Source organism: Epinephelus fuscoguttatus, linkage group LG2 (genome assembly GCF_011397635.1).
Source record: "Epinephelus fuscoguttatus linkage group LG2, E.fuscoguttatus.final_Chr_v1".
Taxonomy (NCBI): domain Eukaryota; kingdom Metazoa; phylum Chordata; class Actinopteri; order Perciformes; family Serranidae; genus Epinephelus; species Epinephelus fuscoguttatus.
The window spans coordinates 20,338,296-20,399,243 of NC_064753.1; the positions used below are offsets into that span (position 1 = coordinate 20,338,296).

General features: G+C 41.4%; 3 protein-coding genes and 1 long non-coding RNA gene across 5 annotated transcripts; 2 read left to right on the top strand and 2 right to left on the bottom strand.

Moving 5' to 3' along the window:
- Positions 1-10,866: 10,866 nt before the first annotated feature.
- slc7a9 (solute carrier family 7 member 9) lies at positions 10,867-28,163 on the bottom strand. 2 transcript variants are annotated; one of them, XM_049592642.1, is made up of 13 exons: positions 28,026-28,163; positions 26,313-26,453; positions 23,086-23,233; positions 20,239-20,481; positions 18,762-18,887; positions 18,543-18,642; positions 16,410-16,454; positions 16,068-16,191; positions 14,844-14,947; positions 14,444-14,540; positions 14,060-14,209; positions 11,854-12,028; positions 10,867-11,665 (listed from the first exon to the last, which is right to left on the bottom strand). In XM_049592642.1, the coding sequence occupies exons 2-13, from the start codon at positions 26,445-26,447 to the stop codon at positions 11,604-11,606; spliced, it is 1,509 nt and encodes a 502-aa protein (XP_049448599.1). In that variant the 5' UTR covers positions 26,448-26,453; positions 28,026-28,163; the 3' UTR covers positions 10,867-11,603. The 2 variants fall into 2 exon arrangements, with proteins under 2 accessions (XP_049448599.1, XP_049448608.1); XM_049592651.1 differs by lacking the exon at positions 26,313-26,453 and having other exon boundaries at positions 28,026-28,138.
- Positions 28,164-28,319: 156 nt separating this feature from the next.
- On the top strand, positions 28,320-33,509 carry LOC125898745 (uncharacterized). The gene is made up of 3 exons (XR_007450649.1): positions 28,320-28,382; positions 30,074-30,190; positions 31,181-33,509. It is a non-coding gene; the product is annotated as an uncharacterized LOC125898745 (long non-coding RNA).
- Positions 33,510-39,973: 6,464 nt separating this feature from the next.
- On the top strand, positions 39,974-47,843 carry nudt19 (nudix (nucleoside diphosphate linked moiety X)-type motif 19). Its single transcript, XM_049562516.1, has 3 exons — positions 39,974-40,832; positions 44,612-44,819; positions 45,307-47,843. The coding sequence occupies exons 1-3, from the start codon at positions 40,077-40,079 to the stop codon at positions 45,522-45,524; spliced, it is 1,182 nt and encodes a 393-aa protein (XP_049418473.1). The 5' UTR covers positions 39,974-40,076; the 3' UTR covers positions 45,525-47,843.
- A 4,462-nt stretch (positions 47,844-52,305) lies between these two features.
- On the bottom strand, positions 52,306-54,673 carry si:ch73-167i17.6 (regulator of G-protein signaling 9-binding protein). Its single transcript, XM_049599952.1, has one exon. The coding sequence runs from the start codon at positions 53,869-53,871 to the stop codon at positions 53,131-53,133; it is 741 nt and encodes a 246-aa protein (XP_049455909.1). The 5' UTR covers positions 53,872-54,673; the 3' UTR covers positions 52,306-53,130.
- Between the last annotated feature and the right edge of the window lie 6,275 nt (positions 54,674-60,948).

Sequence of the window (60,948 nt, forward strand, 5' to 3'; positions counted from 1 at the left end):
GTTTTGCAGGACATCATCTGTCTCTATCCAAGCTGTTACTTTTTTCATCCATGTAACCAGTGTAATATCTTTCTTTATATGTACACTAACAAATCGCAGCCTGCACTGCGCATGCCAATTATCCAGCTACACTCGCATCACTCCATGTGTCAATAAAGAGAGTTGATTCATGGCTGCTAATATGAGAGGCAGGCTCACTACGACATGCTATAGATGGATTGTATGGGAAATCTATGTGAACACATTTGTCCATAAATGAGAGTCCTTCTTATCTTTTAATGCCATTCCCAGATAGGCAGGCTGGGTGTTATTGACTGGAGGACAAGCAACATGTCACAGCTTGTAGTTTTGCTCTGAGCGGGGGTGTATCAGAAAACAGGATTATCTAGTTTAGTCAGATCAATGTGAAAACAGCATATTGATTTGAATAAACAAGCTATTTAGACTTTGGATATTCTTTGTGATATTTACCACTGGTCAGTTTATAGGGACATTTAAACATCAAAAATGTCATAACAATGGTGCTAGTTGAAAAAAATAACCTGGAGTGTATAACGGCTGATGAAGAGCGCCTTAAATTATTATTCAAGTTCAGTTTCTCATGTCATTCCTCTTGCTGCATTTTTGCGAAACACTTAGCAATGCAGCGTAATATATTGCACTTGCTGTGTGCTGGTTGGACTCAGCCGAATGATGCTAAGTGCCAATGCTTTTTTATCAATATGACGTCCTCAGCTGCACAAATGCTCATTGACAGACAGGGAAAACCATCTTTGACAAGGAGCTGAGAGATCATAGCTTGGCTGTGAAGCAGCAGTGGCTGTAGGTAATGTTTAGAAGTACACACAGGCAGGATACACATCAGAGAGGACCCTGCCAGGCAGCCAGTAAAAGCTGTTTGCACTCCTTCATTCAAGACAAAATGCGCCCCCACCTAATTATTCCCTCTCACTCTCTCTTTCTCGTCGTCTCTCTTTCACCACAGTTTCTACCTTAACCTTTTCCTGCCTCTGTACATCTTCCTCTCGCTTTTTTCTGTCTGTCCTTCACTCTTTTACACACACATACACACACACACACACACACCAACCGGCCAGCCTCCCACTGTGTGCAGAATGTGTATAGTGAAGCCACCCATGCATTAGGCGGGGGAGCCAGCATAACCAGCCTCCCTACCATCTCACTATCTGCTGATCAAAGAGCCGCTAAACAGCCAGAAACTACAGCGGTTGCAAGAGCGGAGCATGCACAGCAACACAATTAGCAAGCACCACTTTTTTTATATGCTAAATTCCGCTCCTGATCCCTGACACTTTCACACACAAACACAGGCGTGCATATATGTGCATACAAATTTGGGGAGTATAAACACAAACATGCAAATGCCTCTAATTGTATTAAATATTTTGCACACACACACTCACACACTCATATACACGGAGTGAGATGAACTGCGGTTTCACCTGTGAGCGACTGTTCACGATGTCATCAGCCACTGATCTCTAAGTTGCTCAATTAAAGTTAGTGAAGAGCCTTAACAGGGCGAGGAGAGGGGGGGGGGAGGAAGATCAAAGAGAATACAGAGAAAATCCTGGCAGGAGAAAGAGAGGGAGAGGAGGAAGAGGGTGTGTGAGAGAGTGCACAGAGAGGGAGTGAGCAAGTGAGTGAGGAAGAAGAAGGCACAGAAAGAGGAAGACAGTGAAAGAGATGGACAGCGCAGGGGAGAGGCAGAATGTGAGCTAGAAGAGAAAGAGAAGGGATGGCAGCATAGACAAAACACCCAGCCTAGCATTCAGGTTTCTGTTGTAATGAATTGTCTCTCTTCTAAGTGATGTAGGAGTCATTGCAGAAGTCATTTTTATTGTAAAACCCCCATAAGCCGGCAGAGTTGGTGAGAAAACAGAGGTCAACTCATGTCATTAACAATTTATCAGCAGCAGCATCCAGCGCCTTGGGCACAGCTCTTCCACACCTGGAAATTGTTGAAACATGAAGCAGACAAACAAATCCACATTTTTAAGATAGGTGAGCAATTGTTTTTTTGTGTGCTCGTGTGTGTGTCTGTGTGTGTGTATGTGTATGTGTGTGTGAGAGAGAGAGAGTTGATACATGTAAATGTAGGCTACTGAACCTTTCAAGTTTCGATAATTTTTGCTAACTATGGTGTAGGATTCTCTGTGACAGGCCCCTTTAACACCAAACACTTTCAGTATGGTACCTTTGAAACCAAAAGTAACCCTTTAGACATGGTACCTAGACCCTAGCGTTTCCACTGCAAACAGTACTCTTAAATGTGGACAGAGTTGTTGTCACCCACCGCTCCGTCTAGCACCGACTGTATTTCCTCATTATCGGTGACACAGATGGAAGTCTGCTCCTCGTTCATCATCCACAGAACGAGGCTGCATGCCAACATTTTAAGGACAAAACAAAACAGGCTGCAGTGAGAGTCTCTCACCATGGGATATTTAAAAATAGCAGGATGTGCATTTAGTCCTTCTAAGGCAAGCTCAGGGGTTTTAGTGTTGCCATAGCCCACAGGAACAACGGTCTAGACGCTTTTTTCTTCTCTGAGTGAGGATTAGAATATACACCGTTCACATAATCCAGTCGAAATTAAAGGGCCAGTGTGTAATATTTGGCATGGTTTATTGTCAATCTGAATCTGAATCTGAATATTCTACCCATTAATATGTTTATACAAGTGTATGATCGCTATAAAATAAAATTTGTTTGGTTTTCGTAGCCTTATAATTATGCTTTTATATATATATCTATAGCAAGGGCCTTGCTTTAGAGAGGTCGTCATCTTGCGCCGCCATGTATGTACAGCAGACCGAGTGGACAATCCAGCCGGCCAGAGAACGCGTTTCGCATGTATAAATGAACCAACGAAGACAGTGGAAGGAAGGAAGGAAGAAGGAGGAGGAAACAGCAGAGTGTTAGTAGTTCGTCGATAGAGAGTAGTGAAAAGTTTTTTTAGTTATAAAGTTTGCGAATGGACCACACTTACCACGCAACAGGAGAGAATGAACCCGAACCGTCATCTGCGAGGAAAAGAAGACGCAACTTCATTCCTTGTGATGCACTCTCTGCGGCGCTTTTCCTCCTGATGATATATCTCCCCAGCGATGGTAGCAGTAGCACTGAATCCCATTCTGTGCATTCAGCCTCTCTTCTCGCCCGCTCAGCATCAAACATATGGAGTTCCTCATCTGTGTGCTCCGGCTCAAACAGGTATGGCTCTGGGTCTGTGTCTGCTACAAGAAACTCTTCAAAATCGCGTTCAAAGTCGTCCATTGCAGCTACTATAGTCCGGAGATATCACTAGGCTAAATAAACAGCTGAGCACTGTTTACCGGCTACGCTGTCAGTCAGTGTGCGGGCTGGAGATTGGTGGAGCAGAGAGGGGAGGGGGGTCCCCACTCGGTATGGTAAACAAGTATGTGTGTAAAGTTATGAAGTGTGTCTGTTATGCTAGAAGAGTCAGAGTGGAGTGTTACCAGACTTTCTGGAGTGCTCAAATAAACTGGCCTTTTTCCCGAACGCTCCTCTGGTCCCCTGCTCATGAGGGATTCATTACAATATCGTAACATGGTTTAGATTTCTAAATAAACATTCACCTCGTCGCTAGATAGACCTACTCCTGAAAAACTTGTGTGCAAGGCTTTTTGTCTCTACGAGGCCATCGTCATTTACCCAACAGGAGGGGTGAGCGAGTGAGCCCTGCAATCTAGAATTTGGCCACTGATGTCACTGTTTTCAACCCATTTTACACACTGGCCCTTTAATGTATATAAACACTTTAAGATCCACTCATTACTAAAAGTGTATGTCATAAAAAAACTGAAGTGATGGTCAAAGTTGTCACAGTGAAATTTAAGGTGTGTTGATGGATTCACATGATCAGTTCATGCACTGAGTAACATTGCAAGTTAACGTTCCACCTTATAAGCCGCCAGCAGTCAGCCCAGTGAATTAAGTTATTTTTTTCTCCAACTCCAGCTGCTGCAAGAGGCAGCAAAACAACCTTTCATTTTATAGTTATAGTTTACTAATAATACTCTATCGTATGACCAGTGGCTACATAAACTCTCAAACCAGACACAGCTCAGCCCTGAGCAGAGTGACTGTCCGCTATTGACCAATCAATGGACTGCAGTGTTCACAGCTCCACCTTTTAGTACTAGATCTGTGTGCTAGGTACCCCAGCAGAGGGGGGACCATAGATGGGGACGGTACAGGACGGTTCCATTGGTAACATCCACAGCTTCTCACAGTGGAAATGGACAAAAAGCGTATGGAACTGAACTGTACCGTACCTTACTTCTTGGTGGAAACAGGGCTTTGACATACATGTTCATTTGACAGCCTGCGCCACAAAACCTCTATGTAATGCATTACTGCTCATCATGTATTAGTTTACATTAATAAAGATAAAATATCCTATGTTAGCTCAATATAATGTTACAGTAATGTCACTGACAATGATCTATCGTTCTTTAAGGGCCAAGTAGTAGATGTCCCAGTTACCTCCGCAGCCCTTTGCTGCATTCATATGGTGTCAGAACAATCTGAAAAATGAGTTCCCAATCATATTCCATGGCTCACTCTATCCGTTTCTTATGTTCTTTGTTATCATCAACATGTTGTTTCAATGCTCTGGGTGTTAAATACAACAGATCTTGAGAATGTCCACGTGGTTTTAACATTATCACCTACAGCTCATAAACACACCGAAGTTGGAAGAATGACTATCTAAGGGACCACGTGATTGCATCATTTGCCTTGGCTGGAGGAGGTCTTGACTCAAGTTTGATTTAGGTCCTCACACCTTCATTCAGTGCTGTTGCTGCAGTCCGTTACGGCACGTCAGGGATTCATAAGCACTCAAGAGTCATTCAAATACGTCAGTTTTTCCCACACAATGCTTAAAGCAAGACTATGTAACATTCGCAACATGAAAGAGTACACCCATCCTCTTACGAATAAATGTTGCTACAGCCTGACTCGGTCTGGTGGGACCAGTAGCTGATGGTAGCTAAGAATAAGAATAATAGCTACTTTTTGCAAATTGTAGTCGCTGTGTGATTGACAGTATTGGGTGGATTTTAAGACTCTTTACTTGTGCTACTGTTATAGTACATTGTAGCAACCAGCATTATCCCATAAATGCCACAAGTGACATTATTCAGCAGACATTACATAATCTCACTTTTAGTAAACCAGCAGTAGGCCTACCGTCTGGCTGGAAAGAAGAAAGACAAACAGGCATTCATGGTAGCAAGAGAAAGGCTGTCAACCAAAGTTATTAATGAGACATTTGTGAGAGAACAGTCATTTGAAACATAATAATTCAAATTAAGAGCATTTTTTCATAATGTTCTTAACACTAAAGGCAATGCCAGGACATTTCTGGGAGCAGTGCCAGGTGGGGGTGAGCCACAAATCTGGGGAATGTGTCTGGGAGAAATGGATGTGGATCCTCTACTGTAAAAGGATCACAGTGCACATGAAATGGCTCTGGCTCACTTCACTGCCACTGCTTATTCAAGTGTGCCCTCCAATGGAGGAAAACGGCTCATGTTGACAAAACAGACTCCTCCGCTGGATGCTTAAGTGATACTTAGTTCTTTTTTTCCTCCAACTGTGTTTGGGCTCTGTGAAAATGTTATTTCTCACTGTGACTTAATTTTCTCTGCCCTCAGGTGCCAAAATCAGTGAGCCGAGCACATTTACAGTTAAACTCTGAAATTACCGGCACTTCTAACCATTAAGTCTAATTTGATATCACAAAATACTCAGTGGAGCAAAGTGAATAAGTCAAGTCAAGGATGTCACATAAACCCTGAGCTAGTCCAGGAAATTACAAACCCAAACTTTGGCAAATTGAATACTTTTCACTCTCTGAGGTCTCGGAGCATTATTTCGGATAATCCAAAAACAGTTGGAACAAGACTTCATTTGTAGCATATGTTCATTAGTGAAATATTATAATGCACTTTTTGGAAAGGTCGCTGAATGATTGCGAGGTTTTTATCCAAATGCTAATTCAGTAACTGATTGGAAAAGCGCAGTAATGTGATGATAATAATATGCAGATGAGTTCTCATCAGAGCTGTCTATCCATTAATGAGATGATATTTGAGTGTACTGTATGAATGTGAGTGTGTGCATCATGTGTGTACATGCAGACAAGGCTGCATGCATATGGACAGGAAGTGTGTGTATGTTGGAGTGCACGTTCACTTTCATCAGAATATTTAGCATATTAATGTTCAATCAATCCACTACCCCTGCACTAATGCAAAGTTTGATTAGGACGAGCCATAGTTGGTAATAAACAGACAGGAAGCAAATGCACTTGATTATATCACAGCCAGCTTATCTTCTTTTTTGGAAAGTTTTGAAATTAAGATATACGGCTTGAAAAACTTTTATGCCAGCATGTGCATAATGCAGGTTGCCATCTGATACTATCTGTGTGGCATTTGATTCCTGCCAAAAAGATCTGGGTTCAGTTCACTCAGTGGTGGAAAATAACTAAAAGGTCTTATTCGAGAACTCTACATAAGTAAAAATTCTAAGGTACTTGTTCTCATATCCATTTTGTTACTTGAAAGTTCTAGTCGACTAGATTTCAGAGGGAAATATCGTGCTTTTTACTCCACTACATTTTTGTCAGATATAGGCACTAGGTACAGATCGAACCTTGAAGAAATTCGGTATACTCTGTCTAACTCCCTCATCGAGTTCTCTGAAATTTAGGCACCTTTTTATTGAGCGCATCAAAAGGATGAGGAGTCAAGCTGACTAACCACATTGGACTACTTCCCTGTACTCGACTGTACACTGTGCTTTGATTTATCAGGACACTCTGTCTTCGTTGGACCTTCCCCGACCACTCATGGTCTTTACCCCATGGATGCCATTTCTCTACCTCAACCTTCTTGCAGACACATTTTGAACTGGCATATAGTTATAGTAGTCTTTTTCTTTGTTCTCTGTCTTGTATTTTTCTGTCCATGTTTGTGTATTGTTAGTGTTAAAAATTCAACAATAAAATCTATTTTTAAAAAAAGATTTTACATTAAACAATTCATATGATAATTTTACAATATATAATGCATTGTTAACGATTAAACCATAGTTTCAACAACAGTTTGAGGTTCAAAGAGGTACAATTTTCCAATATTTCACCAAAAAAAGCAAAGACTAAAAGAAATAATTAAAAAAAGAATACCAATTTACTTTTGATACCTTATGTACATTTTGTTACTAACAGTTCTGCATTTACTTAAATCAGATCTGGAATGCACAGTTTAACTTGTAATGGAGTAGCCTGTTTTCACATTGTTGTTTTTGTACTTTTATTTAAAGCTGTAGCTGTGAGACGGCACCTGGGTGTGTTTATAAAAATGCAGCGCGACAATATAAACATTTCATACACTGTCTGTCTCTGTTAGTCAAGACTCCACTCTGCAGTGTAGTTTACACACTTGCCTGATACACCAGAGAATTACACAGTAACACTGTCCTTCATAATCTCCCCCTCTTACTGTTAACTATCGATTTAATAGTGATTAAAAGTCATTTTACATTCACATCCTTGTATTTATTATGTTCATGTGTAGTGTAGGGTTATATGGGGGCAGGGGCAGGCCATTTGTCTTTTTCCACAGTCTAATGTTGGCAGGTATGAAAGAGTCAGAACTGCTCTTGGTTTTTGTTGTGTTAACAGTAGTGATGTCAGGTTGATTTGGTTAGGTCAGGGCTACGGAATATTAAATCAGCCATATTTTTTCACTACATCTTGGCTTTTATTACCCTCAGGTGAACATAAACTACAGGTTATACACTTCCTTTTGAAATACAAAAAATGTAAAATTATTGGTTATCGTGTCGGTTATCGGCCATGAGAAGCAGGAAAGTATCGGTTATCGGTATCCATTGAAAAAATCCATAGTGGTGCAACCCTACATCAGCTGGCTTGAGTCAGGCTCAGATCAGCCAATTCGCACCACTGCAATTTTTCTCTGCAATGTTCTAAAATGGTTTAGTCTCACTGTGAATCATTGATCTGAAATGGTCTTAACCCAGCTGTCAGTTGTTCTGTGAACTGTCAAACTACGCAGCACCGATCAAATATGAATAAAGATGATGTTACTGCATGTTTTGACATGTCTGACCGCGCACAAACAGTAATTGAGACTCTCCTCGGCTGTGATTGGTCGTTTTTGGTGCACCGTGGTAGATACTAGCAAATGCTATTAGAAGCAGTAGGAGGAGGAGGAGAAGGAACATGCTTTTTTTTTGTTTCACAGATTATTTGTCTCATGTATTTCTTACAGAATAAAGAGGCAGTTTCAGCAAATATGACAAAAAGTAATATTCATAAAAGTTACCAACTGTGACATTAAGCACAGGATCTGAGGATTTTCAGGGGGCTGTTCCAATTTACAAAATGTCAGGAAAAATGTATGTTTTGTCCTGAGGTGACAACGTCAAACCAGAAACACACAATTTGTATGCACCTGATCAGTTTAGCAGTCTTATACTCATGACATTGAACTGAGCAGTAAACGGCTTCACCTGCCCGGCCCCCTCACCGTCCGTCCACAGCGGGATGAATGATTCCTCATTTTGTGAAGCACACAGAGGCATTCATGAGAATTCACACACAGATCCAATGAAGGCACAATTCGCACGTCTGTGTGATCCAAGGGAGTTCAGTGTGGATCTCTGAACATGAATAATTATATTTCACAACTACAAATAAGTCTCATTCTTAAACGCCATCAAATCCCTGAACTTCACTGACACTGAATGGAGAGTTGCCTTGCATCATCTCCAAAGCACCACCACCACATAAAGACACACACGCATTAAGGGTTTTTTTTTTTTTGTTCTTTTTGTAAATTCAGAGTAATTTTACTTTTTCTTCCCAGGACCCAAATGAAAAATGTTGTTTCTTTCATCCTGAGACCCAATGCCCATTAAAGTGATGAAACACAATGTAACTCAGTGCAACATTTCAAAAAGCTTGAAAATATAGGAGGAGATATGCAAGCCAATGCATTTATGTTATGTCATGTTACAGCCACCGTATGTGCACTGAATCACAATTCCATCTCTGAGCTGATTGTTGCCAAGAGATTCCTGCCTCTTGTCAGCGTGTACTCAGTCTTCATGTGGGACCAGTTGAGTTGATTCTGCAGGACAACAACATCCTTCACCACAAACATTTTAACAGAGCCAGACGCAACAGGCTACACAACAAACATGCTGCTTCTCTAAACAGTTCCAACCTAATTTGGCAGAGGTAGCGGCTTCTCTGCAAATGTCCTTTCATTCAGCTCAGCCAATGCAGATTTAGTGGCACCTATTGCAGAAAACTGTCACTTTCACAGGGACCGCATATGACAGACCCTGGTTTGAGGCTGTGTGCAGACACTATTTGTGCCACTAGAGGGCAACAACAGTTTCTGCAAAGCCCTGTATTCTTTATGAAATTACAGTAAGGATCTAGAATGCATACTTGGCTAGAGACATATTATTTTTACCCAGATTTCCTTATTCTGCTGCTGCCATCCAAGGTAAGGTTGTCACCACATATCGTGACAAAATAAGAACAACAATAAAGACTGCTGCTCCCCATCGTCATCCTTTGACTACTATCACAGTTACAACCACTGCTACTAATCACATTAAAGCAATTTTTCATATTATTGGAATTAACATATGTATACATGGATGTATATTATAGTAATATTACCACTATAGAAATGTGATACTGATAGCAGATGCTCATACCTTTGCCGACCTGGTTAACTGTGCTGCACTGACATCTGGTGGACAATCTTGGCACAGTCAAATCACAGTTCACTAACACAATCACCCAGTCTTCTCCATAAGCAAAGGTCTGATTGTTCCTCACATCAAGCATCACGTACAGCCCACAGACTCATGAAATGATATCAATATGTACCAACAAAATAATAAAATAATACAAATAGCTTTCACAGCTCTGGTGGAAGTTCAGATTTTTTTAGACAATCAGAAGTAGAGTCAACTCCAACAGTTTGTGGCATATCTCATAATATTTCATGGTCACACATCACTATGAGCACTTGACTGTATTGTTTACGAGTACACTACAATAGACATAGTGCACACATTTTCATAAAAGATACTGAGCTAAAGCAGCCCTCAGGTCAGGAAGACACAGAAGGGATATTTGCCTCGAATCACAAATTGGTTATTTCCCACGTCCACTTTATGTTCAGCAAGACTGATACATTTAATAACCGCCGGCAAATACCATGCAGCACTGTTCCAGCATATTTCAGTGTGAAAGATAGGACTGAGAACATTTTGAAGAATGTGCAACCATTAAAGAAACTCTGATCTTCCAGTTTAAAACCTCAGGAGAAACATAAACAAACGTGTTTCCTCATTCGTGATGAGCCTTTATATTGTCTCTGCAATGCATTTAAAATGATTTTCCTTCTGCTTTGCTTAAGTACAGTATCTTGCCTATCTAAATCCTCTGGCAGCTTTACATCAAGTGAACTTTGGTCCAGTAAAAACTTTATTGCACAGTAACTGCATGAAGAAATGTTTGACATGGTTGCTGAATGCTTCCTGTAAGTGCTGATAATATTCATTTAAAAAGCTATGGTTTTTGTCAGTGATTTATTTCTTCATGTGGAGAGATATTGTGAGGATGTGGTCTCTCAAACACATCTACACCTTCACTTTAAATATGTAACTCTATATAGGTTAATTCCACTTACAGCAGAGGTATTCCTACAGTACACTGTCTGGAAATTTTGTGTACAGAGTAGCTACGCTGGTCCGGTAAAATAATGGCCACACATTATATGTGTCTTTTGAAGTTTTATTTTCTCTCTCTCTCGTCGTCAGCAAACACCATAAAAACAGACATTGTGAAAACTACAAGAAATAAAAGACATAAAAAGTTTCAAATACACATCGCTCAGTCTCAAAGTAAATCGTCTGCTGATACCTTTGTACAACAGAAATGTGATTAAATCACATAAAATCTGAAAAGGTATCATGTTGTCCATGTAAAGGCACATAGAAAACATTATACACAAGTATGAAACACCGTGTGCACCTCTTGGACTCCGTGCATAAAAAGGTTATTTTGGGACCTCTGCATCCATGTTGGTGTGCACTCATAATGCCATGGTCATGCCCTAAACTAAACTCTGGGCATGTGACCTGTTACACCTTACACTTTACATTAAACCTTACATAAAAACCCATACATTTCCAACCAAACCTCATTTTAAAGGAGGTATATTTCAGACATGTTTTTAACCAGTGTTACCCTTTTATCCTCTTTTTTTATTCATTAATTTATTAATGAATAAAAAATTAATTTTCAATCATTTTTAATTACTGTATGAACAAAAAAAATCATGAATTTATGACACAAACATAAAAAATAAACATCATGTCTGTGAGACAGTTACACACAGGTTCATGAATACAGTGCATAAACATTTAACCAGAGGTGAGCTCTGATTTTTGGCTCTGATCCACTCTGCTGACCTGGTTGTCAGTTCTGTCCCTTCTCACTCAGCTTTCTCAGGGGGAACTACTTCCATCAGCAGCTGGAGGTGCATGGTGATGGGCCCTGCAGGGGAATGGAGAGCATATGATGTCAGCACAACATGACACTGTATTTCATTCATTTGTTTTCCACCTTTTGAGCACATTATTTCACATTTTATTCTATACTGACGGTCAAGAACTAACAGAAATATTTCAATACATTTTGAGAGAAACTCCAGAATTTCAGTAAAAAATTAAGAGTAAACTCACTCATGAGTTTGCGTCCCCAGTTGACCTTCCGGTGGACAAAAGGGTAGTAGAGGAGAAGTCCACTTAAGATGAAGATAGTGCAGTAGAGGTACTCCAGTTCTGGCTTATCAATGATGGGAGCCAGGACTAAGTAGCAGGACACCAGGACCATTAGCATTGGTATTAAAAGCGGCACCTTTATATAGTGACAAGATTACACAGGATCCACAGTTTAGTATTTTTACTTCCGAAATACTTAGTGTACTTCGGCTCTGTGATCACAACCAAAACTGAAATTCCCTTAACAAGCGTGCAATTGTTGTTGTTGCAATAATCGTGTATTTTATTTAAAAGGCACCTTTCAAAACATCCAAGGTCACCTTACAGAACATGGATGGAGGTGTACAGTAATGGAACTTGATGGCACTCGGTGTGTGTGGTGCTCAGAGCACAAAAACATTTTTAAAAAACTCAACAGCGATGTCTCCTTCCAGAAATCACGACCTGGTTACTATTCACTGACCTTTTTGTGAGCAGTTTCATGTGGGAACTGTTTTCTTTCTACCCAACTACGTCCGGCAACCGTATAACCACACAGAGGAAACATGCTAACGTGTAGCTAACGTTACAGCTCAAGGTCTGTGGATTATCTTGAATAGGGGAGACCGAGGTTGGTTGTCACAGTGTTTATTACAGCCACACTGGAAGGCGCTGTGACATTATGTTGATTTCTTGGCCGGACATCCTGCTCATTTTGCACTGTCATTTTTAGGAACAAACACAAAACATTGAGGTGAGGAAATATTTTGTCATTTTTATGGGTCAGAGTCATTTTTCATGTTGGTGTTGTTTTTGTATTAAAAGCTTGAAGGTAATTAGTCGTTAAAAAATCAAACACTTATGAAAAAGCCAAAGGTAATAACTTAGATTTGAGTCAACTTTTAGCTAGCAAGCTAAAGCCATGTGGTAGCTAGCTTAAAATGCTTGTAAAAGGTCAGTTGGGGACGGTTGTCTCACTGCTCTGGGCGTTTATTACACATGTGACAGTTCAGAAATACAGTCAGCATGGCATTTCTCAGGTGTTTTTGATTACACATACACACACACACACACACACACACACACACACACACACAATGCTACTTTAGTTCCTCATTACCGTATCTCAACAGTTACATACTTCAGCCTAGGCTGTTTGACATTTTAACAAAAGTCCCCAGTCCTATTGTAATGGTGGGAAATCTTTTTCCAACGTCACTGTTTCATTTAATGTTATATTCATAATAAATTGTTTTGAAACAACAGCTTTAATAAAGGCTAGATTTTTTCAGTTCTGTAAAGTCCTTCATTTTATTTCTCATTACAGAGGATAATTCAAACAAACAATCACCTGGTTCAAAGTCATGGTTCAAACACAAGGGGCACTGGTGAGTACCATTATAAAGGTGGTATTCAATTCAAAACTTATTTGGTGTTTCTATATTAAAAAACTAAAAAGTTACACGTTTTTGAAATTTTTTTTTTTCCTGAAACACCATTGATAACTGCAGCGACCCCATGATGGGGTTGGTTGTCACAATGTGCCAGAGTGTCTTTGATGGTTAATTACTTCTTGTTGCAATAATTTGTAAAAATGAAAGGTATACTCATTTCAAGCCAAGACCTTAAGCTTTCATTCAATGTAGGAATGACTACTGAAAGATGTTTTGATGATGAGCAATTCACACAAGCGTGTGATGATCAGCCCTGGTCTCCCCTACCTGAGTCATGATGTCTGGACAGAGACAATACTGTTAAGGTTTTTATATGTAATTTTCCCACTTGGAGCATCACAAATTGAGTGCCATCTAGTTCCATTATAACTGAGAAAAGGCAGATACCTCTACAGCCCCTATCTCAAGCACACAGCAACTTACACCAAAACAATCTAGAACTGTCCCTTTAAGAAATGTTGTTGATCGAGACGCAGTCATCCAGTTGGAATGTAGATGATTCACCAGTTCAGTTATATTAACTATCTTGCAACCTAATCGGTTAATGAAAGTTTGATTTCCTCCAAAACACAACACTAGACAACTAGACTCTGTCAACTTTGCTGTCGTTCAAATGTGCGATACAGATTGCAGTTTCGAATTAACTAAGCATCAGAACACATAAACCTGTTGAGTCAAACACTATAGCTGGCTCTAAAAAGACAACTGAGAACTCCTCGATCAGCAGTCCTCACCTTTACTGGTCTGTGGAGCTCCTTCCTTGTGAAACGCATGACTATGAGAGACAGCGCTGTCAGACAATAAAAGGTCCACTGAGCAAAGCTGAAGTAGTTAATAAGGCTGTTGATGTCTGATGGGATAATGTAGAAAATAGCCAAAAGACCCTGAAACAGAGAGAAACCAAACACAGAGAGCAACCAAACAGAGGAATATCTGTTAAATATTTTCAAACTTGTATTGTTGTAATTACACAAAGGATATTTAGGGATCTTTGGCCTGTCACAAACTGTACTCAAAACATTTTAAATGTGATGTTGCAGAGGTTTAAACATTAAAAAAGACAGATGAACATGTAAGACCAAATTGAAAAGGGATCTCTGTCAATATGCAGGACTTACATTGAACATAAGAGCGGGGGCTGGAGTGTAGCGCTTCAGGCTAATATAGGATAAGATTTTCACCATGTGACCCTCTCTACCGGCCACGTAAGCCAGTCTGTGAGAAGAGAAAGGCAGAAACATAATGTTTTGTTGAGTATTCCCGTTGTACTGTACTCGCGAGAATCTTTTTTTTTTCTCTTTCTATCTCTTTCCTCTTGTCTGTCAAAGTCTTTCTCTAACCTCTAACGCACATCAGTTTTCTCACTTTCACTTTCAAACCCTGTTTACTTGAGCTGTCTTTCTCGTACATACAAATATGCACACCACACAGTTTTACACACACAGACAGGAAAATGTATTCTTAAGCTCCTGTAATTCATAAATAATGTGACAGTTGTCTTCTTTTTTTTTTTTTTACCTGCCAGCGGTGAAGCAGCTTCCGTTGGCAGAGCCGAATGTGGAGAAGACAACAAAGAGAGGAACGATCCAAGACATAGAGAAAAGGACTCTTTCTCCAAAAGTCTAAAGAGGCAAAAACAAATCCTTCAGAAAAGTCAGAGGAGCAGAGTAAATGAATACTGAGCTGTTTCTGCGGTTTAAACTAAAATTCTCCGGAATAAACAAAAATGTCAACCTTTTCTCATTCTACCTTGTCAAATACTGCTGCTTTGTCAGTGTCCTGAACGTCAAAATAGAATGTGCTAGGTAGCCTTCTGCGTCAGTTTTGGACATTCAATGACAGCGTCTCAATTGATGCTTGCTACATGCATTGTGTCTGTTAAAAAAAGATTTATGGTATATACATGTATTGTAAATATAATGTGAGTAAAATGACTGGTAGGGAGCTCCAAATGCTGTAAATAAGTTTTTTATTTAACACAACACAGTCAAGTCATGACAAACTAAGAGTAGTAAAGACAACTTTCAGTCGATCTTCATCCACTCAAAATTTTTTGGAGTAAGTGTGCAGTAAGTGTGTTATATTTTTTTTTCTTTCATGTACGCTGGTTTTTGATAGTCTTGCACCTCGCTGATGTGCGTATAATTACTCATTAGCTATGTCTCAAAGCAGGGGCTGTAGTCTTTGAAGGACGCGGCCTTCACGGTCTATGTCGGCCACATCCTTTGAAGACCGCATCAGCCAAACCGAGCAGTCTCCGAAATGGGACAGTCTGGTCTGTGGAGGATTTCCTGGTTGCATCACCGGTTGTTCTCACCCCGACCCATTGGTGTTCGTGTTACCTAGCAACCAGCTGTGCTTGACTAAATAAGGAGTAAGCTAGTAAGTTAGTTAGCCCTAAATCATGGACCCAGAGATTGTTATTACATCTATATGTATATTAACCGTTAACAACTGTTCGTTAACTTCATTTAATATATAATCGGCACTGACACCCAATGTATCTTGGGATAGGCTGGGCCACGAAGGATTCATCTGTTGCATCCTCCAAATTCTGGGAAAGAAAGCTGCATTTCTCGGACACATTTGAAGGAGCCTTCGAATTGGGACAGCCTTGGTCGCGCTGATGTGACGTAACTGGTCTTCAAATGCAGCCTTCAAAGGCTGCAGCCCCTGAATTGAGACAGAGCTACTCTCTCTCAAGTTCTCTGTATAACCATGGCAACCTTCTATGCTTCTTACCATGGCAACAGCTGGAGATACCAACAGTTCAGAGGTGGTCATAACAGTGAAGTAAGAGATGTTGACCATCACATAGCACACAGATACCAAAGGGATCCCAATGAGGATGGCCAGTGGCAAGTTCCTGAGATGAATTGACAGAAAATGTATTTACTCAAAAGGTTGTGCAGCCTACCTTGTCAGATATGCTGCTCTGACTATGGATAATGACCATTACACAATTACAATTTTTTAAATTTTTTTAATATAAGTTCAGATTTCCATGTTTAGGTACTTCCTAAAAAACTAATGAGTAGTACAAGAACATCAAAAAACTTAGAGATGAGGTTTAGTTTGTCTTACCTGTATGGATCTTTCAGCTCCTCTGTAATGAAATTCAGTTGATTCCTAAGAAAACAAGGGATGTGTGTCATCTTTAAAGGTAGCGTAGTGCCATAAAATAAGAAATACGGACAACTCTAGTTCTTTTTATTGCAAGCATTTGTCCTCTAAATACTATAGCTTGATCACTCTCCTCTGTAGAGCAACACACTGACATTTCCATGGACCTGCTCGGCCACCCAGAGAGAACTATTTTGTTCCTGCAGTAGGGATCACTGTAACCCCTTCAATTTCAGGTTCCCCTTTAGAAAAAGTGACTAGAATGGAAAATGTACCCAAATCGACTTTACACATCACAAAGACAGGAATCCAGTCAGGCTAAAATGCTCTACCACACACTCCAGCGCCAAGAGGAGATGGAGAGAGGCTAGCTAAAATCTCCTATATGGCCACAGCACAGGAAACCCCACAGTGCAGAAACAGCATAGGAAAGGGACCCACACACAAGTCAAACTTCACCTGCTGCTTCTCTGTAATACACAAGCAACTCTCTAAAAACCATTTCAAGCCTCTGTTACTGTGAAAAAATAGACTTAGTACAAACAGAAAATAGTCAAAGCTGTTGTTGGCGCATTAAAGGTCAAAACACACTGGCGGCGTCATTGACGTGAGTCAAGTGCCGCCCCCAACACACACAAAACACGTCGAGCCGCCGCTGGTGTGGGTTTGTAAATAGAAAATAATGGGGGCGGCTGTTTTGACGCACGTCGTACGGCGCCGGTGTGCTCGTACTCGTACTCGTACTTTGGCCTTAAGCCACAAACATTGTTAGACATTGATATTTGGTTGGTTTAATGTCGGTTAACCAAAAATAAATGTCAGAGCAACACCTAATGCCAACGTCAATTAGAGTTAGATTACCAACAACAAATGACATTGGTATTTTGTTAGCTTTAAGTTGTGTTCATAAGTGACCAAAATCCAAAGTCTTCCAAACGTCACTGACATCATCTTGATGTAGAATAATGATGGTCAGTTGTGAGGTCTTTGAAAATGGCCATGCCACTTCCAAAATTAAGCCCAACTTTGAAGCATTATTTAGCCCCCTTATTACTATTCTGAACCTGGATTGTACCCATGGAAAGGCACCCATCCATCCATTTTCAGCTGCTTATCCGAAGCTTTGTCACGGGGGCAGCAGGCTGAGCAAAGTATTCCAGATGTCCCTTTCCCTAGCAACGTTTTCCAGCTTCTCCTGGGGGACCCTGAGGTGTTCCTAGGCCAGATGAGATATGCAATCCCTCCAGCATGTTCTGGGTCTGCCCTAGGGCCTCCTACCAGTAGGACTTGCCTGGAACACTTCAAACAGGAGGTGCCCAGCTGGAATCCTGATCAGAGGCCCGAACCACTTCAACTGACCCCTTTCAACACAAAGGAGCAGCGGCTCTACTCTGAGCTCCTTACCCTATCTCTAAGGCTGAGCCCAGCAACCCTTCTGAGGAAACTCATTTTGGCCTCTTGTATCTGCGATCTCATTCTTTCAGCCATACCCATAGCTTATGACCATAGCTGAGGGTTGGGACATAGATGGACCACCAAATCAAAAGCTTTGCCTTGAGGCCCAGCTCTCTCTTCACAGCACCCGCATCACTGCAGACGCCACGTCAAACCGCCGATCCATCTCACACTCCAGTCTACCCTCACTCATGAACAAGACCCTGAGATACTTGAACTCCTTCACTTGGGGCACTAACTCCCTCCAAACCCAAGGGGGCAATCCACCAACGCACCCTTTAAGTACAGTTATAGGTAGGAAGACCTTGACTGATGGCTGACTTGAGGAATGGAGGAATAGTAAGATGCTGCTTGTGATATTTCAGGTCCAAGTCTAGACACATAAAAAAAACTTCTGGATGCATCTAATATTCACAGACTTAAGGGAATAGCTGGGGAGGTTATAACCATTTGCTGGGCCCCCCTGCCCTATCATGTTTAAAGTAGCTGAAAATCTGAGTGGAGTCACAGTCTCCTTATATGAGTCAGTGTAGCAGAAAAAGCTGAGAAAGTACAGTTCAGTGCACTGCTTTAGAGAGGAGCATGGTCAACCCTACACATCCTAATGAAGCACAAAGTGAAGTGAAGTATAACTGTTACCATCCATCATAAGCCCAAAGCCCATTATAAAATGCAAGTCCAATTGCTCCGAAAGACGATGATGTGCCATCAAATGCAGCCGACAAAGTCTCAGTCTTTCCTGGATAGAAATACACAACAATACATACATGAATATTAATACCTATTATGAAATGTTTCTTTAAAAAAAATGAAAGAAGAGTTGTATGTTAAAGACACTGAGAGTGCAAGCAGGCCCACCTTGTGCCAACATAACCATGCCAGCTACCACTATGACGAGAATGATGAAAAGTTTGGCTGCGGTGAAGAAATTCTGCACATAGCTGGCCAGTTTGACACTCACACCATTGATGAGGGAGATCAGAACTGAGAAGACACAAGAAATTTAAGAAATATACAGTAAAATATTGTTACTTAGATATTTGAAATTATTGAGTCTCTCAAAAAAGTTATTTCTATACTTTTATCATCTCAAAAATACCCTTTACCTTTTGCATAGATGTGAACAACTTCATAATAATTCACCCTTCGCTACGTCCCAACCCCAGACACAGACTGTCCAATCATAATGTTGCATCAGGCTGTCTCAGACCAGGGCCCGACAACAACACAGCTGTGCTCCATTGTCTCTGATGCAGTCATTTCAGATTTCCTTCATTTTCAGGCTGGTTTTGTGGATTTGGAGCTAAATGTTGTGCCTGGGGCACGTCGTGTATTAATGATACTCGTTACCTGGAGAGGTTGGAAAAATATGTACACAGGGAAATGTTGCTGATATTCAACCAGCTGTGTGTCATCACGCTGTGTGCAGATGAACGTGGTTTGACTTCTCCCAGAGATCCCTTCCTGTCCAGTGGCGGAGGTCCGGGTACTGGCAGCTGCACCGGGTGAAGCCAAACACTGTTCATCTGCACACACTGTGATGTCACACAGCTGGTTCAATATCAGCAAAGTTTCCCTTTATATTCGTTGTCTTGTGTGGCGATCAGCAGTGATGTGGTGGTTCACTTTTACTCTGTGATCTGTAGCCTATAGTTCGGCTTTAGCTTCTAACTATCTTTGTCTTTTTAACCTGTTGTTGCTGCTGAGTCAGTTTGGTATCCTGGATATATCCTTCAAACACAGACTGTAGACCCCTCTGTCTGCTTCTCTCTGGGATCACTCTTTCATTTTTCCACAAATGTGTTAATATTTCTTCAGGGAGTGCAGTTAGTTACAGTGTGGGCTCCATGCTTACTCCGACAGCTTGTTGGACCATCACAAAGGGGCGGGGCTCAGCAAAAGGTCATGGATGAATGAGACTTGGATTATACTTCATGAGTGTTAAGAGTTTGTAAATAGATGTTTTGATGTAGTTTGTTTGTTTGTTGCCCCTTAAGAATCCTCTCAGTTTTTGGATTCTCCGTTCACCGCGGAGGCATGCGAGAAATACGTTTTCTTCACAAATTCAACGTGACATGGGGTGAATAACTGATATACAAATGGTCATTTTGTAGGTAAGGTATTCCCTTTAAGTTACAGGCCGTTAAACTAAAACAGTGAGCTAAACTTGTGATGGAAATGCAGAGGCAGTAATTCTCATGGGGTTTATCACCACGACACTTCACTTTACAAGTAGTAAAACATTCATTGCAACAGCTTTAAATGCATGATCAGTAAGTTATGTATAATTTACTGCCTTTAACCATTAAGTCACAAGGATGAGAGTAAAACTTACTTATAGCTGCTGCGGACAGACACTTGGTAATAACAAGAGGAGGAGTACAGCCGGCGTAGAAAGGAGTGGAGGCATATTCTGCAAAGCTCAGAGTGATGATGGCGAAGGAGGAGGGCTTCAGCACCATGACGGTGGTCCAGGTATAAAGGTAGGCTACGAGGGAGCCAAAAGCCTCGTTTAAATATATGTACTCTCCCCCCGATTTGGTGATCATGGTACCAAGCTCAGCATAGCACAGTGCTCCTATATGGTCACACATACAGAGACAGAGAGAAGAGGACAAGGACATGTGAAACAAACTCATATAGGGGACTTTAATAATTGTTTCTGGTAGAAAATTCAAGGGATGTTCAGAATATTCTCCTACCATCTCTGCACACCCTCAAAGCCAAAGACAAAGTCAATTTTTTATGTTGAAGCTGTGTTAATAACTTTACCCCCCAAGACAATGCAACCCCAATGATAGAGCGTAGGCGTATAACACTGATTTCTACAGCAAAAGAAATTATACAATTACAACTGAATAACTTTATTACACATAATCAAGACTGAATGTCTTAATTATATACTGTATATCCTAAATATCTATAAAGCTGTATTTGTAATTTATTAAAAAAAACTTATTTCATATTTGCTTAAACTGTCACAATATTCGCACAGCACTAAATGAGATAGATAATCTGGGGGTTTTTTTGTAAAAAAAACCCCATTCTGCCCATTCTATTGCCTTGTAGCGCTTCTCATGGTCAATTGCCTATTTCTCATTTCAAGTGTTTTCAGTAACACATTTTAGTGTACTGTTTAGCTGTAGAAAGTTGGTCTGGCAAGTGGGCGGTCTTTGGTACTTTGGTTGACTGTTTCCAACATGGCATCTGGGTCACAAACTTTCTTTTTTTTTTTTTTTTTCAGCTAAACAGTACACTAAAATACTGGAAAGAAAATCTGTTTGTGTAGTAATGATTAATTGGGGCTTAAATATTATAACCAAGTGAAGCAGCCAGAAGTCATGCATGGCTCAAGTGTGACCCGCAGGAGTGCCAGCCAAGATTTGGTAAGTTAGTGATGATCTGAAATGCTGTAATAAGAAATTACCTTGGCTAAAGTGAGGTCAACTAAAACAGGATACAAAAGATAGGAGCACTCCAAGGTATAAAAGAGATGAGCTACTTCTCTTGGGTGTGCATGCTTCCAACTAACCTTTGTTTTGCTCTGTGCATCAATAAAGTGTAACGATACTGTAGGACATTTTTGTCTCGTTCCTCTTTTGTCAGAGTGGAATAGCAAAATTTCCACAACGGTTACAACTGGTGATAATATATGTGAAATATTATACCACATATTTCATTCTCAGTTTTTACGGAAAAGGAAACAAAGGAATGGAGTGGAGTGGTACAGTAAGCGTGTCACAGTTATTGTAACCTATACATATGTGGTGAGTTAAATTGTGTTTACTTGTCATAAAGGTTTAATGTTGTTTTAAGACATAATTGCCACCCATATTTGTTATTACACAATAATACATATGCAGTGTCATTTAAAAAGATGACTACATCTGTAAAACATCGACATCTATATCTACATCTACATCTTTATTAGACTTCCAGCCTTTATGTTACAGATAAACATGAACATTTACCACCATAAAACAAAAGGACAAAGTCCTGTGTATGTCCATTCTAAGAAATGTGACACATAAACACAGATTTTTTTTTTTTTTAAGCCTCCAAAGAGCAGCTTTGCTATATGGCAATCATGGCATTTTTACATTACATAAACAACGATAACTTTGTTGTTAAATCTAAAAACAGTCTGATTCAGCAGTTGTTGAACTGCAGAAATAACCACAGTCTCCTTACCAAGCAATTCATTTCATTGCTGGGAGCGTATCTATGTTTCCCGGGTTCTATGTTCCCCACTTAACCCTGCAAAAAAGCTTCTATGTTCCCTGCTTACACAAAAAAGGTTCTATGTTTCCCTGGTTCTATGTCACTCAACCAAGCGGGAAACATAGAACCCTTTTTGTGTAAGCGGGAAACATAGAACCCTTTTTGTGTAAGCGGGGAACATAGAAGCATTTTTGCAGGGTTAAGTGGGGAACATAGAACCTGGGAAACATAGAACCCTGGAAACATAGGGGTGACGCCCTAATGTGCTACCTGTGATGAAGTGGCCATACATATACCTGAGTGTTAAAGGTCCCATATTGTAAACAGTCAGATTTTTATTGTCTGTGTGTTGTTGTTGTTTTAATATAAAGTAGGTTAAATCGTTATATAAATACCGTAACAGTATCAAAATGCTAAATCCACAGAGAAATGCACAGTCTGTTTTTAGTAACTGTGCCTTTAGACGAGCCATCAGGACTTCTGCGAAGCTGTGATGTCACAGCTATGCTATATAGAGCGTTTTAAGCCCAGTTCAAACCAAAGATTCACAACGAAACGAAACCGTTTTAGAACGTTGCAAAGAAAAGTTGCAGCGGTGTGAACTGGACGGTCTGAGCTCAACTCAACCAGCTGATGGTGTCACCTGCAACTCAGCTGGTCAAATCACCAGCTGCTGGTTTTAGAACATAAGGCTGGTCACCTGTTTCAATAGCCAATTGGCATGTAGTGAAAAATATGACCAACACAATGTCTTACACCACTGACCTCAAAGATTAAAAAATGAATGTGTATTACATCATAAAGTCTATTCTTATTTTTGTGTCCATGTTATAGCGTACTCTCTGTGAAGTGCCTTGCGAATCTCTGAGCCACTCTCCATACGCAGACAGCTATCAAAGCAGGGAAACAGACATCTCTGACGCTGATTAAAGTGATGTTTTGGCTTGGATGCTGTTCTCACCCAGAGTGGATAACACGCCACAGGCAGCCCAGATGAGGAGGCAGGGTCCCACAGCTCCAGAGTACAGTAGAACAGACTTAGGTGAGATGAAGATACCCGAGCCAATCATGGTCCCAACAATCAGAGAGATGCCACTTAACAGACCGACCTGAGCACACACATGAAGACACAGTGGTAGAGGTGTTAGATCAGTGCTCATAGTTGGATTATCGTCTTTTAATTACAATGTGCTGTTAGATATCAGTAGTGTTCCAAGTTCCTGGTTTGTCCCTGTGTGTGTGTGTGAATCTCTTTCTCTTCCTGCTCATCATCTCTGCAGTATGTCTTCACCAGCTCTTCACCCAGTCATCGCCAGGTTGTCGTCCAACCTAACTGTGGTAGTCAGATATTTTTAGGCCTTCCTACTCCAGTTAATTCTGCGAACTTCACTGGGGTTATTTCCTAGTCAGATATTAATCATGTTTTCTCCCTGTGTCTCAGGATCATCTGCCGCCTTTCTGCCTGCCTGCTAACCTTGTGCAACCTCAGCCTGCCCACGCCACTCACCCTCGTCCAGCCTAGTCTGCCATCCACTATGGGGTCAGTCTCAATGTCTCCAATTTACAGGACTTAATCAGTTTCACATATTTGATATCAGGAGGAGAGCACATCCTCCAGGATCTCCTCTTAACTAGCGGTTAGCCTCTGTCCCCCTACACAGAGTCTGCCACGTGTAAAGACGACTGTGACCCTCTTCTTAATTAAGTGATGGCCAACCAAAGCTAAATGTCAAGTTAATATTGGACATGTTGCTGTGTGTCTACTGGATGTCTGTGGGCAGGTACCTCCGTACACCACGGTTCACTGAATAGTTTGGTGAGTATGAAAAAAATAAAATGCTACAGCCTTTACAGTCGCAAGATCTCAACCCAGTTTCACATCTATGACTTTTATTGCACCATTATGTCAGACAAAACTGTCCACCACCATCTTCATTAGACCAAATGATTAACTTTCATTTTCAAGACTTTATAGTGATGTCTGTCTCTGATGCTGTGTCCTTCTGTTATACTACGTCTCTCTTGCAAAATAGATCTTGATCTAAATTAAATTACCTGATTAAATTAAGGTTATATGAGGAAATATCTTGTGGAGAAATGGTGTGTACCCCTCAAATAAAGTTTCACAGACTTGGCAAGGGGCACTAAAATTGCTCTGGCTGCACATGATGGCCCAATACCTTACTAAAACACTTCATGTTGGTTTATCCTTTAATTTGTCACCAATCTGCAGTAAAAAGGTTCAAGAAGTACTGAATGGATTCCATGAAAGTTGATACACACATCCGTTTTGCCCATATTGACAATTAGAGAAGGGGTGAAGGGGGCCGCCATTCCCCTTGTTAACAAAATGAGCAAAATGTGTCCCCCTTGTTAACCTGCCACCACTCTCCATGCCAGGGTTCCAGAGCCAGACATCATACTGTCTGGACCCAGACCTATAATCAATAAATTACCCAGAAATACTGAATTTTGGGGTGGCACGGTGGTGTGGTGGTTAGCACTCTCGCCTCACAGCAAGAGGGTTGCCAGTTCGATCCCAGGCGTGCGAGCCCTTCTGTGTGGAGTTTGCATGTTCTCCCCGTGTCAGCGTGGGTTCTCTCCGGGCACTCCGGCTTCCTCCCACAGTCCAAAGACATGCAGATTGGGGACTAGGTTAATTGATAACTCTAAATTGTCCGTAGGTGTGAATGTGAGCGTGAATGGTTGTTTGTCTCTATGTGTCAGCCCTGTGATAGTCTGGCGACCTGTCCAGGGTGTACCCTGCCTCTCGCCCGATGTAGCTGGGATAGGCTCCAGCCCCCCCGCGACCCTCAAGAGGATGAAGCGGTTAGAAGATGAGTGAATGAATGAATACTGAATTTTGATGCAACGTTTTTAGTTTAACCGGCGCAGCATTTGTAGCACTGCTGAATTAGTGAGATACGCACTCGGAGGGACATTCTAAAAACAGAAAAGGAGACAACAGAGCTCTTGATCAAGAATGGGACGACTCATGTTCATTCTTTCCACATGCAGTTCAAACCCTATATGTCTCATCATATGTTCAGACTGTGACAGTCATTAAAAGCTGCCATGTGAAGTGCAACTACGAGACCAAGCACGGAGCATCTGCTGAGAAATCATACTCACTCAAATCCAAACTGAGGACACAGAAAATAAGATATGGCACTGACGTCTGCAGATAACTGGGCTCACAGTAAAAACCTCCTAAACATCTGGATCAGAAAAAAGGACAGCATTGGAGAAACACTAAAACGAATAAATTCAGCTTTTTTTACGGGTTTTAATCACCTGGTCCAGAGGAGGAGACCTCCCACGAAAAACCTCCTGAGCAATAAACACTGAAAAAAATCTAACTGGGTGAAGTTTTAAATGGTTTCAATCTGCCATCCTCACCATTAAATGTGTCTAAGTCCCACTAAATTTTACACACTGTTCCTTTAAGGAACAGGACAGGGCTCTCTCTGTGAGCCGGCGAGGGAGCGGCATCCTGGCACATTTTGAGTGGGCACTGCACTACATCAGTGAATTACTTACACATGTCCACCATCAATTGGCACACAATTTTGTACAGACATTTATGATCATCACAGGATGAAACATATTGACTTTGGTGACACTCCCCTTACTCTTCCTCTAACACCCACTATCGTATTCTCACCACTGCGCATGAATCCGGCCTTACAGAGTCACTCGTATGATTGTAAACCCCGTGTCACGTGATTCTTAACCATTTTGAATTGTAATGAATGCTTGGGAGGAATCCAAATTCATTTCCCAAAAGCATCAAGGTCAAGTTATGGAATTTTATCCTGCCAGACTCACTTTTTCCATCTCAATCCAATATGTCACCTAAGTATATCTTTAGTAGAGTGGGGAAAATAGTGCTAAAACAATGTAATAATAACCCTAATTTATCCAGAGAAATGTATCCTTTCAGTCCTCCTAAATTCACCTTTGGGCTTAGGCAGCTTAAGGGGCCTGGACAGCACCACTCAGTGGATCACTGTGGAGTTAATACATAGAGACGGTTGTTGTGGTACTGCCTGGTACTCAGCTCCAGCCCCTACTATTGGAAAAAAGGTACGGACGGTGCGATCCTACTGTGTGAACATCTAATGAGACTTGTTCTCAGGAACCCACACACACATAGGGAAACAGATACACACACACACACACACTCACTTCTCTTTGAAGCACAGTAGCCTTCACAGGCTCGTTGACTTTTGGCTGACAATCCAAGGTGCAGCCGGTGGAGCCGTTCTGGGACTCCTTCCTCTTCCTGATGCTGCTTTTATCCATTTCAGTCTGCTGGTGCATGAAAAACTGCATATGCATGCACAAGTTTTACACAACTTCCACAAACCCTTACAACACAAGTTTTATTGGTTTATGTTGTGATGAGGTTTACAGAGAAATACTGCATCTAGCTAGCAGTAAAATTTCCTCCCATCTAGCAAAACAATGAGGCCCACACAAGCGATATAACTCAGTGACCCCTCACTCCCCCCCACCCCACCCCCCAAATCCAGTCTGTTTACTTTGTTAATCCTGTGATTTTACGGATTGCATTACTGTAAAAGGCCCTGATCCGGATTTTGACTTTGAATTTGACTCTGCACAGTGTGTTTCTTTAGGTTTCTAGATGATAACTGTGTCACTGTGTCACAGTGGTTTTGAGCCACAGTCTCTGTCTAGCTATACCATATTTTTCAGCATTAGCTGTCTGTGAAGCAGCTCAGGGAGGGGGCTGACAGTCTTTGAGAGAGACTTCATCTGCTGAAAAGCAGCTAAACTTCTTTATTTTGGTTTAGGGTGGATTTTCACTGTGCTGCAAGAGGACCACCATACATTCCAAGAAGTCTTGCACCTTGTATAAACCATTGTTTGTGAGGAGATTTAAAGTCAAATCACTGCAAGGTTCAGTGCAAGTACCATGAGGCTAATTTTTGCACTTGTGTGATATCTCTCTATCTATCCATCCATCTAATAACTTTTTATTTATATAGCACCTTTCAAAAGCATGTTACAAGGTGCTGTACAACAGAAATAAAAACAGGAATAAAAACATATCAAATACAATTTCCTGACAACAACAACAAAGAAAAAAACATAATAAAACCGCCAAGAAATAAAATTGGAATTAAAATTTAGAAAAATTAAAATCACACATCCTCAACAAGGTAATCATGCAACGATAATAAAACAAAATTAAGAGAAGGCCATCAATAAAAGTGAGTCTTTAGAAGAGATTTAAAAGAAGTCACTGAGCTAGCCTGCCTGAGATCACTGGGCAGGGAGTTCCAAAGCTGTGGAGTGCGGACAGCGAAGGCCCGGTCACCTTTTGTAATGAGACGGGACCTTGGGACCATAAGTAAAGCTGTGCCGGCGGATCTCAGGCAGCGCTCGGGCTCGTAGGGTAAAAGCAGGTCACAGATATAGGCAGGAGCCTTACCATTCAGGGCTTTAAAAACAATTAGTAAAATCTTAAAATCAATTCTAAAACTCGCAGGCAGCCAGTGGAGAGCAGCAAGGGTTGGAGAGATATGGTCACTTCTCTTTGTACCTGTTAAAAGCCTGGCAGCAGCATTCTGAATAAGTTGCAATCTACAGATGTTTCCCTTGCTGATCCCAAAATACAGGGCAATACAGTAATCTAATCTTTAAGAGATAAAAGCATGGACAACCTTCTCCAAGTCAGTGGAAGAGAGGAAAGAACGGATTCTTGTTCTATCTATCTATCAAGACGGACATGAAGCCTTTGTGTCTTGTTAACATTAAATACAGGCTGTCAGTGTTACTGAAACTCTTTTACTTTGACAATGACTTTGTTAACATCCTACCTGATACATCATGATAAATAAAATAAAAAATATTTCAAAAAAATGTTTCACTTACTCTGACGAAACCCCCCTCAGTGATGCTCCATGAACTTTGACTGTCTCCAGCCCAGGTGCAGTGTAATGAACTCACCAATGGTACTTGGCCAAGTTAAATAAAGTAGAGCAGGAATGTGTCATGTTAATGAAAACCTGGGGCTCTTTGTGACTGAGCACACTCCTCCAGTGGGAGGTTCCCAGATCTGATTGGACATCCTGGATAACCCTGGTACGAAAGGGAGGTGGGTACAATCATGGAAGAAAGTTACTCTGTAGACACTTTCAGGACAGTTTCAATTTTCAACAGAAAACTCTGAAACACTTCCTTCTCTCCGAGCTCCACAATGCCTCTTTGATAAGGATATATGACACCCTTGTATGTGTGCTACTACATTTGTGTATGTGTTTGTGTGTTACACTCACTTTACTACCCTGCCTCTTCCTTTCCTCTCTTCTATTTAAAAGTCTCTCTCTAGCAGAAAGTTGCATTTTATATTCTCCTTTCTGTTTATTTCCCAAGCAGACCATTTTATCAATGTTATCAGATTTCATGATGAATATCACTCCACTTCAGCACCAACTGTATTGAAAGGTCAAGCTTCTGCTTTGTTGATCCACCCCTGCTTGTTAATGTGTGCGATCTCCAGATTTTTGTTGCAGATCTTGTCCGTTGTCGGTGTAGATGTATAGCTTCTGAGGCGTGCTTTATCATGCTTTATAAGTCTAACTGGGACAAAAGTTAGCATTTTGTTTTTTCCAGTAATGTTGAATTGAATTTCTGTGTTTAGGCACTCAGTGTCAAAGATGATATCCATAACAAAATGACACAGGACGTGTATGAATTGTCAATGAGAACAATCCTGAAGTTTCGTTGTCCAGTACTGATTTGTGTTACTGACTTCCTGCGGTGGCTGCAGCAGTTTGGGCACTTGCTCATATACAAAGGACATGTTTTTTTTTAAGCCTGTAGGAGAATTTGAACAGCTGCCGCAGACAGACAGCCTGGCCTGCTCATGGTAATCTGCTAACACACTGGCATATGACCAATAACAGAATGCAAGTTTCAGACACGTTCACTGGGGCTTAGGACCTGACTTAGTGCATTCACAGCAACAATTCAGGCTTTTGAGCCTCTGTGCTTTCACCGTTGCATATAAACTAACTGAGGAAGAAAATATTCCCAAAAAATGAGAAAGAAGTTTGTGAGAAAACAAGAATCAGTCACAGGCTGATAATGAAAACTAGCTGTGATGTTTCAGGTAAACAGATTTGCAGAGAGCATAGAGACTGTGTACACTGTGCCTAAAATGTAGTGAGATCCCTTAAACACAAAGAGAGATATTTAACGTTTTGAATAGTTATTTGATGATGTGGTGGTAATGACCTTTTCCTCTAACATCTGAGGAAAAGTGTTAAATATTTTAAAATGTCTTAAAGTGACGTGTACATCCATGCTCAGATGATGTGTCCTGGCAAAATGACAATTTATACATCCATATATTTTATTTAGCCTACAATACATGCTGACTGGTATGAAACACTTTTGATTAGCCAAGAGCGAATCAGGAGCAGCCAACAAGCTAAGCTACAGGTACAGGTGCCTTTGTTTATATTTTGTATTAATATTCTAAATATATATAAATTAAAGTTAATTTAATCTAAAGTTCACAAACACATCCAGTAGAGTGAAAAGTACAATATTTGCCCTCAAATGCACTAATGTAAAAGTATAAAGTAGCAGAAAAGGCAAATACTCCAGTTAAGGAAGTAAAGTATGAGTTACTTTCCATCAAACACACACACACACACACACACACACACACACACACCCAAAACAATTATAGCAAGGGGTCAAACTGGGCAACGACACTTGTGTAAAGGACATTTTGAGGTCTGCTTTATTTATGTAGCTGTTGAGTTTGTGTGTACTTTAGCTACAGGAGGTGATTGAAAATACAGAGACAAAATTTGCATGTTAACGGAAGTTTTCTGTTTATTTATTTATTTATTTATTTATTTATTTATTTATTTATCTAATTTATTTATTTATCTTATCTATTTATTTAGGGACAGAGGGCTTCAGTAAAAAGACACCCACCCAAACCTTAGACCCTCAACGACAGCAAGGAAAAACTCTTGGGAGGACCTAGTCAGAGAGGGATCCCCCTCCGGGACGATCAGCTGGTGGGTGTCTGGAGTGTCCCTGTGTTTAGATGCTGGTGGTCTGTGTTCACCTGAACATGAACATGCGTTCACACCGGACGCGAGTGAAGCCAATTACTCGCGCATTAAGTAACGTGCAAGTTTGGACGCTGGACCATTTTGTTAATTTGCGTTATCGCGTCATTCGCGCGAGTAGCGGGGAAGCCGGCTGTGCTAAGTGGAGCTAAGCTAGTGCTAACGTTCATAGTACAACCATTGTGCAAACTAATTAAAGACACATATTTACAGAACTTACCAAGTAGACCAGTCTCCTCTGTGACTTTCACCCAAGCCTGCTCCTTTTTGTTGCGGTCTCTGTAGAGTAGACACGTAGTATCATATAGCTCCAGGTAGCCACTGACGACCATGGCTGAGATAACCACCATCGCTGCTTTGCCAACAGGTCCTCAAACTGGGCCTAAGTCAGCCTGAAGTACCGCTGAAAGCGGCTATCATCCAGACGGAGTTCCTGGAGGAGGTGGTGAAACTCGCCGAGCTGGATGCGCTTCTGCAGGATAGGGTGAACCCAAAAACGACGGCGTTTGGCCCTCCGACGCATCTGGGACTTCCAAAGCAGGTACAAAGCAGCTTCCCCGCTACTCTTGTGAGTGACACGATAACGCGAATTAACAAAATGGTCGTCCAAACTTGTACGTTACGCGTGGCGCATTACTCGCATTACGTGCGAGTAATTTGCTTCATCTTAAGTTCAATATTCTCAACTCGAGCGATGAGGCGTTGGACGCGAATTTCGCGTCTAGCGCACCGAGCTAGACGCCCCTATTGCATCCATCGCGTCGCGCTAGACGCGTCCATTGCGTTGTATGTAATCTTGACGCGCGAATTTGCGAATTCGCGTTTGGTGTGAACGCAGCTTGATGTTGCTGGGTGTCAGTGATGTGATGATGCTGGGGTGGAGGGGGTGTTACAGCATCTGTCAGGACTGATGATGTTACTGTTTGGATTTTTTAGGTCTTCTGTCATCCTCATCTTCCTCAACTCTTCCCCTTTTCCTGGATGTTGATGGAATTGGGTCCTCTTCTTCATCCTCAAACATTACATCATCATCTACACTGTCCTCACAGATGCTGTCGCAGTCGCTGTCACAGTCACTGTCGCTGTCTGCGAATTCATCCCACCACCTGAATCTTTTACTCTGTCTCTCTCCTCATCCTCATCATCTTCTTCTTCTTGAGCCCGCAGCCTGGATCTGCCAGGCAGCGGGTCATCCTCCTGCTCAGCATGCTGATTGCTGTCCTCACCCTCATCGCCTTCCTCTTGAGGTGGGTCGTCTGCTGGTTCAGCGTGCTGGTTGATTGCCACATCGACCTCTGCAGCTGGAACAACCCTGAAGGCTGGATCAACCTCAGCATGAGGATTGGTCCGGTTGTCACCATTGCCAAAATGGTGACCTGGAAGAGGCAGTTGTCCTAGTGCTGGAATAGCACCCTGAGTATTCTGTGGAAGATTGGGGGTGCGTGTCCTTGAGGGTTCATTTTAACAGGTTGGTCGTTCTGTGTTGAGTTTCCTCTTGGGAAATATGCTAATGCTTCTAACTGACGTGTGTACACTTACTTCTGTTTGACAGGGTTCTACTTACAAACTGAGTTCTTGGATTGTGATGTCATCAGTGACTGGCTCCCTGTAAAATCCAGAATTGAATTTAAAATCCTACTGTTAACCTATAAAGCTCTAAATGGTCAAGCTCCGTCATATCTTAGAGAGCTCATAGTGCCTTATTATCCCACCAGAACTCTGCGCTCTGAGAACGCAGGGTTACTCGTGGTCCCTAAAGTCTCCAAAAGTAGATCAGGAGCCAGAGCCTTCAGCTATCAGGCTCCTCTCCTGTGGAATCATCTTCCTGTTACGGTCCGGGAGGCAGACACCGTCTTCACATTTAAGACTAGACTTAAGACTTTCCTCTTTGATAAAGCTTATAGTTAGGGCTGGCGCAGGCATGCCCTGTACCAGCCCCTAGTTAGGCTGACTTAGGCCTAGTCTGCCGGAGGACCCCCCTATAATACACCGGGCACCTTCTCTCCTTCTCTCTCTCTCTCTCTCTCTCTCTCGTGTCCTATTACTGCATCTTGCTAACTCGGCCATTCTGGATGTCACTAACTCGGCTTCTTCTCCGGAGCCTTTGTGCTCCACTGTCTCTCAGATTAACTCATATCGCAGCGGTGCCTGGACAGCGTGACGTGTGTGGTTGTGCTGCTGCCGTGGTCCTGCCAGATGCCTCCTGCTGCTGCTGCCATCATTAGTCATTAGTCATACTTCTACTGTTATTATACACATATGACTATTGTCACACTTGTATACTGCCAGATATTAATACATACTTTCAACATATTGTACCACAGTAGCCAGAACTATAACTATAATATTATTACTTTCAATAATGTTGTTGTAAGCTACTGTCATTACCTGCATCTCTGTCTCTCTCTCTCTCTCTCTCTCTCTCTCTCTCTCTCTCTCTTTCTCTGTCTCATTGTGTCATGTGGATTACTGTTAATTTGTTATGCTGATCTGTTCTGTACGACATCTATTGCACGTCTGTCCGTCCTGGAAGAGGGATCCCTCCTCAGTTGCTCTTCCTGAGGTTTCTACCGTTTTTTCCCCCGTTAAAGGGGTTTCTTTGGGGAGTTTTTCCTTATCTGCTGTGAGGGTCATAAGGACAGAGGGATGTCGTATGCTGTAAAGCCCTGTGAGGCAAATTGTGATTTGTGATATTGGGCTTTATAAATAAAATTGAATTGAAATTGAATTGAACTGAATTGAATTGAATTGAATCGTCAGTGTCAGTGATCAGTCAGTTCCATTGTGATGTTCGCTTGAGCATATAGCTGCCGACGCTGCCTATAGACATCCTTGTCATCAGACAGGTCATTTGCGATTATATGGCCCAAATATGTAATCTCACTGCACACACTGAGTGCAGTGCCAGACAGATAGAAGTCAGGGAAGGTTGACTGTCTGTCTTCTCTACTTCTGACAATCATGATCTTATTCTTTTTAGCGTTGTATTTTATATCAAAATCAGCACCATACTGTGTGCATATTCTCAGAAGCTGTTGGAGACCAGCATTATATGGGCTAAAGATGACCAAATCATCTGCATACGTAAGGTGATTAATTAGTGAGTCACCAACCCTACAACCTGTACCACATGCATTTAAAATTAAAAGACAAATCATTCATATTGTTGACCAATAAAATGATACCTGCCTCCTTGTGGGCGTGCTTGCTTTAGTTTTAGAGCGTCCCGTCTGGGCTGGTACTCTTAAACAGGTTTCATCCACTCCCGCCCTCCAGGACTTTATTAAATGTTCTTCCCTTGCTTTCTTTACGACTTTTGGAATAAAGGGACTGTTAATTTACAAATGTGTGTCTGTATTTTTTACTGTAATAGCCACATAATACAATACAACAGGTGAAGGAGAGGCAATTACCAAGACAACACCTATTTAGGAATGGTTTTGCAGGTGGTGGCCACAGACCATTTCCCTCTCTGCATCCTCTCTGGTTGGTTCTTGGCTAGTTTTACATTTTTCCAGTGCCCTCACCACTAGTGGTATCATGAGGCGGTATATGCAGCTCACAGAAGTTGCTCAGTTGGTGCAGCTACTCCAGGATGGCACATCCATACACGCAGTGGCCAGAAGGTTTGCTGTGTCTCCCAGCACAGTGTCAAGAGCATGGAGGAGATACCAGGAGACAGGCCAGTACACCAGGAGAGGTGAAGGGGGGCATAGGAGGGCAACAGCCCAGTAGCAGGACTGCTATCTGCTTCTTTGTGCAAGGAGGACCAGGAGGAGCACTGCCAGAGCCCTCCAGAAAAACCTCCAGCAGGCCACTCGTGTGCATGTTTCTGTCCAAACTATCAGAAGCAGACTCCATGAGGGTGGCATGAGGGCCTGACGTCCGCAAGTGGGGCTTGTGCTCAAACCATGGCACCGTGCAGCCCGATTGACATTTGCAAGAGAACACCAAAATTGGCAGATTTGCCACCGGTGCCCTGTTCTCTTCACAGATGAGAGCAGGTTCACACTGAGCACATGTGACGGACGTGACAGAGTCTGGAGACGCCATAGGCCACGTTCTGCTGCCTGCAACATCCTGCAGCATGACCGGTTTGGTGGTGGGTCAGTGATGGTCTGGGGAGGCATTTCATTGGAGGGCTGCACAGACCTCCACGTGCTAGCCAGAGGTACCATGACTGCTGTTCGGTACCGGGATGCATTCCTCAGACCCATTGTCAGACCATATACTGGTGCAGTGGGCCCTGTGTTCCTTCTGATGCAGGACAATGCCCGGTCTCATGTGGCTAGAGTGTGTCAGCAGTTCCTGGATGACGAAGGCATTGATGCTACTGACTAGTCTGCCTGTTCCCCAGACCTGAATCCAATCGAGCACCTTTGGGACATCATGTATCTTGGCATCCACTGCCGCCACATTGCACCACAGACTGTCCAGGAGCTGATTGATGCCCTGATCCACGTCTAATTGATCACTATAAGCGGATAATTATTATAACTGATTTTTTTTTCTGAATTTCTAATGCAGATTACCATCTAATCGACATTTGTATGGAAAGCCAGATTTTCAGCGAATGTTGGCCCATTTGCCGGCAAGCTGCGAGCGTTTAGACATACAGAGCCGGAGAGGCAAGTTGATCCGAGGTGCCCAATTTTCCACCTCGTAGGGTAGACATATTGGCAGAACCTTTTCGGTTTAAAAAGAACAAGGTGGCCTTCTGCTATGGGAGGGGCTGCTGATGACTTGTGGGAGGAGCTGTTGATGATGCCGCACGTGCGACCCACTGGCAGTGGATAAACAGGAAACAGCTGATAGCAGGAATTAGCGAGTAGCTAGTAGCAAGAGGAAAATGCAAACCTGAGAGACACTGTAAAGATGAGCAACTGGGGAGACAAGGAATTGCACACCCTCCTTGCCCTTGCAAACGAAGAGGCCATTAACCATCAAGTGACGGGAACGGTGTGGGACAGGCCAACTTATGAGAGAATTGTCGAAGGACTGACCAGCCGCGGCTTCCCTCTCACATCACTGTTTACGTCACACGCTGAGCTACATGTTTTGTTACTTGTTCAATTCTCAATAAAACACCATATCAGCTAGTTTGGCATGATCTTATATTATTACTTTTTTATGTTAAATAAAGCTAATGGAATACAGTTGTTCTAAATATGAAATTTAATTTGGGGAATCATGAAAGTCAAGTAAACTACATGAATTGTCAAGTCGTGTAACCCATAGACATGTATACATAGACGCCGCATCGAGTGCTGAGCCGTACCTCAACGTCGCCACCATATTGGATGTGGCAAGAATCAGAGCGGAGAAGATGCCTCATTCATGTGCTACATGGAAGTGTACGAATCGTTTTACTGTCCAAACCAAATCCCAGGGAATAACCTTTCACAGGTAAGACTTAAAGGTAGGGTCTGGAGGATTTTCCAGTTGCTGTTTGTAAACACGCATTCAAATTTGGCCCCTCCTATCAGGCTCAACTCTCCCGGGTGTACGGAGCCCGGAGGTACAGAAGAAGGCTTCACAGAAGAGGTTCAGGCAAGGTTCGTGCTGGTGCACGCTCGGACACACTCGGGCACGGCACCTGCGCTCTTTCATTGGCTGGGGAAATCTCCGCCCAGAAGCGGTCCGAGCTCACAAAAACATCAAAATACAGTTAAAGGGCAGGAGCTCTGCAAACAGAGTCACCACCACACATGAGTAGAAGCCCATAGGTGATGATTAAGCAGGATTTAATTTGTTTATGTCTATATTTTGTTTTGTTTGAAAATCCTCCAGATCCTACCTTTAACAATTACCTTTGACAGTATTTGGCCCATAGACTGCATGATTTGGCCATTATAACATCATTTTTAGAGCATAATTTGCCGACGTTGTGCAAAACACTGTATTCCCACGCACAATTCATTCATTCATTTCATTCATTTATTTTAATTTATTCTGCTCATGGTAGTATATATTTTCATCAAAACATATACAGGTAATAATTTAACAACTCAGTTTACACATCCAAAGTCGGAAAGGAACAGGAGGAAGAACAATCTTACATTACCAGAACATAAACAATGAATTAGCACAGTCAAACCCGCCAAACAATGAAGTTGTCATTCTTATTTTATTCAGTTGCTCCGAACATTTTAGTAAGATTGTTGTTATATGCTTGACTAACTTTTGTCATACTATGTAGGTTTCCCAAAGATACTGCTCGGAGGAAACAGTGAGAAGTAGCTCTCCGGAGGGACGGGTTTTCTGCTCGCTCGTCTTCCATGCTCTGCAGTGAGCATTTCAAGCCGGAGGACTTTGACAGAACAGGTCAGACAGTCAAGATCAGAGATGGAGCTGTCCCTTCTGTCTTCAGTTTCCCAGTTCACCTCCAGAGGGTATGTATATCACCATAGGCTGTAAGGTTTTAATAAATGAATGCCATACCATGCTGATTTTTTTTTTTCTTTTCTGAGTGTGAAGGAATCAATTATGTATTTTGTAATAATACACTGTAATAAAATTAAAATATTGTATCCTTTACTTTAGCCTGTTGCTAGCAAAGACGTGACTGACTGTGACTGGGTGATTGAAAACATGAGTTATAATATTTCCATCCTTTGTTTCTACTGCTATCTATTATAATATACTGTGTATTGTTTTTCGGCACTACCTTGTTCTCTATAGCTGATGTAAGGTGAATTACTCCTGTGTGGGATCAATAAAGTTCTTATCTTAGCCATCTGAGAAGATCAAATACATTGTTTTTGGTGCCTAACTGTTTCCCAAGTATATTAGTGCGTGTGTGAATGAATAAACGAGAGGCATTAACGTAAATTTCTTTGTAGAAAGGCGCTTTATGAAATTAAGTCCATTTACTTGTTTTAGTTTACAGTGCAGCCTTGCCACATCCAATATGGCAGTGACGTTGATGTATCGCAGCAGCGGGCAAACCCACTCGATGCGGCGTCTACGTATATGTCTATGGTGTAACCAGCATTTAAGAGGCCATTTTGTTAATAAAGAAGGCAATGTAAAAAGGCAATGTGACAGGAAATGTTATTACAGAGAGGGACCCCTGATGATCACAACTGCTGTATGACAAGGTTAGAATCTCTTAAAAATTACTCATAAATTGACGTTTTTAGGCTTTGGTCAGGTTTGGTAAGTGTACATGTCAAACGATATGACCCTAGAAAAACATAAATAATTCATAAGAATCATAAAATTAATATTTACTTTAAAAATTATGTTTGAAATATTGAGACTAAGGCCATGTGCTTACACAGGTGTCCATGGTAATGCCTGTCAAATTTGATTTTATTGACTTATTTATTTATTTATTATTATTTAATTATGTCAAATATCAGCAGTTTATGACAGTAATTTGTCCGTAGTTTATGATGCTGATTAAAGATGTATTATAAGAAACTACTTTTGAACTTGTACAGTAGCTTTAAAATACCGAAAAATCCAATAATTCATGTAAGGTAGAAATGTTACTCAAACATTAAAATTTCTGTCTGTAAAATACAATTATTTACATTTCTGCTATTTCATTACAATATATAATACACATATAGAAAACTAAAGTAATCAAACTAAATAAATAAAGTCAATTTTCCCCATTAGATGCCAGTTTCTAACAAGGAAAAAGTGGCTCGTCATAGAGTGCTAATACTAATGAATGCTAATGCTGCAGCAAGGGCCAATTATGTCCTTACGAGTTGTTGTCGTCAGGTGACTTTTTCCCTTATCAGAATTTAAAATACAAAACATAAAACATGAGTGATGATTATATACAGGAAAATAAATGTGGAGTAAAATGTGGAATAAATGTAATCCACTTTTGCACTGCAACACTGTGTTTTTTAACAAATTGTACATAATTTGTCAAGCGTTATTTAGAAAAAAAAGGGGGTGTTTTTAGGAAATGTCCTGCTCAATATTGCCAAAATGCATTAAAATTTAAATATAGAAATACTCCAAAAATATCTTATTTCAATTGAATGCTTTTAAAATAAAGAATATTTCTATAAGTACACTTAAATCTACTGCAGGTGGATAAAATATTTAATATTTATCATTCTTTCGTGGTTACACCATTTGACATTTTCAGGAGCGTTCAGTCTTACTTTTGATAAGAAATGGTGCAAATGTCATTTCAAATGACATAAAACCAACAAATATACTGAATGTACATTTTAGCAAATCTGATGCATGCTTTTAAAACTATTTTTTAAGGTATTTCTGAATTGCTCATCTTGCCAACCCTTATTTGTCACTGACCCATGAACAAAAGTAGACAGGTGGCATTTTGCTGCACTCCCTGATTTTGTTTTTATACTGCCAATGCTGAAAGAAGACTGATTGGGCTTTCCTGTGCAAGTTTGCACAATTCCTATCTAAAAAGGGCTACACACACACACACACACACACACACACACACACACACACAGTTTTGGGGTCTGCTTTTTTATGTAGCTGCTGAGTTTGTGTGTACTTTAGCTACAGGAGGTGATTGAAAATACAGAGACAAAATTAGCATGTCAACTGAAGTTTTCTGTTTATTCATTTATTTATTTATTTATCTATCTAATCTATTTATTTAGGGACAGAGGGCTTCAGTAAAAAGACACTCACCCAAACCTTAGACCCTCAAAGACAGCAAGGAAAAACTCCTCACAGGAAGAAACCTTGGGAGGACGTAGTCAGAGAGGGATCCCCCTCCGGGACGATCAGCTGGTGGTTGTCTGGAGTATCCCTGTGTTTAGATGCTGGTGGTCTGTGTTCACCTGAACATGATGTTGCTGGGTGTCAGTGATGTGATGATGCTGGGGTGGAGGGGATGTCACAGCATCTGTCAGGACTGATGATGTTACTGTCTGGATTTTTTAGGTCTTCTGTCATCCTCATCTCCCTCAACTCTTCCCCTTTTCCTGGATGCTGATGGAACTGGGTCCTCTTCTTCATCCTCAAACATTACATCATCATCTACACTGTCCTCACAGACGCTCATAGCTGTCACAGTCACTGTCGCTGTCTGCGAATTCATCCCACCACCTGAATCTTTTATTCACTCTCTCCTCATCCTCATCGCTGGTTGCTGTCCTCACCCTCATCGCCTTCCTCTTGAGGTGGGTCGTCTGCTGGTTCAGCGTGCTGGTTGATTGCCACATCGACCTCTGCAGCTGGAACAACCCTGAAGGCTGGATCAACCTCAGCATGAGGATTGGTCCGGTTGTCACCATTGCCAAAATGGTGACCTGGAAGAGGCAGTTGTCCTAGTGCTGGAATAACTCGAAATAGCACCCTGAGTATTCTGTGGAAGATCGGGTGGGTGTCTCCTCGAGAGTTCATCTTAACAGGTCAGTCGTTCTGTGTTGAGTCTCCTCTTGGGAAATATGCTAATGCTTCTAACTGACGTGTGTACACTTACTTCTGTTTGACAGGGTTCTACTTACAAACTCTAAGTTCTTGGATTGTGATGTCATCAGTGACATCATCAGTTAGTGATCAGTCAGTTCCATTGTGACATAATCAGTGTCAGTGGTCAGTGGCTTTCTGGTTTATCAAAAATGCTGTGGTAACCATGATCAAATGCATCACTTCCATAAAATATACAGAGAATGCTATAAGAATTTGAGTCACCTCTATCTCTGCAGCTCTGTAGTCATCCAGCCTGCAGATGGCGGTGGCGGCGCGAGGCATCTGTACTCGTGTCCTTCCGCAATAACAGCAAGCAAAACAAATGTCGGGAGGCAGGTAGCCGGACAGAGGGCTGCACAGTTTCAAAGGTGTTTAGTGGACATTAAGACTACACTTTGCTATTTACAGAATGAACACCAATTTGAAGCACTGGAAGGAGGCGGCTACTCTTATTCTGGTCGCGGGCCACCGGCTGACAGCCGCGTCAGGGTCACCGCTGGGCAGCAGCTACGGACGGTCACACCTGCAGCACAGGACCCACTTTGATTACGACGTGTTACTGCTGAAACGAAGCGGTAAAAGCGGTTTCATGCCCAATGCCTATGTGTTTCCCGGCGGCATGGTGAACTCCTCGGACTTTTCTAGTGAGTGGCTGGACATTTTTAAAGCTTTCAGGAACTCTCCAGACTTTGGACTGAGAGGGGTCACCCAGCCGGTGGACACCAGACCTCCAGTGTACGCCACCGACCGACTGAAACTGGGCTCTCCTATCTCAGGAGAGGTCGCCTTCCGGATCTGCGCCTTGAGGGAGACGTTTGAGGAGTCCGGTGTGCTCCTGGTTGTGTCCAAACAGGAGGAGAAAAGGTTGTTAAAAAGCATAGAGGACAGGGGTGCCACTGAGGAAGTGCTGCATTGCAAAGTCAACGATCTGTGCAGTAGTGAGCTCACCAGGTGGAGGGCTCTGGTGAACCAGAACCCCGCCAACTTCATCAGGATGTGCAGAGAGTTGGAGGTGCTGCCAAACATCTGGGCTTTACATGAGTGGAGCAACTGGCTGACTCCCAAAAGGAAATTCACTACGAGGTTTGATACAGCTTTCTTCATCTGCTGCCTGCAGGAGATCCCAGAGACACTCCAGGATGAGAAGGAGATAGAGCACTTTCAGGTGATACACAAATCCATATATGTGTCTGTGAAACACATTAACATCAAATGTGACAGGGAAATGGACAATTGTATTTTTCCTTAAGGGGAGACACATCAGGTGAATAGGATTAAATGTTTCAGCAACAGATATCACCATGAACTAAACTGATCACTGACATCAGGACAGTTATTTTTAGTATCACAAACATACTGGAATTTTATCTTTAAATACGCAAACAGTGAATTATATAATTTAACATGTACTAATTTGCATGAATTTACAGAACAAAACTCCAAATATTGGATTAAACCAGGCTCAAGATTCTTGTTCAGTTTTATTGTCATATTAGAGTCAAAGGTTTTTAGAGGGGAGTTTGGATATCTCTTTTTATAACTTCATAAATAAACTTCCTAAGCTGATTACTTATTACTGTTACTTGTTTAAAATAATTTTCATTAGCCTGAAGAAGACCTGCTATGGAAGCAATAATAGCCCAAAATTTCAAAATTGGTCAGTGCATGCAAAAACTGTTTTCACCTGGGGTGTCTCACCTTGAAATAAATTGAATTATGTAATCATTAGAGGTTAAACAATTCATTGATCAGTCAGTCAACATAAAATAATTCACAGTCATTCTGATGAATGACCCATCACTTATGTCAATTTCTTCAAGCAGAAGTGTTAAACAGTTATTTGCTTCAGCTTCTCAGCTGTCTAGATTTCCTGTTATTGTCCACCAATAAGTAACAAGAAATTACAACACAGGAATACCGTCCAGGTTTGAGGTCATTGACTCCTCTAACCTTATTCAACCCTAAACAGTGTTTCCATTACATAGTTTGTCTGCTAACAAATTGATTTTTTTTTTTCAACTATAAAATACCATTCTCTATGTAACATATTAAAAACTAAAACTAGATAGCTGCAAGCGGCTTTGATCGGGGTCCAAGCTGATTTTCAAGCATTTGGGTGCTTGTTTCTCATTCAGTTGACGATAAGAAAAATTCTTGTTTTGTTTTGTTTTTTGTTTGTTTTGTTTTGCTTTTAATAAATCATCATGGTCCTCACTATATGATGATGCTCTATTGAGGCAGAGTATATAAATCAACTTTCAGAGTTGTAGCTTTTGACCTTCAGTGAAAACGTGTTCACACTACATTTGTGTTGAATGTTTGTGTTATTCAAGATCTGCATACCGTGTCTAGTAATTTCTAAATAAATACTGCTACTGTGTGACAAGTGTCAAAACTTGTCCTGGAAAATGTAAAGATTCAGACCACACATATGGTGTCAAATGTGGGCTACAAACGCCAACTCAATCTTTGCATCTAAATACATCCACCCAGCTACTGAGAAAATAAATGCACCAATGTGTATGTACAAGCATCAGAAATACCTAGAGACAAGCTTAGAAGGTTTTAACAGAATTAGATATGAAGTGAATGAAGTTCTGTTTGTTTTGAGTTGAATATTAACCTTTATAATCACTTTACACATCTTGGATATTTGAGATTTGTCAAACGAAATGGTGAATTTGAGTCTTGAAATTGACAGAGTAGCACAGGATGCGGCATGTTAACTTTAAAACCACAAGAGATGGGCAGAAACAGGAAGGTGCATCTACCCAGGTGCAGTTAGTTTCCTTAGAATGTCTTCAACCCCACCCACCTGCTCCAAGGCCAAGAGGTCAAACCAACCTCACAAGCCAAAGACAGAGAGAGGGATGTCACAAAACTTGGAAAAAATAAAAAATAAAAAAACAGGACCACTGTTGGGAAAACAATTCTGAGAAAAAATATCTTTTCAACTTGTTTTTCTTGGGTGTATTGTCAAAGATTTTGGTGAAATTTGTGAAGAAAGTATCCACAAGTATTTGCCCACCTAGAAATTTGATCCTTGAGGAGTAGGAGACTTACTCACTGCTTCACTAGGATAACGTGGCTCTTCATGCAGCTGTTTACAGTACCATATTGCCAAATATTTCCGTGAAATCTGGTTAAAAATTAGATGAAATAAAACATGTTGTGCACACTGCACAAAGTACAACAAGGCATTGAATATAACTACTGGGTTGCCAATTAACAGATCTGAACACCATTTGAATCATGATATCTAGTATCCAGAGAATATCTGTGTCAGTTCCAGTAGCATTTCAATGAGGACTTGTGGAGGTATAGCCTACAGTACCAGTCAAAAGTTTGGACACACTTTCCCAATGGGAAAGTCAAAAGTTTGGACACACTTGGGGCGCTGGTGGCTTAGTGGCAGAGCAGGCGCCCCATGTACAAGGCTGTTGCCGCAGCGGCCCGGGTTTGAGTCCAGCCTGTGGCCCTTTGCTGCATGTCATCCCACCTCTCTCTCTCCCCCTTTCACACTTGACTTTCCTATCTATAAAGGCAAAATGCCCAAAAAAATATCTTTAAAAAAAAAAAAAAAAAAAGTTTGGACACACTTTTTGACTTTCCCAATGGGAAAGTCAAAAAGTGTGTCCAAACTTTCGACTGGTACTGTAGATGTTAAATGATTTTGTATATTTTGAAAAATATGTCTGGCAGACTTCTGAATAGAACACAGGTTGCAGTGAGGCAAACAACTTTTGTCACAGTACAGTGGATGTGCTGAAAAAAATCAGGTCTGTGGGACATACTGGGGATTTATTTAGATTTTTTTTTTTTTTTTAAGTTTGACATGTGACATGTCTTGAAATTTAGATCTGTTGTAAGAAATCATCACCAAATTTTATGTATAAACTGAGTCATTACTCTTGATCGTGCATACCAATTTTTCTTTTTTAATTTGTAGTTTATTAGTGTTTAGGATCTGATTTTCACATATGTTGAATTTTCATATTCAAGCACTGACATAAAAATGGAAAAATAAAAACAAATACAGTAACAAAACTATATACAAAACATGGGGGAGTAACATTTTGCACAAGATATTCAATAAAGTAAAGAAATACGATCAGGCCATTTGGCTGTGATATAGTTACACCATTTTTGTCAGTGTGAAAAACTGCATTCCAAATTTTGTACCTTCCTTGTAGCCGATCATGAGTTATGACCTTTTTGCATTTGTGGTGCCCCCAAGTGGCAGAATATCCCAAGACTGTGACTCAAACTTAGCATCTGAGCATGTGCACCATGTTTGGGTATAATTGCGTAAGCTTATTTTAATTTATGAGTTATTACTTAAAATTTAACTTAAAGGCACAAAAATGTACAATATCAGTATGGGCTGACATATCCTTGATAACGTTAGATCTGGGATGTTGGTAGATGATCCTGCCAAATTTTCTAGAAGATTGGCCCAACGGTTTCTGACATGTTAAAAAAAATGAGGATTTAAAAAAAATTAAGAGTTGCAGCATTTAACATTGGAGCAAATATGCACATGAATTAAGACTGATAAATGAGTCTAAGCCAAATCCTTATTGAAATAATTGCAAAAACATAAACTTGATTGCTACAGCGCCATCTTAAGGTCAGGGATTGTCATTTTATGTGTCTGAGTAGGTTTTGAAATTTGCAACCCATTTGCCAATTTTGTTGACTCCCAAAATTGGTGAGTCCCAAAGGGCATAGCGGTTTTGACTTTGGGTCAGTTTGAAGTTTATTTAACAAGGACTGAAAGACTCAATGAGATTAAAAATCTCTCTACAGTTGCACAAACATTGTGTAGTGTCTTCTCCAAAACAACAGCCGTTTAATGGACACTACATTATTCAGTATCATTTTGTGTTCCAAACTATCACTGCTGTACAGTTGTTAAACAATACCTTTCTCTGTACGTTTCAGTGGTCCACACCCTCAGAGGTTATCCAGAGCTACCGGGCACGGGAGTTGTGGATCGCCCCTCCGCAGTACTATGAGCTCAGCCGCTTGTGCCGCATCCCTTTGCTGAAGGACCTCCACAACTTCTCCAGCCAGCGTGCCACAGAGGGCTGCGAACAGTGGCTGCCTCTTGCTGTCCTTAAAGATGATGGCTACATATCACTGCTGCCAGGTGCTGATTATCAGTCTCATCTAGTCCACTCTCAATCCAGCAGAGAAGCATGCCAAATTGATTTTAAATAAAATGAAATATATATTTAGTGCAGCTTTATGATATTATAAATGAATGTGAAGCGATAGTCTATATTTGTCTTATAGTGTTGTCTGGGTAGTCAAAGCCCGATTATTATTATTATCATTATTATTATTACACATGTATATCTATATATCTATCTATATTTATATGATATCATGATATTATTTATAGGCCATATTGCCCAGTCCTAGTCAAAAGTAATAAAATACAGTTTCAGTGTCATCTTTTAAGAAATCTCTATAGTGAAAGATGAACAGGTTGGGGTAATTTAGTCGTAGTGACCAGATTCTGACTGATGCTGCTGATGCTATTTAGCTGTTCCACTGAGGAATCAGTAACATCAGTGCTGATAGATGAACCTTTTTTCCTTAATCTTGTCTGCTATTTTCTCTTGCTCTTTCAGGTGACAGTCACTACCGTTTGGATGCGTCAGGAGAGGCCATGGTGAATCCTGACACAGACTGTCCGCTGGAGGAGCCTCAAGATGATTCTGCACTGCACCGCTTTGTGAGCTCAGATCTATACAGTTTAAGTCTACAAGTAACCATCACGCCAAAGTACAATCAACTGGTTCCTGTTGAAGACAAAACCTTCCTGCATAACTCAAAAAGTCAGCTTTGACTTGCCCTACCCGCTGTACGAGCCCTACAGCAAGTTTACTGTTCTGATAGTATCAGAGGGGCCTTTGTCACAGCACATATTTCAACTTGTCAGTGTGGGAAAAGGACAGATGTTACTTACAACATTAACGATGGCTGTGTTCTAATTATGTGTCTTACCACAATGTCACAGTCATTCATCCAGGAAGAACAGATGGAGGGCTGGGTATTGGTACTCAGTGCTTTTCCAGTCAAATGATACCTGCATTCAATCCCTTTTGTATCCAGATCTAGAAAAAAATGACTGTTTTTATATTAATCACAGCCAATCAGTGTTCCTCAACTTTAATGTGACATGTGATTTGCCCTGTACCACAGCAGACACAACCCATGCAGCCTGTGGTGTGGTGAAGTCAAGCGCGATGGCAGTGATGCCTCAAAAACATTCAGAAGTATGGCTATAACCTACTACATGCCTGTAGTAGAAAAAAATACACCAAATAAGTATTCTGTTAGCATAATTATTACTTTAAGGGTACTGATATTGTTACTGGTATTGTACTTTTTTGATGCTATACCCAGCCCTAGCTGGAAACTTGTGCCCTGTTTCCACCAAACACAGTATGGTACCTTTGGAACCAAAAGTAACCCTTCAGACATGGTACCTAGGCCCTAGTGTTTCCACCACAAACAGTACTCTTAAATGTCACTCTTAAATGGGGTTGTTGTCACCCACTGCTCCGTCTAGCATTTGCTGACATATTCAGAACAAAATAGAACAGGCTGCAGTGAGAGTCTCTCTCAGTGGGATATTTAGAAATAGTGGGTTTGTGCTTAGTCCTTCTCAGGCAAGCTCAGGGGTTTAGTGTTGCCAGAGCCCACAGGAACGACACTCCGTGAAACTTTTTTACTCCCAAGTGAGGATTGGGATATACACAGTTGATTTAATCCGGCCAAAATTAATATATATAAATGCTTGAAGATCCACTCATTACTAAAAGTGTATGTCGTATAAAAACTAAAATAATGGTCAAAGTAGTCACATTGCAGTTTAAGGTGTGCTGATGGATTCACATCATCAGCTCATGCATTGAGTATCATAACAAGTAAACGCTCCACCTTAAAAGTCGCCGGCAGTTAGCCCATTGAATTAAGTTATTTTTTCAGCAACTTTTCAGCTGCTGCAAGAGGCAGCAAAACATCCTTTCATTTTATAGTTACAGTTTACTAATATATGTAAAACTCTCCACAGTATGAACAGTGGTTAAACGAGCCTCAAAACCAGCCACAACTCAGCCCTGAGCAGAGTGACTGTCCGCTATTGACCAGTCAATGGACTGTAGTGTTCACAGCTCCACCTTCTAGTACCAGATCTGTGTGCTAGGTACCCCAACAGAGGGGGGACCAAATATGGGGACAGTACAGAACGGTTCCATTAGTACCATCCACAACTTTTCACAGTGGAAATGGAAAAAAAGCGTATGGAACTGAACTGTACCGTACCTTACTGCTCGGTAGAAACAGGGCTTCGGTGAAGCAGTGACTACTCGCAGGGCTAGTTAGTGAACTGGTGTAGCTTGTGAGCGTTTTAATGCCGATATTGGCTGATACCTATGACGTGCTGATATTATCGTGCATCCCTACTCTACTGTTCCGTTTACTTCCCCCTGGCATGTTTATCTTTGTGCACCAGTATGTTCAGTCACAACATATTGAAGCGGGAACATTCAGCTCTCATGCTCTGAGCTCTTTTACTGTGACATGTCAAGATGTCCTCAGTGGTGAAAGGTTTGTTGTGTCCTTAATAGTGACAAACCTTGATTTATTTTCTCTGAGGAATACCCCTGGTTGTAACCGTACTATATTAATGACTGTTAAGCTGCTATTTTTTCTCTTCCGTATGACTCTTCTTCCATTATATCACAGTCGTTGCCATCAGATCAGAAGACAACTGTCTCTCCACCAGCCTCATCACTTGTTTATTTTTAATGTAACAAATGTGTAAATGACGAAAAAGAAGTGATTACTAATGGCCTTATCGTACAAATGTTTTACTCAGAGGAAGTGTTAGTCATCAGACTTGAAATGATTCAGGCGCCCTTTTTTTTTACTGTAAGATGCTGAGTTTGTTTTATTAACTGGGCCTGTTCTATTACAATATGCTGATTACAACACATGTGACAGTGAAATCTGATTTTGTCATATTTGTTTATTGTGTTAATGCTGTTGTCGGGGGGGGGCAAAATAACAAGATGACACTGGACCACTTGTGTGATGAATTTTTTAAGAATCATGTTCTACTTGGAAATAAATAGGTTTCTCAAGGACTTCCTGGTCTGACCCTGTCTTTACATTTTAGTTTGCTCCACACTATGAAGACAATTTTAAAGTAACCTTTTTATTTTGACCAGATGTAAGCTGTAACCATAGTAACAGACTGATGACCAAATATATCAAAGGGATTTAGAGACATCACCTGCAACTAGAGTGTGTTCGTGTGTGTGTGTGTGTGTGCAACGGAGATCCCTCTCAGGAGGAGTTCATATGTCAGTGATAGAGACACCGCAGGGCTTCCCCCCCCTTTCTCCTTTGGGTGTCTTTCCTACTCACAGCAGGGCCCTTCATGGCAAATTGATAAATCATAAGGAGTAATCTCTGTCAGATGGATTGTACCCTGCGTCTGCCATTTAAAAATTAATTTATTATTAAACAGATCAACGTATGCATTATTGATTTGATCTTTTTACTGATGCTGTCTCACACTGCTTTTAGGTGATTTGGGCTTATGATGGTTAGTGATGCACACAGTGAGCTGAATTAAAGAAGCTGGAGAATGCATCTAAGTTAGATTTCAACATCTATCATCACAATGCCTGTTTAAAAAAAGCAGCTTATATAAAGTAACTGCATAGATGCATTTACACACAACCATCACTCACTCAATAATGCTCATAATTAGGCTTCTGTTTTTAATTATCTGAGCCTCTACTTTTTTATAACGATCTAAGTGACATGCACGGGAAACTTGTCATCTTGAAATGGTAAAATAAAAAATGGACACTATGAATTTAATGTTATTTTAACCACAATGCATTATATATAGTATGTAGCACAGGATGAGCTATAAGTCCTCATCTTTTTGGCACAGAAACACTAAGTGCACTTTAGATGTGATGCACTGCTGTTAGAGAGGGAAAGATCTATATATAGTGATTAAATGTATTGATTAAATGAAAAGGAGTAAGTGTGTCATGATGTTGCTACTTGTTTTGACCAGCAAAGCTACCCTGAAGTCACGCTTACCTGATAGGAACATTTCCTTTCAAAGTGACGAGGCACATGAGAGCGAGTCAGCACGACTCAATCTGGATTTCATGTTTTCTGACACATTTCATGTCAGCGTGGGGGGAGGATGCTGAGGTTATTCAGCTCTGCCCTCCTCTGTCCTCAACACATCTCCTCCTGCCTCTGAGTGCTGTGTATGTGTGTGTGTGTGTGTGTGTGTGTGTGCGGTGCATGTGTGTGTGTAGGATGGTGGTGGCAGAAAGGAGGCGAGTTGAAATAACACCGCTCAACCTTCTGTGCTGTTTGCGGTGGAGAATCCGTTGAGGGTTTCTATGGCAACCCACAGCCTTGGAAACCCAGCATCTTCGTCCAGATGATGCAGTGGTCTGTCAGTCTCTGCCAAGTGTGTAGCTCGCCTCTCTGCGAGCCAGTCTGCTTCGTTTGTTTGTTTCCAAGCGACGGAGTGAAGCATGTAAGTGACTCTGTAATGCACAAGTTCATGTAAAATGCCTCCTAACGTCTGTAGAGAAAGTCGATTTACTCACGCTGTTTTTTTTATACCTGAAGGCACACTCTCTAAAACTTAGATGCTGTGGATATTTTGAGAGGCAGCTTGCAAGCCTTAAAGTTACATCAAAGTAGACTTTTGTACAAACATTAGTCTTTTACTTGAAATGTGAGGGACGAATTTTAGAGTGCAGTTTTTCCAGAGGCTTTATCTCCTCCACTAGTCGAGTCCCCTCTCTTTCTTCCCCATGTTTAATTAATCGCCTTTATATTTTTGGAACTCTGGATGACAATGCAAATCTGTCGTGAATTTCAAAGAGGTTCATGACTCACTGTTAGCAGAGCTTAGTGCCTCTGTGAGATGACAACAAGGATAAACAAGATGTCAGAGAGCCTTCTGTGAATCGGGTGTGAGCGTAGCACGCCACTGATTTTCATGCATCAGTGTCCTGCCCAAAAAAAAAGCTCTCCCCTCTGTGGCCTCAGTGCTTTTAGGAGCAGAGTTATCTTGCGTTTCAGCATTTTTATTTTATTTTTTTTTACAATGTTCTATTAATGTTTCTCCACAGGTTTGTAACCTCGAGAGGCTGAGAGGAGATAGACGGACCGGAATAAGAGATAATACACAGTGGAAAACAAGAAAAGGCATTTAAGTAGTCTGCTGAATAAACATTTAATGTCCCAAATGATTGCCATCTTAATCTGCAACTTGAATATTTAACACTTGTCAGGTTTTTTTAAATGTAATTCTGTTCCATTACTCCCACATGGAGTCAGGCCTCTGCTCGGAGGAGGAGGGTAGCTTTAATTAAATTTGATCCTTTGAGATTATTACATACTTCCACAGCCGGCAACTAAGGCTGAGTGGTCTTTAAATGCCAGGGGTCTATTTAGCGTATACAATTATCGGAGAATACCCTCAGGAATGGGGGAAGAGAGATCATTAAAGTCAATTTAGAGCTCATTTGATGTGCAACTGTTGAACCACGAGCAGTTACAACAGACTTTTCATCAGAATTCACACTGGAGCAATAATTCACTTTATGACAAGTAAGAATTAGTGACAATTTCCAGAAACTGTACTGTAGATGATGGATGTTTGCTGCCTGAAAGCACCAGCAGCAGTGGTGTATACACTCCTGGTACCTGTGTAAACCCACAGTATAAATGGTCCTCCTTGGTAACCTAACCAGTTATCTAGTAGTACATCCACCTCATCAACTACCACTACATCACTGACCATCACTTACACAGCTGATGTCAAAGGATCTTTGTGAATCTGTCGAGGAGAGACACAGGATGCTCACAGACACTGTGGAGCAGGGGCGTAAATATAAACAGTGCAGACAGGGCAGTTGCATTGGGGCCAATGGGGAGAGCGGGCCCTCCAACCATAGATTAGGCGGGTAATGGGCCTTTGTGAGTCATTTAGATTGCCACCTTAGAAATATGTATGTGTTCAAATTAAAAACGATGCCATGTGCTTTATATACCTTTAAAAAGACAAACCCATCTCTACCTTGGTTTTCTTTTCTTATTTTTTTTGTAAAACAGCCATCAGCAATCTATAACAAAATATGCTATAGCATATATATATATATGCTTACTTTACATAAACTGCAAATAAGGTATGAAAAAAATTTCAACTAAATATATACTTCCTTATTTTCTTTGGTATTTTTGTCTTTACATATGTGCGATGATGCTTTCTGGCTGATATGATGATGGTGTTATCCACTCTATTTGATCATGTGACACAAAGATTATACAGTAACTAGTTTAGGCACATAACAAGCAACTAGCATGCCTTGGGGCCGGTCATAATAGCGTGCACTGGGGCCCGTTGTAAATACCTTACACCACTGCTGTGGAGTAACATCTCAGTACTGATAATCGAACACTTCTCTTTTATAGCAGGTGTTAGCAGCACTTTACACCCTCTTTATGTTCCTGCTGTTATATTTGTACCTGAAAAGACTGCAATAAAATACCTTCTCTGTCTGTTTCTGCTTTTTAATTCAGCCCCTACTTTGTAAGAAGTGATGCAGGCTGCGTCTTTATAACTCCAAACTATGTAATTTACGTTGAACTTGGAGAATGTCATAGTTTTATTTATTTAATTGTGGATAAATCATCTCAATTCCGGTTTTGAAAACTCAAGTTAAATCTAATTTGTAACCTGCTAATAGCACAGTTTGAAGGAAGAAATGGAGTGTTAAACATTCAACATCCATAATGATTTTTGACTTAGTGTTTTGAATATTTAGATTTTTTTCATTTCCTATAATGATGCGTGTAGCCAACTATAGCTTTTCTGTTTGATAAGTATTGAAAGAAGGTGCAGAATTGTCATAAGATGACAGGAGGGCAGACATGACACAAACTGTATCAGCCCACTGAAAGCTGAACATTTCTAAAAACCCCTATAGGAAACATATGATCATCCATAGCAGAGTGTTATATAATTCCCATTCATGTTTCTGATTTCATAACATCACAGCAGTCAGTGCACTCATGTCGTGTAAACTAACATCTCTCTGCTAAGGTATTTCCCAGCTATCAGCCCAGTCTGTGGTCTCTGACTGACCCCAAACTGTCCCACCTCCCAACCTAAATCAACTGTCAGCAAACCATGTACAGGCTTTGGCTCTGGCAGACGCAATACCTTCAAAGACTCTTACAACTAAAACCATTAGGGAGTTAAAGCATCTGTTTTTGTCTCCTTTCCATTTTACGCCGTATGCTATTTTAACCCAAGGTGGTTACGTCTAAGATACTAATCCTCCGCTTAAAATACCTCTGTGCACATCTGATGTGTGTCAAGCTTTGCAGTGATTACAAACTGGGCTCATGTAAAAACCATTAGCTTTAGCTCTTAACATCCCACATAATATAAAAGCGGTGTTACATGCTGAAACACCTGGGAGCCTTTTCTTCAAACTACAAGCAAGTTTTGGAGTGCATTTCAACATTTTATTATAATAAATATACTTATGTACATTATCTGAGACAGCAGTCTGTATGTACAAACCCCTCTATTCACATGTTGCAATGTACATTCAACACTGTTTGCAAGAGAAACCCTGAAAAGGAACATGAACAGGCTTACAGTGAACGGGTGCATTATTAAAAGACCGTGGACCGTCTCTGAGGTCCCCAAGGCTCTTATGAAGCACACTGTGATTTGATGCAATGAAGTAAGATGCAGGCCTGCTATACATATGTTCTGCTGTATTAAAACTGTGCTAACAGGAGTGAGGAACAGTGCAGATTAGATCACATCCAACTGTGAAAGTGGCTCTATGAGTTTCCATACAACATGACCCCATTTCTCTGACTCTAGATGCTCCCCCCTCTCAACACGTCTGACTTTGCTGGACTGAATTCATAAATTTAAAGCATCAATCAGCAGAACATCAAGGGGGGAATACTTAACAGTAGGCTACATTTACGCTTGAGCTTTTCCACTAATCCATTTGGATTACGTGTCGTTTGTATCATCCTGATGGCCAGACACTGTCACGTAATTTCATGATTTTTTTTCCCTCTCCTCTTCCAAAAATACACGACCCCTTGGCCCCTCAAATACTTAACCTCAAATTGTGCCCGGTGTCCATTCTATTGTTCTACATTTTATCTAGTGCAACTCCTCAACTCCACCGAATACATTCACAAATCCGAGAAAGATTAATAACTTCGCGTGTCCTCATAGCCTATTTTTCAGCCCCTCAGGTAAAAAAGGCTCTTTGCGGAGCTGCTGGCTCTTACAGCCGCGGTGACGCGCCAGTGGGCAGCCGCGCAGGGTGTCCATCAGGGTGGGCTGTCGGTGAGGCAGTTCAGGACATATTGATGACCAAATATCCTAGCACCACAGCGACCGTGACGATGATAAAGAACACGAGCACGGCGCAGATCGACGCAAAGCCAGCATCCCTGTTGCCTCCCCCCTCTTCCTCTTTGGGCTCCTCTTCGCAGATGGAGATGACACCCACGGAGGAATTTCCTACACTCATGTTGGACTTGAGCTCCGCGCCCGCCTCCTGCTTCGCCTCGACGGCCCACGGCGCCACCTGCACCTTCATCTCCATCTCCTCCATCATCTGGGTCACCTGGGTGATCTCGGACTGCAGGTCCCGGAGGTCCGCCGTGTCGATGTTGCTGTCCGCCTCGTATTTCATGTTCTGCACGCTCATGGCGCGGGCCGCCACCGTGGTGGTGCTGCCGGTCATCCCCGTCTGGATCAGGTGTCTCGTCGGCACCTTGAGGGGGAAATCCTGCGCTATCTCTAGGGACCTTTTCATGTCCACCTCCAGGAGCTCCATGCTGCTCGAAAACAGCACCCATAGGCGCTCGTACTCGGCCCGGTCCTCTTTGCTGATGGTCTTATCTTTGAGCAGAGAGGTCAGTTTAGTCCTGTTGGCCACGGCCAGCTCCTGGGCCTTTTTGCGGGTCCTCTTCAGCTCCTCTCGCAGGTTCTGCGAGTCCGAGGTGCTTCCCAAAGCGATCACCAGGTGCCTGTAGCAGGCGGTCACTTTGTTCAAAGCGTCCAGCATTGTTTTGCACTCATCTTTCCCCATGGCTGCTTAAAATATAATCTCTCTACTCGCCAGAAATATGAGAGAATCAACAAAAGAAGCCTGGAGAGAAGCTGTTGGTGACAGCGCTTTATCCACTGTCCTTAGTTTAGTTTCAACAGGAGCACACCCCCAGCTCTACAAATCCCCTCAACGCACTAGTCAGAGCAAATTCCTCTCTATCCATGCTCCTTCCTGTCTGCAGGCAGGCACAGAGAGCGGCTTAGATATTAATGCGTCCGTAAATGGCTTTAGGCTACCTTTGCGCTTCCCCACTCGAGATCAAACCGGAGCACCTCTCCTGCAGAGCGGACGCTGAGTGGATGTGAAACAATCCAACCTGCCTTTTTAGGAGATTGAGATCCAGATTCAGCTACAGGTGTCACAACATCCGCTTTAGTCCCGTTTGCGGAGAGAACACGGCGCCTTCCTCGTCAGCCGCTTAAAATAAAGTCCATTAATGTTCAAAGATGACGCGCGGCTGGGGAAAAAGGAGATCCTCACTGGGAGTTAAAGAGATAGAGAGGCTTCAAAGCATCCAGAGGAGCCATTGTGTTTTTGGTTTGGGTTTTGTTTATCTGTATCTGGGAGCTGTCAGCTTCAGCACCCAATCGATGATGTTTAAATACCAGTAAGCGCCTTCTGAGGTCACATGCGCGCACTCAACAGAGCCATGCAGACAGGGAAACAAAGCAGCTGCGCTCCCATTGGTTTGGTCACACAGGCGTCTGGTTCAAAAGCACCCTGTCATTGGTTGCTCTGTGCCTAAGGTGGGCAGTGCTGCGATGTCTATCAGCCAGGGCGTCAAATCACAAAGCTCTAACCTATCTGCTACTATCTGCCATTTGTCATCAGGATCTCTGCATGTGTTGTCAGTTACAAGTGAAGCAATGATTGACAACCTTCAGCATTTGATATATTTATCTTTGCATTTAAAAACAGGAAATGAGTTAATAATTTGAACCACTCTACACCTGCTTGGTTAAGACATATCACACTTTTTTGTTGTGCAGAGAACTGATGATAACGTGTGCACAAGTGACAACCCGTGTATTAATTTCTCCTCTACTTGCTCGCATGCCTTACAGTCAGTTACCTGCCTGCACACTGTTTCTGTCCAGGAAGGATGCCAGTGGTTGCACACACAGCGCTGGTAGGATAATGTGTTGTTTACCTACTTGGCTCCTGCTGTGTTGAGAGGTGAGAAGCAGATAAGGCTGTGCAGTGTTTGCCTCCTTTGCTCTTTTTGCATTATTGAGGCGGATGGGGCCTAATGATCCATCAACTGCAGTGTAAAGCTAGTGGAGCGAAGCACAGTGGATGCCCAAGGAACTGAGGGTGAAGCTCATTGTTTGGCTTTATTGTGGCACAGGTGATTTATTGCTTCTGTTTCATTTATTCCAAGCTTGAAAAAAGTATTAATTTCAGTCACATATTTATAAGGCTGATTCAATCCATTGCTGTATGTGTCTCTGCTCTATTTGTACTGTAAACTGTGCTGTTTGATATATTTGATCTGCTGGTAGACGTGCCACTGATGTCTGACCAGTAACAAATATCTTGGCTGAGTCAGATGTTTTGTTAAGCTCTTGGCAAATGGATCGTCTTTGCTTTGAATATGTTTCCATGGCAACCTCTCACCTCTTGGCAAGCGCTCTTCAGTAATTTTTCCACATGGTATTCAATTACTGCTGGTGCAGTAAGTTGTCAACCATCATCCTCGACGTCTCCGTTGCATTTAGGATCACAGTTTAGCTGCTGTCAAAAGAAAGATTCATGAGACCTAGTTTTTTTAATGGATCTATTCCTTATTTGAAACGTCCTTTTTACAATGAAGGTACATTGAAGCATCCTTGAATCACATTCTCTCAGATCACAAAATATCAGCAAGTTTTTCTAATCCTGAATTAACACGTGTGGAAACTCACAGTCAAAGTCCGGAGGACAAACAAGACCTGTGGCCTGCCGTCAACAACAAACTTGGGAATTTATTTCTGTCCAATCTCTTCTTTGTTAAGGTGATAACCTTTACATGGAACTGCTGACAGCGTTGAGGTAGAATTGCAGGATTACACATGTACAATTGGCTGTGGTGTCTGTCTGTGCTCCTATAATAAGATTGCTGATAAGCTGGTCTGTTAGATTCAAGTGTTGGATGAGTCAGACGTGTTGTGGTCTGATTGCTCTCAGAGTGAACACATCATGGAAAACGCAATGTGATTTCCTGTGCAGAGGCTCTCTGTGGTTTGCTGTTACACAGAGAGGAGTAACAAGATAGCGAGGAGCTCCCAGATGTTAAGGTTGTTTTTACACAGATGAGTGCAATATGCTGACTCATGAAAAGACAAAAAAAAAAATCCTAGATGATTCTATCTGTTTAATGAAATTTTGTAAGAACAAATGTCATATCCTGCCTTCCTGACAGTAATCCAGTCTTATTAGGATTTTGCATCGTAATAATAAAGATGCCGTACATTTTTTTTTATTCTTTTTTATTCATGGTCCGTTTTTAACTTAATGAGTATTAGCAGGGTTATGATCACAAGTAAAGATAGCTGAAGCCAAAGTAAGTGCACACCAAAAGCAATAATAAATGGGCAATTCAATTCAATTCAATTCAATTCAATTCATACTTTGTTAAAGATACATCTCAAGGAGAGGTCCATAGCACCATAAGAGCAAGACAAACAACATACACAATTTAAAAAAAATAAAATAAAAAATAACAAATATAGCAAATATTCGTTGTCCTCATAATGCTTCTTAGTATTTTTTTAAAGATGCACTATGCAGGATTGTCAGTAACTGCTAATGAACACACTTGCCAGCAAAAGTCAAAGTAAAAGCCAACGTCAATTTCACTCTGGTTTGGTGTTTTGTCTAATTATATTTGTGTTTTTTTCTTCTCTGTGTCTCTTGGATGGCAGCCGCTTACAGTCTGGCACCTGATTGCTACCTTTTTAAAAAGCCCTGACTTCACCTGTGCATTGTGGTGGTACATGTCCATAAATATAAGACGAAAATAAGAAATTACAGGCAGGGGGCAGAGTCTCTGCAGATATATGGTTAAATCCCCATACAAGTGTTTGTATATTTTACAAAAATCCACATACAGCTATTCGTATGCTATCTAATGAATTAGTGCCCAATGAATTCAATGCATTCTCATAGAACAGTCCATATGATATCCTGCAAAAAATGCATGCACAACAGTTTGTATGATATCCTACGAATTAGCGCCCCATGAAGGATGTTACGCCTTTAACGTACAGTTATGTAATTAACGTAAAGTTACAGAGGCTAGGTTTAGGCAAGTAAAGTTACTGTGGTTGGGTTTAGGAAAAGAAACATGGTGAGAATATACCTTAAAATGACTCAACGTTCACACAGTTCCAAACATGCAACTCCAAGGGAAAGTCTGAGTTTTTGTGACCCATCCACCACCCCGACCTACCTCCTTACAAGACCACTCAAGGCTACTTCCTTGTTTACTCCTGTCATTGCATTGGTCATGTCATCGCAGCCTTTCAAAATGCTTTAAAAGTATTTTCAAAATACTACAAAAAACATACGAACAATTTGTGAGAACAGCCCAACGAATTAGCGTCGCTACCTGTTACGTTAGGTTTAGGGAAAGAATCGTATTCGAGTATCATCACCTTATGTTATCATACAATTATGGCAATAGTGTCAAGTAACATAGATTAGGGTTTGGAAAGTAAAGTTACGTTGGTTAGGGATTGGAAAGCAAAGTTACGTAGGTTAGGGTTTGGAAAGTAAAGTTACATAGGTTAGGGAATGGAGGGTAAAGTTACGTAGGTTAGGGATTAGAAGGTAAAGTTATGTAGGTTAGGGTTTGGAAGGTAAAGTTACGTAGGATAGGGTTTGGAAAGTAGTGTCATAGGTTAGGGTTCGGAAAGTAAAGTTATGAATGTTAGGGTTCGGAAAGTAAAGTTACGTAGGTTAGGGTTCGGAAAGTAAAGTTACGTAGGATAGGGTTTGCAAAGCGAGCTACTCCATTCTTTACTCTTATCAGCTCCATGCTCATGTGATCCCAGCCTTTCAGATTATGTGGGTTGTACTTTAATTACTGGCTCATGATTACATGGGCTGTTTACAAATTACAAATTGTGGTGCGTTACTCTTTGTAGGTATATAAACAGTGCATGAGAACAGCCTGGATAAATATATTGCCACACTCTTTTAGTGGGCCTTAAGTGATGATTGAAAGGGATTAGTCTTTGTTTTTTTAGATTATTTTACATAGCACACCAAAATGTCAATGGAATTTCCTACATTATGTTTGTACTATTACATTTAGTCAGATGTAACTGTCAAATTAGGGCCATGGTCACGGACAGTACTGTTAGGTGACAACCACCATGACAAGGTAGCATTTGTTACTGCCGGTTGACATCAGTCTGCTGCATCTATCTCTTCCACGATTTGGAAATAGGGCCAGATGTGTGTGTCTTCACAGCAGGAAACACTTGATTTGTGTCACACTTGAAAGTGGCATTTACTTTGGGACAAAGAGCGTTTTTGTTTACATACAAACCCCAGCTCACACAGCAGATCTGACCAATAACCTTCAACCATGCGGACACAAATAGTGTCAAAATGTGTTTTCATTCATCCTAGATTACAGTACATAATATCACTTACATGAAAAAATGGCAGCAAACTGTCCTGAAAATAAACATATACAGCATGCTTGACTGAGGCGTGCATGTCATCACTAAAACCGTGGAATTAAAAGATGAGCAAAACACCTCAAGTTCAAGAGGTTAAGATGAAGAGGAAACCAAAGAAGCAGGAAATAAGTTGGCATAGGGCATCTGACAAGTGATGCTATAAAATGATCTACGAACAGTATAATCCAGATTAGTGGGTCCCCAAAGGTCCTGGGATTAGCAATATAATGCCCTCTAATGTATCTTTTAATGGAGGCTGTCATCTGTCTCTCATGCATTTTCATCATATGGAATCGATGGTTTAGGCAGGAAATGGAGCTCGCTGGCCCTCACTACACTTCGTGTGATAGCGGTCAAAAGGGGACAGACATAAAGATGTTTTCCCTTAAAGCACAATAATGCTCTGCACAAACACATTAGAAAATGCTGGAAAAAACCCTGTCAGATCCTTTGATAATCCCAGTAAAGAGCTGCTGCATGGCCCTTTACTTTAACATTCAAGGAGGCTCTATAGATGAAGTAAACACACACACACACACACACACAACCACACCATGTGTTTCTCCTACTAAATGTTTCAAGCACAACTGTATCCTTTTTGTTCTTTGATTAAAACTTTAGCAGATTTGTCTAAACCTAACATGCGTGTCTTTTGGTGTGGAAAAAAACTGTAGCACCTGAGGTAAACCCACATAAACTCAAGGGAACTCCTCTTCATTGACCCCTCTCAGTCAAGTAGTGTATCTTCTTGCTGTGAGGCAGTAGTAGCCGCAAGCCACTGAGCCGCAGAGTGGTCAAAATATCATCTCCTAAAATCTTCTAAAACACCCCTCTTTTGACTCCTCCAAGTCTGACATCTAACTTAGCGATGTCCACATCTGAGATAAAGTGTCTGGAACAGGATTAGCACTTTGTGTGGCCCTAATCTGACATGATCACGAAAAGCCAAGTTGACATCTTGTTTCTAGTGTAGAAAAAAAAATCCCTTAAAAGCCAAAGATTACTTGGGCCTCAGATTTAGATTTGGAAGCGGGCTGCTGCTTGTTTTAAGTGGTTTGGGACGGCTGGGTTAGCGGGGAGGGAGGCGGGATGAGGGAGCCCAGAGATGGAGGCTGTTTGTGGAAGTCTGAGGAAGACTCAGTCAGTCAGAAACAGAGGCAGTGCACCGAGGGGAGAGGGAGAGACAGGCAGTGAGGGGGCGAGTGCGAGCCAGAGAAAGAGGAAGTCTGTCTTTGTTGAATTATTGATGGACTTCATCCACTATGTGGTCTCTTACACCGCGCAGCATGCAGCAGCGGGGTGAACCATGAGTCACGCCTCAACTCCACCGAGGTCCAGACTTGGGAGGATCTCCACTCGACCGTGACTTAGACACACACACACACACACACACACACACACACACACACAATAATGCTCCTCTCTCAACTCCCTATGAAAAGGACAGCTAAGCTTACCTTAAAAGCCCTCATATAAACTTTGTATTGATCTTTGCAAATGTGATGCAGCACTTAGGAAGGGTGGAACGTGCGTGCACGCGCGTGTGTGAGCAGGCTGAACTTAAAAGCCACCCTTTTTGCCATCAGAAAGATGCAGTCATCATTCAAGACTAACTCTTGTTAAAACTGATGCTGAAACTGCATGCAGTGAAGTTTCTAAAAAATATATAATTCAGAGGATTAGAAAGGAAGATTGATGCAACTCATATTTGTCTGTGAAATGAAGAGCTACAGCTTGTAGTCTGCTAGCTTAGCTTAGCATAATACTGGAAACAGGCGGAAAAAGATTGCCTGGCTCTGTTTTGAATGACAAATTTCACCTACCAGCACCTCTAAAGCTCACTATCACATTTTATCTTGCAAATTAAATCAAGACATCAGGGTAGAAATGTCAGTTTGCCGTTTTATAGAGGGATATGTGCTAACCAGCGGGCCAACATTGTCTGACAGTAAAACATCAAATTGCCATTAATTGTTGGGTGAAAGTCAGTGTTTGTTGGACCCATCCACCACCACCACTCCCGCCCACCCTACTCTGACTTTCGCTGCTTTAACTTTCGATTTTGTCCCACCGCATTCCCTCTGACACCACAAAGTGCCATTTAACTATAATGGTGACCTGCTGCATATCTTGCCGACGTTAAAGGACGCCTTTTTCGTCAGTGTCTGATGCCGCAAGTTACTGCCCAAGATTTCGGCGACTTCAGAGCGAGACCGGGTTCCATGGGCTATATTCTCAAAGTTAAAGGGACACCTTGCTGATTTTCAACCAGCTCTGTGTCATCGCACATTGTGCAGTGTGTACATATATGAATAATGTTTGGCTTTCCCCTGTGTCCATCCACTTGCAATAGTCTGGTGGGAGATGTTGAACGGATATGACCCAG

Coding starts and splice junctions, on each gene's coding strand:
- slc7a9 (XM_049592642.1), bottom strand. CDS start 26,447: ATGCACCAGCAGACTGAAATGGATAAAAGCAGCATCAGGAAGAGGAAG. Junction 20,482..23,085: donor TGGCGTGTTATCCACTCTGG/GTGAGAACAGCA, acceptor GTGACCATATAG/GAGCACTGTGCTATGCTGAG. Junction 14,541..14,843: donor AGCTGCTTCACCGCTGGCAG/GTAAAAAAAAAA, acceptor CTCTTCTCACAG/ACTGGCTTACGTGGCCGGTA.
- nudt19 (XM_049562516.1), top strand. CDS start 40,077: ATGAACACCAATTTGAAGCACTGGAAGGAGGCGGCTACTCTTATTCTG. Junction 40,833..44,611: donor AGGAGATAGAGCACTTTCAG/GTGATACACAAA, acceptor TGTACGTTTCAG/TGGTCCACACCCTCAGAGGT. Junction 44,820..45,306: donor CTACATATCACTGCTGCCAG/GTGCTGATTATC, acceptor TTGCTCTTTCAG/GTGACAGTCACTACCGTTTG.
- si:ch73-167i17.6 (XM_049599952.1), bottom strand. CDS start 53,871: ATGGGGAAAGATGAGTGCAAAACAATGCTGGACGCTTTGAACAAAGTG.